We start from the raw sequence: 70,677 nt of genomic DNA, 5'->3' as shown, positions 1-70,677 counted from the left end.
GCCAAGTGCGGTTAGACCGGTGTGGTGTAACCAATAACACTTGGTGCTCCTGCTCCCTGACCTTGCACAGAGTCTGTACAAGAAGGCTCCTGGGGGGGGAAGGTGTGCTTCCGCCCATCCCGCGGCCAGCTGTGCGCAAGGATATCCGTGCCGAGGGCAGGGACTATCAAGCGGGCAAATGGTGGTGTTACGGGAGGTGAACAGGTTTTACCTGGGCCTACCCGAACAGCCTCCAAATGAGCTGGACTGCACGGGGGTGGAGTCGCCACTCTCCACGAGGCATAAACTGGCGAGAAAGCACGTCGGCTGTCTAGTTCAGTTTGCCCGGGGTGTGTGGCCTGCAGGGAACGAGTCACCTGTTGACTCCACCGGAGGAGGCGTCGAGCAAGTTGTGTTTAGCTGCTGTGTGCGAACGCCACCCTGACGATCTGTATTCGCTACAGCTATAGTGCTGTCCTCGGAACAGCACGTGTATGTCTCGCACGAGAGGCCGTAGCCTGCTCAGTGCAAGTAGCATAGCCCACAACTCTTGGCAATTGATATGCCAGCGCAGGCGGGGGTTCGTCCAACACCCCACCTGCGTGCCCGTTGCACACTACACCGCACCCCTGCAGGGAGACTTCAGTCGTCACCACGACCTGCCTCATAACCTGCTCAGAGGGACCTGAGTCCGTCGAAAAAGTCATAAAGACTAGGGGTTATGGTGCGTCGGCAGCAGGGCGGCATCACCATGCGCCTGCTGCCGGTGTGCCACGCTCTCCTCGGAACTCGACTCTGAAACCAGTGTTGGAGCGGTGTCATGTGCATCAACTCGAGGGGTATTAGCCCGCGAGGACGCCATGTGTCCCAGGAGCCTCTGAATTGTTTCAGGGGGACCGCTGTCTGCCTAAAATGTTCATTTCAGACAGTTCAACACTGGTTGGGCACAACTGCGGACAGGTGTGCCGACATGGTGACAGAGTTGAGTTCCATACCGAGAAAGAGGACGCTCTGCACTGGGGAGAGCTTGCCCCTCTCTTGGTTGACCTGGAGTCCCAATCGACCTAGGTGCCGGAGCACCAGGTCCCTTTGTGTACATAACAGATCTCGCGAGTGTGCCAAGATAGGCCAGTCGCTGAGATAGTTTAGTACCCGCTCGCCTTCCTCCTCTCAGGGAGAAAGGGCGGTCAGGGACAGACCGAAAGGGAGGACTCTGTACTGATATGCCCGCCTCTCGCACGCGAACCGTGGGAACGGCCGGTGTCGAGGAGGATCGAGACATGAAAGTAAGCGTCCTTCAGGTCGATTGCCACGAACCAATCCTGACACCTCATAGATGTCAGGACGCGCCTCTGTGTGAGCACCCTGAATGGCAGCTTGTGAAGGTGCTCTGTTCAGGGTACGCAGCCTTTGGGGGCAACCCGCCGTCTTTCTTGGGAACGATGAAGTGCGGGTGGTGACCCACTGAACATCTTGGTTTTGAGGGACGAACTCGATGCCTGTTTTGCCAGAAGGGTGGTGACCTCTACCCGAAGTACGGAGGCGTCCCTGCCTCTGACAGAGGGAGAGATGATGCCCCGAAACTTGGGTGAGTCTCTGGCGAACTGGATCGAGTAACCAAGACGGACCGCCCTCATTAGCCAGCGAGACAGTGTGGGCAGCTCTCGAGCTCCCAGGGACTGTGACAGGGTGACCAAGGGGACGGTCTGCTTCATCATTCCCACGGGGGGTGGTTCGTCGGCTGGCGGAGCTAACCATGTCGCGGGGAGTCCCCGGAGGGAAGGTTTTTGCTCCGCCTGCTTACCTGCCTGGCGGGACAACGGCACGCACTGTCGGTTTGAGAGTGGTGACGGCTGTCGTATGTGTACGACCTCACGCCTCGCCAGGGTGTGAGGTCGGTTCGCCGAGCACAGTCCAGTGGAGTGTGCGATCGGCTGCAAGTAAACCCGGGGAGAACAGAAAACTCAGTGAGTAAGTGGGCGCCAAGCCCTAACAAGGGCCCGGCTTTGGTGACGAGGCAGGAGTCGTCCCGTACCGACCGATCAGAGCCGTGGCTGTGAAGGTTCGGGCCCGATGTTGTTCTCCCTGGGGTCTTCCCGTCAGTGTCCCTTCTCGCGAGGAGGTTGCTGACGGGGTGTAGGTTTCCCCCTCGACCTCTGCTTCCGGGGTGCCGCCTGTGGGGGCACAGGAACCGGAGCCGATGCCGAAAGGGTCCTGGGTTGCAGGGAAGCAGACGTCACGTGAGATCTCGGAGGCCTGTAGGCGGCCGAGTCGCGGCGTGAAAAAAATGTGGTTAATTGCCACTGTCTGCTTCGCCGTCAAAAAACTGCTGAGCGCAGTCCTCGACGGTGTTACCAACAACCCACCCTGCGAGATGAGTGCATCAAGAAAGCGGACTTCCTTGCTGTCACTCTTCTGCACAAGGTATAGCCGGGGGTGTCTCTCCTGGACCACTACCGTGGACATCGTCCGACCCAGGGCCCGTGCCGCCGCCTTAGTCGCCCGTAGAGCGCTGTCAGCGGTGGCACGGAGATCCTGCATTATACCCGGGTCGGCCTTACCCTCGTGGAGCCCTCTCAACGCCCTGGCCTGGCGGACCTGCAGGATGGCCAAGGCATAGAGAGAGGAGGCAGCCTGGCCCGCAACATCGCAAGCTTTCGACACCAGTGATGCCGAAGTCTTACGTGCTTTGGACGGTAGGAGTGGTCGATCCCCCCCCAGGTGGTAGCCGTCCGCGGTACAGGTGCACCGCAGGCGGACGTTCCACCCGGGGGATCTCGACGCAGTCCTTGGCTGCCTCACCATCGAGGGAAGTAAGGGAGCCGGAGCTGGTTTCACTGGAACGGTCCGTGAGTGGAGCGTTCCAAGTTTTACACAGCTCCTCATGCACCTCCGGGAAAAACATGGCACCCGGGGTGGGCGCGGTTTGCACCGCGCACCGACCTCGGGAACCACGCATCCCCGGGTTAGCACGGATGACATCACTTCTGCTTCCTCCTGAACTCGACCGCTGGGGGTGGAGTTTGGATTCGGCAGAGTCGGATGCCAGTCTCCCTCCGATGCTGCGAGCGACATCTCATCTACGTCACACATCGTTTCCGAGTGTGTGCGTGAGGATCCGGACGGTATGCCACCGCCGGTTGGGGAACGTTCAGAAGAGCGAATCGGGGTGCGATCGGCCCGTGAGCACTTGGCTGGCGGGTTTACGTTCGCAGAGTTCCCCGTATCACTAACGCTGCTAACGTGGGTGGTCATCGGGGCCGTAGCCACAGATGTCACAGCCCGGGTAGCAGACGAAATGGTGGCTGGTTCCCGTAGGAAGACAGCCACCCGTGACCGCAACTTCTGAATGACAATCTGCCCGCAGTGCAGGCAGATGTGTCAACGAACGCTGCTTCAGTGTGCTGGACGCCCAGACACCTAATGCAGCGATCGTGTCCATCCCCCTCCTCGATGAGGGTGCCGCACCCAAGAGAACAGCGGGACATGCCGCGCTGGAGAATGCTCAGTCAGTCCTGAAAAGGACTTTTAGAAAAAATCTCTAACACCTCCGGAACCGCCGAGACGCCCAGGGGAAGGTCGCTGCAGGAAGGGACGATCCGCTGTAACACGTCGTAGCACCAGCGTGTAGTTGTAGAGGATTGAATCCTGAGTTGTACTCATGAGCGATGGCTCTGAAGAACAAAAGGTAAGTGAATGCTGCACGCCGGCCTCCTTTTATACCGGATTTCCGGGGGCGGAGCCCGGCATGCAAATTGCATTCGCCAAATTTCATTGGCCTTTTCTATAGTAGTCAGAGTTGATTGGTTCTCAAGGGCGAACCCCATCTGTCGTTCTCGACACAACGTCGAGAGACCGACAGAAAGGGAACACAATTTTCTACCCTTTAGGTTATAGGAATTCATTTATAAGGCTTGTAAAGAAACATGAACGTGTAAAACCGTCAACCAGCAGACATTAACGTACGTTGCTTAAAATGCCACAATGCAATGTATTAACATTTAAACTAAATAAAAAAAATTATCTTATCAAACTCGAAAAAGGCACCGTTTTATAAAACAACCCATATAGGCAGATCCATCCACAAAACACTAAAACATGCAGTTATAAAGCAAGTATAGAAACATCATGCAGCTCTTATGTCAAACGCATTTAAAATAATGTGACATCAATGTGCTCAGTAGAAGTTAACCGTGAGTATTCAGCATGGCATCTGCCATAACATGACAGAGTGTGCCATACGCAATCTGCTATGAAGACGCTGCAATATGCATAGACAGCTGCGCTACATGCATGCGATATGTGCGTTGGGCTTGAGGTTTAGCACATTATACAGCCAGAGAGCCAATGAGCGTCTTTATACGCCTCCGCGTTAGTGCGTGTCAATCCCGACATGTGAAAAAAGAAGCAGGGGAGAGGCAACGGTGCAAATGAGAAGGAAAGAATCACAGGATGGAAAATGAGCTTTCGATTGACTGGCATTTCAATAGAGCGTCTAAGCTTTTGAGAGAGCGAGAGTGGAGAATCTAGAGGGCGAACAGAGATATAAAGGAGTTTCAAAGCTATATTAGCTCTGGAGAACTCTGTGTGCCAGAGTTCTATTCTCGTGGTACAAAAAAACGGTCCAGATCACAAAGCAGTTTAATGTCATAGGCAGGAAGTGTTATAGAGCATGGAGACTCACACACAGTGGAGGGTTAGCTCTAGATGGAGAAAACGATGTGGCAGGATAGCACAGCAGTGCTCTTGCGTAAAGATCACACTACTTCCTAGGAACAACACTAGGAAGGATGGATATTATTTTCCTTCCCCGTTTTCCGTCTGCCCCTACCCCAAAAGAACATCTTCCTAATGACCTGATTTACATAAACACGCATATAATCGCGAGGAGAATGCATGTGTATTTAGCAGAAAGGGAGGTGACTGCGGCAGACACATGCTATCACATGTAGGTTGCAGGAGAAAAGCTTCTGCCTTTAATTTTCCTTCCTTCTTTCCACGTTCAACGCTCTTTCCCCTCCTTCCTCTCATTCTCAATTAAGCATCCTGCCACATTCACAGTAAAATCAATCTATTCCAACTACACTCTTTTTTCAACCTGTTCTCTCTATCTTCATGCCAGATAATGTGAGCGTTGCCAAGTGGAACCACGGTGATTTTGCTTGGAACAAATAACTTTTTTTTTTTTTTGTCAAAAAGCATCTGTTAATGGCCCATAATGCAGTAGAACAACTCTCACAAAGAGTTACCAGGTAAAATGAAAAAGAAGAAAACTGCAGTTCTTGGTAAAACAAAGATCAAAAATGCAAAGTATTTAAAGGTCCAGTGCATGATTTTTTTGAGGACCTATTGACAGAAATTCAACATAATATACATCATTTCATCAACATTCAAGATACATCATCAAAAACGTGACAACAGCCTCCATTGTGTTTCAAAAGGGATGGTGGAGGGGTGGAGTGAGCCGTTGGTTGCAGTTCACAACCTCACCACTAGATGTCACTAAATTTCACAAACTGAACATTTAAAGACTATGTTGACAGGTGAAAACAACTTGTGGAATACATTACACTATTGTGTCCATAGTTACACACTTCATATTTTCAGTTCAAAAAGTCCATCATACGGGTACTTAAAGTGCAATTCTTTTGTGAGAATTATCAATGTGAACGCACTATTCTACACCCTTTTGTGGTATAAATATTGTGATAGTGTGTCTGCATTGAAAATTCTTTAAAAAGAAGTGCACTTTATAAGTACACAAATTGGGACACACCTACGTACGTCTAGGTAACAACAGAAAAAATCCAACAGGGTGAATTCAAAAAGTAATTTCTTTCACCTGTGAAAGGGCAGCATGCAAATAGTGAGGAATGAAAATCCGGCTAGCGATTACATACTATGTATCCCTCCTTTTAATATTCACACAATTTTATTCTCTCCATATTTTTTTAGTACATGTGTCTCTTTCAATGCACAAGCATCCAAACCCTCCACTTTCTATCTCTCCATTCACACCGCTCTGCTCATCCTCTCCTTCTCTTTTCACTTCCTGTCATCCTGCTATCCCTGTGCTGTGTCAGCACTTCTCCTCCAGTGCTGTGAAATTGGCTTTGAGCAAGGATTTGGGAATTGAAGCATTCTCTTGTGAAAGGGACAGGAATGAAAGATAAAGGACAGTGGCATCCAGAGAAGACAAGAACACAGGCAAAGGTGCAGATGAAAGGATGGTATTGAGAAGGAAAACAAGATATCTCCTCTCTACTCAATAAATGAAATGCTGACTGGCTATGTTTATGGATCTAACTACAGACACTTGTATGTGTTCGGTAGACATTAAACGGCCTGTAAAGGCATGCAAAATGGTAAAAAGCATGTTTTGAAACCGAGGGGCCCAGAAACTCGCCGCCCCAGAAACTAAATATATATAATATTATATGCAATTATAACATTTAATATAAGTCTCAAAACATGATTTATAAATATATACACAGCCGTGGGAAAAATAAAGAGATCCAGATTTACCTTTAAACAGCATTTCTGCATGTATTGTGGCAATTCCAGTATTGTTTTTATTTAACTTTAGCAAAATCAAACCTCAGGAAGTGCAAAAATGCATTAAGAAAATCGGTTTATACATTTTTGAACCGATCATAAAATGCAGTTCATGTGAAAATATGAGCATTCTGTAGTTAAAACACCAATATTAACTTTTTCCATTGCAGTATTCAAGATCTGCAAACACTGCATTATGTTATTTTGACCAGTTTGTCCCGTGTCAATGTTCTGCAAATACATGCAAATTAAAATATTACCGTAATTTAGAATTTGGGAGAAAAGTTTACCGAATGGAAATTTGTGTTTATTTATTTAAACGCCTAGGCCATTTCAGCGGCAACAACATAAACAAACATTATGTGAAGGTGTCACTTCCGTTAGACCACCGCAAAGAATCAATAACTGTTGGGTAATTTTAATTCATTTAAAACAATTAATATACAATAGGTCATATGAATTAATGTTAAAATAAATTAAATATAAAATAAATTCTTATATTATAACCAAACACAGACCAGAAGTCAACTTCAGGCCAGCGAAAATTCCAATTAATTTTTTTCATGAATTTTTCACACTTGTATATTTATTTAACCCAAAAACACAACAAAAACAAAATATTTAATTTGCATCACTTCCAATAAAGTTGCAATATTATATTATTATATGTGCGATAGATGTATTTGTCCAGAGATGCAAATGCTTTATATCCAATAAATACTGCTGTAAACAAACAAAACCAAACCAGATAGTTTAAAAGTTCACAAGGTCAAAGATACCTGAAGAACCTTCCCTAAACAGAAATGAAAATGTCAAGTTTTGGCCAGACCTTTCCAAAACCAATATCTTAAGTCGATATGTACACTAAGTGCCGCTTAAACACACACATGCTGCCGGGAGACCGCCTGTCTCTCAGGTGTAAGGTGAAATTAAATAATAAAAGAGAAAACAAGCTCAGCACTCCTGACATTGCTCCTCAAGAACACAATGGGCTAGGCAGAGGAAAGAGAGAGGGTGCTGAGGATAGAAAAGGAAGGAAGGGATGAGAGAAGGCAAGAGGGTGGGAAAGGGACACAAAGACCTTCTTTGTTCCCTGCACTTGCTTTCTTTTGTGGAGGCAAAGAATGGCTGCGTTCCACTGGGTACTGTCAGTGCCATAAGCTCTGTGGATAAAGAGAGGGAGAGAGCTATTCTCACGCACATCACCCACAAACACAGAGAACAATGCCTGTATCAAGCGATGCTTAAATGCGAACACACATGTGCTTGCCGTTGTACTGACAGATACTTTTTGCTCTTATGACTCGTAACATTTAGGCAAGCTATGAATCCTCCCAATTATAATTCAGAGGTAATAGAAAGAGACAGAAGCATAGCGCGGGTCGCACCACCAATCACAGTGTGACCAGGTAGCCGCAGCCAATTAGGAGGGTGTCGTCGTGGCAACCAGGTGTCGGCGCGCCCGTGGGAGGAAACCTGGGGCAGGTGATTGGACTGGATTCCAGGACCGGACCTCAAGATAAAAAACGCACAGCAGGAAATGTTGCAGTTATGTGTTTTAACAGTCTTAGAGTTACAAGGGATGCTGAGGGAGCTTTAATGTGACCTGGGACTATTATAGTGGCTCACAATATAATGAAAACAACTCATAGTACAGTATGTCTGGGATCCTAAAAAACAATGGAACACTGTGTGGTCTGCAACTTTGTATGGATGTATTTTGGTCCAGTAGTCCACTGGGTAAATATATTGGAACTGTTTTGAACGGGCTATTTCTCAAGGAATGTGAAAGATTTGAGCTCAGATTCTGCTGGGACAATCATCTGAGCAGTCCAGAGGAACAAATTGCATTTTGTTCCTACGAATGTACCGAAATGTTTTTGTGCTAGAGCAATGCAGACAAGAAGATGCATTGCTTCAGTCTGCCTGTACAGAGGAAATGGAAGCCTACACTGTGGTTTAAATAGCTCAGGTGTAGGGATGAAGGAACAGGAATAATAAACAGATAAGATGACAGGTGCATTCCTGTATACACATGATGAGCGAACAGACCATGTAGGCAGCTAACTCCAATCATTCATTACGCAAGTTTATTTTTATAAATGTTCTTTATATTGAAAAAAGGCATTGACATATGGATACATTTTCCTGTCTTGTTCAAGCTCTCTTCTTGTCCGCATGTTTATTATAGAAACTGACGAGCTGCACGGCACATCTTGTAAACATAGTGTTTTTAGGGCCCTGGCTCCCTCAACCGTGATTTAATTCTGCCACATATCCTGTAGCTGACGGATCAGCAGGTCCAACAGATGAAATTCATAATCTCAGTTTATTACAGATTCATCCTCGCACCACTTCAAAATAATAACCTTGGAATCAACACGATAGAGCTACGCATCTAGACGCCTTTACCATTCCTTAAAGGTTAAGTGTGTAATTTCTGTGCAATTAGTGACGGCAAATAAAATTGTTTTCAAACAGGTTTCCTGCCCTTAGCTCTTACTTCTGCTTGAACTGATCTCGGCACATTAAGCTGAGATAAGAGGAAATATGTTGACATAAAAAATCGTACACAAAACAGTGCTGATGTCGGTTTGTAGGACAATCTGGAAGGCTAATTCACCATGAGCTCCCTCTGGAATATCCATTGGGTATTTAGAAAAGCTGTCTTTGATTTAAGAGTAAATAATATGCTTGTGGTAAACATTACATGAAAAGACTAAGAAACACAGTAATACAATCGTGCATTTTAAGTTGTTAAAGGGATAGTTCACCCTCATGTTATATCTTATCTGTATGACTTCTTTATTTTGGAGAACACAAACAATGATATTTTTAAGAATTATGGTATCCGAAAAACAGCAGTACCCTTTCACATCTATTGTACGGACACAAAACCAATGTCAATGTGTCCGGTTACCAATTTCATTTGAATTTTCATTTTCGGGAATCTCTTTAAGGATAACAACTACCACAAAGACACTGGAATCACTGGAATAATAATTGTTATGCTTTTTTTGTGAGGCTGTTTAAGCTAAAAATAGACATCTCTTTAAGTAATGTTAACCACAAACCTAATTCCACTCTAAATTGAAAAACCGCTAGTCTACAAACCCATTAGAAATTCCCACAGGAACCCATGGATTGAAAATGTTAATTCTCTACCGATTTTCTAGACAACAAACTTAACAACTCTATCATCAAGCTTTTCCTCAGCATTAAGTGAAAAGCTTGGAATTGCAGCAGGAATGAGGAGTCAGCCATGTTTGGTTCTGGAGTAAAGCCTCTCGGCTGTCCGGACAATCAGGCAACAACAGTAAGCAGATAAATGAAGGAGCATTGCGGGATGGTTTTGGCTGATGGCCGCGTCTCTCTGAAACTTGTCTGAGTCAGGGCCCTGGAGCTGGGGATGCCAGACTCGAGCTCTATTTGTCAGCAGTTGCATCCCTGCCTGAGGATTTGACTAATCTCCTGATTTCAATTTCAAAGTACTTGATTCTTTCGTCTATTCAGTCACTTCCTCTATCTTACAGAAGCCAACAAATAAACTGCTGCTTGAAAGAGCATCAATCAGCATTCCATGTTGATCTAGACCACAACAAAACAGTCCTTCGTTGAATTACATCTATCTCTCACTACTTTTCAGTTACCGAACAGTGTCTTTCACCTTTGTCTCAGGGCCTATTAAAGGGATAGTTCACCTAAAAAAAATTAAACTTCTCTCATCGTTTACTCACTTTCAAATGGTTACAAACCTATATAAGTTTCTTTGTTCTGTTGAACACAAAGGAAGATTTGGAAGAATATGAGTAACCAAAGAGATCTCATCCCCCTGTTACTGCCATAGTAGGGAAAATAAATACTATGGGAGTCAATGGACGATGAGATGTGTTTGTTTACTGACATTCCTCCAAATACCGTTCTTTGTGTTCAGCATGAGTAAATGAGTAAATGATGAGTAAATGATGAGTAAATGATGACAGAAGTTTCCTTTTTGGGTGAACTATCCCTTTAATGACAACACATCTCAATATTGTGGTACTCCATGTTCATAAAAATCTGAAAAGTGTCACACCATTTCTTCCAGATAATCTTCTTTTAATTCTCCGAATCAGACAAAAAAAACGGATCTTTAAACAAGCTGTAAAGATGCCAAAGTTTAATTCAATGATGTGGCTTCTGCTTTCTTGCTCTGATGTTGTGGCACTCTCCTCACCTAAGCTCTCCACTCTTTCTTACGCTGACCCACAGAACCTCTTGGATTCAGAGCCCTGCATCCACAGAGCAGATGTTAAAATCTGAAGGTCCCTGTCAAACGTTCTTCTAGTCTCCTCGTCCGCTCTTAATGACGAATGCCCACACACACTTGACATGTATAGACACACGCACATCCCTTGGATTACACACTGAATCATGTAAGCACCCTTCTGTACACCCCCACAGTAGAAATAGTAGGAGCCAAAGAACGAGAAAGCGAGATGATGCTAGATCTAAAAAAAAAAAAAACGCCCGTGGCAGGTATGCATTGATTCGCATTTAAGTACTTTACGATGTAGTAAAACCCCAAAGTCCTATGGGACCCAGCAAAGTGTTAAGGCTGTTCAGATCCTTAATGGCAGCTTCCAACATGTTTATCTGCCTTAGAGGCATTGTAACACACACAGAGAGAACAACAGGTGACCGCAGAAAGCAGCTGGCGGTGGACAGGATCTGAACTAGCATACCACATAAAGTGAATTGCTGTAGTTTAGCTGAATGTGCATGAAAGGTGGCTGTTTATACAGTGATGCGTCAATATCTCGCACTGCTCTTGGCAGGATAGCGTTCTGGCCTTTCACCTGCTTTGCAAATCGCAGATGGTGATTTGTGTCAAACGAATGTCAAGCCATAGATGATGTCTTCTCAACGTCGTATGCATGGAGTAAAGTCAGGTTTACGGCAACACCTAACATAAGTTACATCATATCACCAAAAAAAAGCATTGAAAGGCATTCAAATAAAACTCTGTCATCATTTACTCACCGTCATATCATCCCTCAACATATTTTAATAGAGCTCACCAAACACGGTTTTACATCAGTCAGACAATAGAAAATAAAGATGAATGAATGTTCTAGGCTACCTGTTCCTTTAAATGTTATATGAGCACACAAATGCACACCAAGCTCATATATTCGCACAGACACAGACATACAACCCTAGTAAAGTCATCTATGGGTTTTCAAAAGAGAACATGAAAAATGCCAGAGCCTGAGGGGGTTAGCAACACGTAATGACTTACTTGAAACAAATGACTATGTCTGGGCATAAATCACAGGCCAAACAATAATGTGCATATTAAACTGAACAACTATCAAGGAAATGGCATCCTTTAAATATAGCGGAAGTACTGAACATGTTTGGCACCAAGAAAAAAAATCTGCCTCCAGATTAAAGGGAACGCTTTGAAAACACCAGATAATGTGCTGTGTAGCTGAGATTTACTTAGGCTAATGTAACTACAACCCCAAAATACTTCTGCCACAGTGACAAGAAACGGTCATCTCTTCTGTCCTCTCCTCTTCCCATATTCCTGCTTTCCACTCCTCTTCTCCACACAAATTTTCTCTTATTTGTGCTAGGATCAACACCGCTGCTTCCTAAAGAGACTTCTGGCACAAAATAGCGACACAAAAATTATAACAAATCTATCTTACTCCCTTATGCGCACGCTCCGAGGAGAGACGTTCCCGGAACACATCGGCATACACAGAGAATGGGGTATGACCTGAGAATTCAACAATAGATAATGATTACAGGCATGGGCGCTGTAAAGGGGTGGAAGGTTAGGACGATTCTAAGGGCCCAGGCTGATTTAGGGCCCAAAAGAGCAGACCCCCTTTTTATTTCCTATTTGAAGGGGGCCCAGAAATGTTGGTTTCCATAGGGCCCAGAATTTCTGGCAGCACCCCTGATTACAGGGCCTTTAGCTAAGCCTGGCGTCACAGAGAGAGATCTACATCTATAGACAGAGAGATAAGAGAGGCGTGAGGCGAATTAAAAGGAGCAGGAGCATGTATCAAAGGCAGAAGCCCACCTGCTCATCTTCAAAGGCCGCGTCTTTCCCTGTCTCTCTCGGCCTCTGTTATATCCTAAACAGTTTCCATAGTTTCCTTTCACGCCTCATGTTTCTCTTATGTTCTCTTAACCCGCAAAACCGAATATTTTTATCATACATGCTTTGCATTCGAATCGTCTGTTTAACCTGATCTAAACGTTGGGTTGTCAAACATTGGTGTACTGTATCTGATGGAAATATATTTGGTGGTTATCCTGAAATGGCTAATGCACAACCTACTTCCTTTTTCAGTAAATAAGTTATGACTACCAGCCAACATCACATAATTTATAGTCATGAGGCAGGCTTAGAATGTTTAAACGTGATTTGGAGCTTGATTAAAATGAATGACAAAAGCAGACAAAGAGCAGTCAATACTGCAAGGCCTAATGCACAGATTTTAAATATTTTATTTTTGTCCTATTTTTGTTTGACTATGGAATTTTTACCAAAGAACATTGTACACATGCTCAGCCCCATTCTTTGCACACTTACTGTTAAAACATTAAAGGGATTCTTCACCCCAAAAAAAATCCTGGCAACATTTATTCACCGTCATGTTTATCGGAACCTGTATATGACTCTTTCTTCTGTGTAGCACAAAATAAGATATTTTGAGAAATATCATGGTTTTGTGTCCATACAGTTCTGTACAGTCAATTGGTACCAATATTGTTTGGATACCAACTTTCACCAAAATATAGTCTTTTGTGTTCTGCAGAAGAAAATAAGTCATACTGGTCTGGAATGACACGAGGATGAATAAATGATGAAAGAATTTTAATTTTGGATTGTACTATGAAAATCAAATTACTTTTATTGTCACATCACCACAGCACAAGTGCCTTGGTGAGTGAAATTCTTGAGACCGTGCTCCAGAAAGTGCAGAAACAATTTACATATAGACACAATTATTTACATACAAACTGCAAAAAATGACTTTCTTACGTTCTTGTTTTCCAGTAAAAATGTCTAAACATTCTTGAATCAAGAAGCATTTTCTTGATGAGCAAACTGACCTTAGAAAATAAATATTGTTTTTAGTCAAAAAATATGATATATCGGTGAATTTGTGCTTAAACATCAAACAAAATTCTTGATTCAAGATTATTTTTCTTACCACATTGGCAGATTTTTTGCTTGTTTTTAGTAGAAAAAATTGAAATGTCAGTGAATTTGTGCTTACAACAAGACTTATTTTCTTAAGTTATTTTGTTCATCAAGAAAATGCATCTTGATTCAAGAATATGTAGACATTTTGACTGGAAAACAAGATAAATGATCAAGTAAGAAAGTCATTTTTTGCAGTGCATACAGACTTATACAGATGACAGTGTGCAATATACACATACATATACTCAGTACACACAGTGTACTATTAGTTGGATGTTATTCAGTGGTATCAGATAGATTGTTGTATTAGTGCAGTGTGTACGTGTAGTCCAGATTGAACAGTGTTAGAGTTAAAGTTCAGTGTGTGGCATACAATCAAATGCTTTAAGGCATGATACCTGAAAAACTGCTTTGAAACACTATGGGTTGTAATAGACAACCCATAGTGGCCATTTGTGGCCATTTGTATAAATTGGTATCATCTCATTTGTAAATTTTGTGATCTGATTTTGCAGGATTAGAAGCCAACTTCAGTCTTCCTTTTCCCCTAATAATTAAAAAACTATGTACAGTAAATCATACAAAATTGCCACCTTGTTAATTAGTTACATTTTCATGTGAGGGGTCACGATGGTCAGTCATAGGTACGACATTTGGGTTCTAAATTGAAAGCAGTGCCTGTCATTTGTTTTCTTTAATAAGATTGTAAACTTGGTAACAACCTTCCAGTACTTGACATCTAAAAAATTAAACAAATGCAGGTTTATGCTTTCCAATGAAGCCGAGTGTACAGGCACAAGGCGCTCGGAGCAAAGATGCCGCCTTCAGTCTCCTGGCTATGGCATGACTCATGCTCTTCTCACTCTCTCTCTCCATAACAATCTTTGATTTCCCATTTCTAGTAAGCAAAAGACTCACAAAACAACAATCAGATTGGCGTAAAAATAGAATTGCTCATTCGAGTGTGTTCATTATTCCTCGGTGTATATACCCTTTAATTTTCTCATTCAGCGTTTACAAGTGACACCATCAGCCCCACAAGTCATTGAATGTCTAATCTAAGGGCTCAGAGATTCTGCCAGCCTATTCTGATGAATATAAATGCTTGGAGAAAGAATCAAGTGTGTTTCAAACTCACTCCCTGTGGACAATGTTGACAAACCTTTGTATCAACCATAGGTTGTGTGAGAATTTTGTCAAATTCATCCCGTTTGACTGGTCCTGTATAGTTTCCAGAAACATTGGGGTGTGATTCGTCCAAGATGCTTTCTGATTTGCTCTAGCAGGTAGATTCTCTGTAGCTCTCTGTTTAACAGCCGGCAAGGCAGTAAAGTACTGTGAAAAGTGAGCGACGGACAGAAACAATTTCTTACAGTGAGTGTGAATGACACAATGTGACTGAAAATATTTAGCAAATAAGATTTAAGATAAGACAACACAAAAGAAGACTTTTTGAAGAATGTTGTTAGCAGCTCCCCATTCACTTGCATTGGTTACAATAGAAGTGGATGGGGGGCTATGCTGTTCTGTTACCAACATTTTTCAAAATATCTTCTTTTGTGTTCTGCAAAAGAAAGAAAGTCATGCAGGTTTGAAATGATGAGAGGGTATGTAAATGATGAAATAATTTTCAGTTTGAATGTGAACTACTCCTTTAATGCAGTCATTACAGAACTGTTTCACTTTATCAAAATAAAATGAGGGGAATAAAAGTTTTATAGTGTTAATTTGGCTTACAGACTAAATAAAAGCGATGCTTAGTTATAAAATATCAGATGTTTAAATGGGATTGAAATGCGTCACGCTCCTTGAAGTGAGGCGGTCCATTCATCTTCATGCAACATTTCCCTCATGATGCGGTTCATATGAACAGGTGCTGTGTTGTCTCTGATGAATCGATTTAGATTGAGCTTTGAAGATGGATTGATCTCACCCTCTGATCTCTTATATCAGGCCACTTGTGTACAAACAGCCTTAAAAACTAAAGAAACGCATGGTTATATCTGTCAACACAAAATCCAAAAGGCCTTTAAGGGAAAATGAGAATGCGTAAAAGCGCACGGAAAAAATAGAAGATGGCTGGGTGCCTGATTCACAGCTCGAAACCAACATTAGGATGAAGTGGGAGTAGCACGTTAACAAAGCAGAGGTACGTCCGCCCCTTCAAGGTGATCTCATTGTTGCACGCTGGCCTCTCAGCAAGCTCTCATGCTTTAACATCCCACCGAGTTTGGCACACACCCCTCTCCCGATGCAGTTGGTACGATCCACACACCCACACAGCGCCGAGGCTCTCCAGAGGGACCGGGCTGTTGTTGAGCGGTGCGGGGGGGTCTAGTCTGCTGCTGGGTAAATATTGATGCTGAAGCCTGATTTGGGAGCAGAGCCGTGTGAAAAGAGAGCGTGACAGAGAAGAACAGTGGAGACTGCACACATGGACGTGACGTCAGATTACCTCATAATATAAAGATAAAGGCGGACACAATAGGACTTTAATGGAATACTTTGCCCTAAAAGAATTATTCTGTCATCATTTATTCACACTCTTGTCATTTCAAACCTGTATGACTTTCTGCAGAATACAAAAGAAGATATTTTGAAGAATGTTGTTAGGTGGCCCCACTTCACTTGCATTGGTTTTGTGTTCAGACAATAGAAGTGAATGGGGGCCAGTGCTGTTCGGTTACCAAATTTCTTCAAAATATCTTCTTTTTTGTTCTGCAGAATAACAAAAGTCATACAGGTTTAAAATGACAAGAAGGTGAGTAAATGATGACCGCAAATGATTTCATTTTGGGGTGAAATATCCTTTTAACAAAAGATTCTGCACTTGGAGGCCATATTTGATGGTGTCAAGAGCAATGTTTTCACATCAGAGAGTGCTTGGCTCAACCAATAGCGTGAGTTTGTGGTGGACCTATCTGATTGTCTGACTGAAACCCGTATGGTGGCGCTAGTGATTCGGAAACTACACATTTTAGCTACATTAGTATCCAACGCTGCATGTTCAAGGCAATGCTAGAGAAGAGCGAAGCCAGAGACAGCAAAAATGACAAAGAAAGGAGCTCGAAACGGGCAGTGAATGTATCTTGTATTCATGGGTGCCTCATCCCTAAGGGCAGTGTAAAAATAGCGATACTTAACATGGTCTATTTAACCATGAATGCCGTTAGATGAAGGCATATTAGACAGTTTCCCTAATCACTTGTGGCGATTCACACGACTAACTCGCTGTGGGTGTCTAGTACCCTCACAAAGATGGGAGGTTGTTGAACCGCGTGTTGTTTCTGCATAGACTTTCTGAGTGCTGCTGGGCTGCTGGAAGATGCTGATGATGGTGAAGGACAGAAACCTGCTTCCGTGTCAACACTCTGACTGGCATCTCATAAGATAAAAATTTTCAAGGCTTACCGAAAAGTTTCCCTCAATGAGTAAAGCGTTCTTTGTCCAGATTCTATAAGGAAATGCTTAGAGCCACTGTTTAACCTGAACTTGGCACAATGTGCAGAGGACAGAAGATGAACAAATATGAGAGTATAAAAAGAGTGAGGGTGAAAAAATGTTGTGTGGCTTAAAGGAGCCACAGAGAAAGTTTGAAAAGAAGATAAAAGATCTCTCTTCCCTCATTCTCTCTGTAAAACACACTCTTTCACTCTCTCTCTCTCTACTAGGACAGCAGAGCTGTATGCTCCCCAGCTGAGTGAGGACAGATGGTATGTGTTGGCTGTGAGAGTTGGAGAGTGACAAACTTAAGCAGTCAAGGCAGAATGGGGCAAACATTATCCCTCAATGATAACTGTGCTATAAGCATGCATTTCATAGTCTGCTCTGGGACCCCAGGAAATGAACTAATCATAAACCAGTGGCTTCATAATGTAGATCATGTTGGTTAATAGTTTGAACGGTGTTTTTACCAACAGGCCATGCTGGAATATCTACAACTGTGTACTGCAAATTTACAGGATTTTCTGAAGCTATAACTAGGGTCAATACAGTAGCAGCATAATATGAATCAAGTCTTCAATGTAATGCTTAAAATATTTGTAATATTTCCATATTATAAAAAAGTTCACATCCTTTTGTTTTACATCCTTATGCACCGTTTCTTTAATGGCAACAATTTTAGTGGGATCAGCTTCTCAAAAAACTACAAATCAATCACAGCCTGAGACAAAATGTAAATACACTCCTATTCCAGGACGGTTGAGTAGCCTTTACTATATAGGAATTTAGCCTTTTTTTAGAAGTTGTATCCCAGTCTGTGAAAACCTGGAGCTAGAGTCCTTGCGATTAATCATCCTACATAATGTAAAGAACATTCTGTGAAAATGTAACCTTAATATCTTCAAAACTGACCGAGTAACGTCATATCAAAGACTGAAATTACAATGAAATGAATGGTTGAAAACAAAAATTGATGCTTCTTATCTCATAACTACATTTTTAGACTTCACAGACTGGGTCACAATTGTTAGCAAAACAACGAGGACTTGAAATAATTTAAAATAAGACCTTTGTATTGGGGTTATGCTTCGAACTACAAATAGCTTCAATGTTTTTTTTGCACTCAAAATTGGTTTTATAAAAACAAACCGACAAAAACAATATATTTTGATTTTAGATCATTTTGTAAGTGATCCACTATGACCCCATCTCTGAGCTAATGTGCATGCATTAAAAGGTTATGCCTTATCGACCAGGGCACGTGGGACACGAGAAGGGGTGAAAGAGGTATGGGCCTCTCTGGAGTCAACCAAGCAGATACTGTATTAAGCTTTTGGCTTCTCATAAAGATCAAGTGCATTCCTACACTACAACTCTAATGGAAAGACTTGTTGTAGTGAATGCCTGTGAGCCTGCGAGGGAACAAAATGCTCTAAATGTAGTTATTTTTACACAAGACAAAAAAAAACCATTTACATTTATCACACCCACTAAAATCTGTTAAATCTTTTCCGTGGGGAAAAGAGAACTCCTTCCTGAGTACTAGACAAAACCACCACCAAAACAAACAGCCACAAAATAAACAAATGCCCTCCCAAATCCCTCCCACACATACATGTAGCCATACAGCACACACATGCTCAACACCTCTATGCAAGTCTCCGTCTCCAGACGTCTCTTAATTGAATCTGGAATACAATAGCTGAGATTGATCTGGAAAATATAGCATGAAGACGCCTGCCACAATCAAATTACCCATGCGTAAATTGAGGTCGCCGCACCGGCTACGATCAACACGAGCAGACCTGTTAGGCTCATAAAACAGGTGAGCGGGAGGCCGGGTGTCTTCTCCCCCCTCTTAGGGCCGATAAACAGGACGAAATTAAAGAGGGGATCTAATTAACCCCATAAGGGAGGGATTACAGCCACCGGTCAGTAAATTCAGCAGAGTGGATCATGCAGAACACTTCACATTTCTGTCCCACCAACTGTAAGGCTTCCTATAAAGCTTCTCTTTCCTCAAGGCGGACACGGCAATGACACTTTACTTCACTAAGGGCACTTTACTTCAGGAGAGAAAAGATTAGAGGAATATGACCATGGCTCACTTTCCTTAAATACAGTTCGGAGTGGCTGTGGTCCAACTCTTTAATCACATACATTTGGCCGGAGCTGGTGGCTAGATAACATAAAAAAGGGAAATATTCAAGGGGCGCACAGGTCCAGCACTTTTTAAGAAGCTTTTTTTTTTAGAATTTTCAAAGATGTAGGGCACACAGCTGTATACACTAAAAATGGCTAAGATTCCATACACAACCCTGCATAGTCATACACACACAACAGTCTGTCATTACAAATGATCTTTAGGCATCTAGAAGGTGTTGACTGACAAGGTTAAGCATGCCGATTTCTCCAGCAACTACTCCCTTCTCGCTCGCCCTTACAAACGCCTGCAGATAACTGCACTTTCTACTGTATTCCTTTACTAAAACCACCATTATTTAGCAATTACAACTGACCACCATGAGCCCTGTTCTAACAAGCCCGACTCTCTCTAAAACACCTGTTATGAGTCCAATTTTGTCTCAAACTCAATGAGTTTGCAAAGAGAATTAAACACAGAACACAGGCAACCTGGTGCTTTTCACATTTCATCAGCTCCAGGGCAACTACACCACCCATTCAGATGAGCGATCTTATGCCCACAACAGCTGAATGGAGGCAGATGATGTCCCTGTTCTTAGCGAGGTCCTCTAGGAGCACCTGCAGCTGCTTTGTATGCAGACAGTACTGCCCCCTTTCCAGAGCGAACAGCTGGTGGCCATGAGGAATATTTCACATTTACTACCTCGTAATCTGATCAATTAGAAGTAGTTAAGGAAGGGAAGGCTGTGATTTGGTTTACAGATTTTGCAGCCAAGAAACAAATTCTAACAACACACTGAGAGAGAAAGATAGAGATGGTTATTTAGGCTCTTCATTTTCATTTTTCTAATTGCACATTGAAAACTGCAGAGCTGAAAAGGCGAAGGAAGGGACGATTAGAGATTTTTAAAAGGAAGGCTGAAATAGCATAAAACTGATACTTTACTGAACTACAGGTGAAAAACATTTTTACATAATTAAAATATTACATTAGTCTTACACAGTAACGGGAGTTTTACAGACGATATGGCTTTTAAGACAAAATGTTGAATGCTTTCTCATTTGCAAGTCACGTTGGATAAAAGTATCTGCTGAATGAATAAATGCAAATTTGCTTCTTCCTTTTTTTGTGTAAATTAAAAACAGGACATGGGAGCTTTTAGATGGGAGAGTTTGATCATACCATAAATCTAAATATCTTGTCATAAATATTAAGGATTGATAGATTGCGAGATTACGATTCGCACCTTGCTATAAAGTTAATATTATTTTTTATATTTTGTAAACATTAGACTCCATTCTCTCCAAACCTCAGTGAACCTTTTAACATACTGTAACTGTGCATTTAAATGTCCAGTGTATAAAATGTAGTGCCATCTAGTGGTGAGGTTGCGAATTTACCTATTGTTAAGCTCTGCCCCCCTTAGATACTGTTGTTAACTCGGACAAACACAGATTTCGCTAATGTCTTACAATGAGAACTGTCAGTGTGAAAGTTTGAACACACTCTCGTTGGGGAGCATTCTAGTGGGACTTAAATATATCATGGAGGAATATATAAAAAGATTTTACAATAAATATGGAAAATAATAAGATTAATTTGGAAGCGAGGGTTTACAGATCACAATGCAAGAGGGAGAAGCCGGTCGTCATAATCGCAGGTGACAATACACCTCATGTACCGCAGGGTGAGATTAAATAAATGTACATGTAACCCCTTTAATATGGAGAGGCCCTGACATGTAGAACTTCGTTTTTGACCTGCAATGAACGTGAATTGAGAACAGTAAGCTATTTAGGTTAGTATGTTAGCATGGACTCGCTAAATTTACAGTTTTTAGCCACTGATACCTTGCTGAAGCACATGATGACATTAACGTTCTATCTTTACATGTAGTCATTTAGCAGACGCTTTAATCCAAAGCGATTACAAATTGGGTAAACAATGGAAGCAATTGGGTCAAACATTTGGACAACAAAAAGCATAAGTTCAATAAAACTGGCCTCACACAGACTACCACAGTATACATAGCAAAGCTTTTTTTTTCTTTTTTAATATAGAAAGTAGAAAAGAGATAGAAAGAAAAGAAAAGTCAGAAATGCTCGTTCAGGTGCTAACGGAAAGATGGACACAGAATCTGCTGATTTTATAGCAGCGAGCAGATCATTCCACAAATGTGGAACCGATCCAGAGAAGGTACGTGAGAGAGATTTTTTACCTTGAGACGGCACCACAAGACGTCGTTTATTTGCAGAGTGAAGAGATTTGTAGAACGTAGGGATTTGCCGGGTACATAAATCTGCATTAGCGTATGAAGATAAGGGGTGCCTAACCAGTGGTGGTCTTGAGCGACAGCTGTCCTGTAGCTCAGTGGTATAGACAGAGCATGGCACTAGCAACGCCAAGGTTGTGGGTTTGATCCCAGGGGATTGCACATACTTAGAAACAAATGAATAGGATAATGCTGTGCAATTCATTTTTGATTAAAAGCGTCTCCCAAATGCATAAATGTACAGCAATGCACAGCCCTGAATTTTCTGCAGGTGAGAGTTTTACCATACAGCAGGACTGAAAGCGTTGCCACATACTCCACAAGCAAGCACATATTCAGTGTTGGCAGACTGAACCTTTATGTTAGCCGTAGCGTTACAACCTAATGAGTTTTAATGATCCTTGGGAATTTCACAATTATTAAGATCCTTAACAACAGCAACACAAATTGGAGCAGCAGTGCTTTAATGAATTTATGGCACATGGACTTATTAGAGTACATGCCTGAGCGTAGGTAAACAGAGCATGAAACAGGGCTCACGTGTATTCGACAGGAACATTATACAAAATCCTTAGGTTGTACATCACTCAGCAGGGGAATTCAGACCGTAAAGCCAAGACAGTCCAATGTTTAGAGATGTGGTACGATTTGCAGCCCATTACCATCCTAAGCTTTAGAGATATAGCCAGTATGCAAACAATTCTTACAAATGCACGTGCCATTTTACATAGGCCTACACAATTTAAAAAAGGTGCTTTAAGATGCCATAGAAGAACCATTTTGGGTGAATGGTTTTATAAACAACCTTTTCACAAAAGGTGAAAAAGGTTCTTTAGATTAATAACAGCAAAATATAAATGGTTTTAACCTATGAGTATATGGTATATGCTGTTTTTTAAGAGTGTAGTCATGAATTCCTCTAGTATTCTTAGTCTAGTGGATTAGGGGTTGATAGATTCAAGTATAGAGAGTTCGAGTCACTTTTTCTGAGAATGCGGAAGTACCTGACTATCGTAAAAGACCCGCAGTGTATAGCTTTCACAACCTGGAGAGGACTCAAGCAGGTCCACCTCATTCCCTCCCTGTTGTCTTGCATCTCTTAGTCCTTATATTGGCTGTTAGATAAACACATGCTGTTTTGTTCTTTTATATACTACGGACAGCCTGCGCTGCAAACATAAAGAAACTCCACACCATCCAACAATTTATTTTCTCAGACAGCTCTCTCTGTTACATTTATGCAATCAGCCGAACCTTCTATCCAAAGCCATTTAAAGTGCATTCGCAGTACCAAAGTACATATTTATCAGTGTACCGCTTCCTGAAAATGTAACCCTTGCTAATGCCAGTTGTGCTTGCTCAGTCTCACACAATGCACGCATAAATCTCCTCCTCTACCAAATGGCATACATTAAATATATTTGTAGCAATAGCTCCAAGTAAATGTAGCAGCTGTGGTTGTGATTCTGAGACATGAGATTTTATGCATACATAATGCAATAGATTGAAGGCATAGCATAGCAAGAAAGAAAAAAACATTAATGCGTTCTAATCTTCTCAACAAGTGCAGTATGATGTGTCATATAGTTAAATGTCAAATACATCCCGGACAATGCAAAAATAGCGTCACAAGTGAAACAGCATACGTCACAATACAGTGGAAATAGCAACGTCACATTGTGTTGCGCAAAACAGTCAACGTGCTTTATATTATTAGTTGCTTGGTAAATGCTCTGAGTCTTTAAGTAAATGAGATCTGCTTCCTTTAAACAAGCAGAATCGTGATCCAAAGCAAACCGAAAAGTGTGTGCATTCAGCTTTTGTCTGAGAAAGTGGCCTATAGGTCAATGTCGGGCACGATCTGTGTCAAATCGATATGTCAGTGTTTTTGTAGGAATTAATTTCGGTCATTAAAATCTGAATAAACGTTTTGACCACTAATGTTCTGCTACAGATAAGTCGACATGCAAAACTGACAGAAGCACTTTAAACGCTTACCTAGTGCAATTACTGCAGACCGTAGGATTTTTTCTTTCATTCAAACTGTTGCATCGAAAATGCAACTCCGCCAATAGTCTACCGTGGAGTTAGACACGCATAACGTGGACAAATAAACGTCGACGTTCTGTTCTTGCGTTCAGATTATTGTTTATAAGTATTCATTTTTCATCATTTAAGTTTTGTGAGAGCACAAAAAATGCACAACAACGTATAAATACAGGTTTCTCCTCGCGTCTTATCCATGCACTCAATGTATACAATTCTATTGCGGGATTAATTTGAACGCCTACTTTTAATTTTAGCCAGAACTGCAGATAATGCCACATTCTTACCAAAAAAAAACTCACCAACAAGAAACGTTTTTACCTGTAGACAATGGCAAATATGATAAAACAATAAAGATATTTTGAATCTCTGAAGCCATTCGTGCATAGAGACAATAAAGCGTAAAATGCAATTAGAAGGTGTTGCCGTTTGTTCTTACCTCGTCTGACATCAAAATCGCGTGCCGCAGGGCACAAAAAAAGCGACGTTGATTTTTAGCAAAGATCCTAGAAGGGAAAAAAAGCCGTCTAATCAAACTGATGCAAAATTCCGGCTTACAGCTCTGTGACAGGGAAATGTCATTCTCGGCGATTGCATTACATAACCTCTGGTTAACCGTCCACAAAATGACTTGTCTTCAGCCAATTACATTACGAGCCAAAACTCAGAGAAGCACTGTGACAGTGATAAGTCATCACTATTGAGTTTTTTTCGTATTTTGGCAATCGATTTGTTCATTTAGACGAACAAACTAAATCTGCCCTCCTACATCCAGGAAATCCAAGTCATCGCTGTTATCCGTTGACGTTCTTTCCATTTTTACCCAGATGGTAACTACTCCTTAAGTTTGACACTAGAATGCAAACGATCTGTCTGAAAGAAAATAGCACTTTGTCGGAGGTTCTGCTATTGAAACTGTAAAATCCTCACTTGTCTGCGTTATTAGTCCATCCAATTCCTTAGCAAATATGCAGATTTCGTTTTAATCGAATGGAAAGCAATCTTTGTGATCCTTTCCCTTACCGCGAATAAATCCCGAAAAAAAATCAATCTTGGATGTTTCTTCGGGAGATCTGCAAGTAAGCGAGTTGCAACACAATCGCTTAGGTTCAATTGCTCAGAGATGCACAGTTAAACCTCTCATTTATCTGAACAGTTCATAATCCACATAAAACGTGTCCTTAATTTTAATCCAAACATTGTGCGGTTTATTCTTCAAGCAGCAACTTCTCCCAGCGCGTCAGTTTCCCCCGCAGCGTGATCACAGGGCTCCAGCAGGTGAATTCGCATTGCCTAACGCTCGTTGAACTGCGGAGCAGAACTCCATCTGAGCGACGCGGATGTGAGCGCGCACTGACGCGCCTGACGCTGCCCCCTTCACCTGCGTTTCACGAGATGGGCTTTCAGATAGGGCTGTCTTCAGTGCACACACGAGTGATTTGCTCTCGAGCTGTGTGTACCGACACTCCCTTTTTCTCATGTGGCACTGCCGTCTCTTAAAAGATGAAAATAATCCAGTTTGCAAGTGAAAATGAGCTCAAAACAATACTATTACCACAACGTTCCGCCTCAACAGTGACGGCGCGTTTGACGAATCTTAAAACACACATTGAAGGTGTATTAAATCAAGTACTGTGGGGACTCGTCATCGGGGCATGTTTTCATATGAGAAGACAAGGAAAGGTATTGCACCCCGGTATCTCATAAACGGGTTTGCATTCAACATTATTATGCTATTTGTCATGCGTTTAAGCCGTCTACTTGGGGAAACTATGCGGCATTCGTTAAACGCAATACCTTGTGGTTTCTTTTTTCTTCTGTAAAAATATGATTCTGGAGTCGACAAGTGAAAGTCAATATAACCATATGTATAATTCTCATTCGGGGGAACAGGATTTTCCCAGACAAGGACACAAATCTGACGTGCAGTGTATAGTGGTGGAACGGTAGATTTATTTCTGTAACATACATTTTGTAATTTTCCTTCAGATCAGTTGCATATGTTCTATATCATATTTTCCCTATGACAGAGTTTAATTAGAAAGAGAAAATTAACTATGGAAGCTACGTTTGCTGCTGTAGACTGTTTCAGTTTCAGCACCATGGATAGAGCGCAAGTGACGCTGTCCACGGTGCTGCACGCACGCAACACATTAATGGAGCGAAAGATGCCTGAGCACGTGTGATACCCGCTTGCAGCTAATGCTTGGCTGGAAAATCTCGGCCGTACCTAAACTGCATTGAAATCATTATTAATCTTCAAAGTATTTTCAAACTGGGCATCCTTATTTCAGTAAATAAATTGTGCTTTTTTATATATAATATGTGTTTTACTCTTCAGTTAAATAAAAGTGCTTAGGGAAATTAACCATGGTTTTATCATAAATTAAATTTTACCACATGTTTACTACAAATATAACGATTAAACTGCAGTGAGTGTGTGGAGTATAAACACTGTGTTTATGTTTTTTTAAGGAGACAACATGACTTAACATGGCAAATATGCCACCATGCTTTGGAAAAAAAGAATTCTAGTGCACAGGAAGTAGTGGCATTCAAGCGGCAAGGCAAGAGTTCTCTTAAACATGCATTGTAGACTAAAAGTAATTTGTAATAAATATTAATAAACAAAAAAAGTGTCTTAAAGGTGCATGCACGAAGCCACATGACCACATGACCAAAAACAAACAAAGGGCCAGCTACATTATTAGCGTACCTAGGCCCATTCAGATAAATTGTATAAATGATTTTCCACTAGCACACAAGGCCTTGCAAAAACAACGACCTGCTAAGAATGCCATTGTTGACAAGTTGGGTTTCTCAAGAAAATCACTCAAAGAAACAGATCAGTGGTTTAAATGCGTTTGGGACCATTAAATTACTGTGTAAATGGCCTATTTACACTTTTCTCTTCATATTAGGATATTAAAGAATAAAAAATTCAACACACATGAAATGACAAAAATAAATTCAAAAAAATAAATAAACAAAGGGGAGTAAACGAATGTTAGTAGATTTAAAGAATAAGGACAGAGAGGTTAATAAGATCCTTGGGCGGAACAAGAGATTTAAATTAATCTGGATTTGACTGGTGACTTCAGCATGAGAATGTGCTACACTCTTAACTTTGTTCTGTAGCCTTCCAAAGGTATTTCTTTGGGGTTCACTGGACCAAAGTCATAAAGCAGGTAAAAGGGATCTGCAGGGTTTCTGTCGGCCAGGCAACCCCCTTAACTAAACAGGGTACCAATACAAGAGCCAATGCATACTGTAAGCCTTCATGAAATATTCAATGCAAAGAGCTGTCTACAGCTGTTCTTCTTTTGTTCATAGAACGAACCAAACAATGATGCTATTTTGGTTTTTTTTATTCGTCTATGTACAGTATCATCTTCTAGCGTCCGTCTTCAGAAATAGTATTCCAGAACTCACACCTCTAACCAAGCCACTATGAAATTAAGATACCTAGCATCTCTGCCAAAAGCACTTTCAGAAATCACAGCTTACTGATCCCCAACAAGCTTGTGCTCAAGAAGCAACCATAATGATGTAAAGACGATTGAGCCCTCCTGCATCCTCACTGCTAAAAATGGGAAATAATTAAAAAAACTGCATTTCAGTTGTTTTTCAACTACACACACTCCTGTCCAGGTGAAACAAAGTACACATTAAACTTAAATGTACTTAAAGTGCTCAATTTTCACACACAAATTGTTTAGATAATAAACCAAAAATAATCAACTAAGTGTACAGAACTTTGCTTTTTTGAGACACCATGAATAAAAGTACAAAAAACTATATTTTCAGCATATTAAGTACAATGTTAATGTGTAACAACAGAGGACTTTAAGTACATCATGGTGTACTTCAATACAGTGTACTTCAATAAAGTGTACTTCAATAAAGTGTACTTGGTGCACTTTTTTTCCTTGGTCAGAGATAGAAGCCCATGAAATAAACATCTTAAGAAAGAGTTCTTCAAGTCATCAGCAGACAAGATCATATTCAAATGTGTGCAATACTCAAACCAACTCTAATGCACATAGTGTATATGTTTTAACCTAAAGCTTTCGGTAACTTTAAGTATATTCATTCGTCTCACGCTTTATAAAAAAAGTTTTGCATGTGCTTCTGTGAATCATGTCTGCCTTTTAGAATTTGGCCGAAATCCAAGCCCATTAGAAAATGGAACTCACAGTTGCTGCAGCAAAGTAGCGTCATTACATACATTTTTAAGGGTGAGGTATCTCACATTCCATCACTTTTAAACTTGATACTAATCATCTAATTATCCAGCATAAATACTCCTGACTTGCTCTCCTGACACAACGCATTAATCCTCCAATCAGAGCCCTCCTCAATAACATTCGATCCGCTCACAAGTCCATTCAGATGACGAATTAGCTTCTCTGGCTCTTTACAGACACGCACACTTAAAAACAGTGTGAGGAAATGTGAAATCTGGCATGTTCCCAACAACGGCGGTAGATTTTCTAAACTTTCCCTGTTGGCAACAGCACTGCACACAAGCTAAGCGAGGCCAGCTTGTGTTCCCCCCTTGCCGAGATTTTAAGAGCCAAGCTCTGATTGGTGTTCATTTCTCTAAACAACCCTGAATCTACCCACATGCTGTTTAATCCTCCCTGCCCCGCGCCTGCTCTAAGCCCATTGGAGATCGGAGGAAAGGTAAACAGAGAGTAGTTTGTTCTTCCATTACTGTTGTAATTCTATTATGTCTATTTGCGGTATTGATTCTCCAGTAGAGAGGAACAAGTTGCCCAGGCTGTACAGGAGCACCACTGAGGATAGGCGAATAAAAAGTTGTCGCTAACCCCAAGTGACACAAATTAGTGTGAGTGACATGAGTATTCTCTAAACTCAGTGGGTAACGATGATGTGGCATTGATTTGAATTATTCAAATGTCACTCCTGTCTTCTGAAGGGTAGATTGTTGGATGGCAATGCAATTTGTCACAGTGCCCCGTCTTTTTGAAGATGAGACAACAAAATTAGCAGCGCTCTTCCAAGTCCAAATTCGCCCTGCAGTCATTGAGTGCTTTAGGGAAATGTAGTCACATACGGCAGGTTGCCCGCTCTTTTGCTTTTATCCTACTTGTTACTCAAACTCATTGTACACTCTGAATTAAAATGACAAAGTGGCAGACACAGAGCCGCCGCCTTAGGCTGTATAGCTCAGCAGACAGGGAAAATAACAATATACTGTATTAGATCATCACCAAAGGACGGTGAGAAAACACTTTGGATGGAGCTTCAGGAGACCCCTATCTGCAGGACAAAAAAAACTTGCTTTCTTCAACCATGAAACTATTAAGATCACAGACAAATGCACATTTTGTTCAATTCTATGACTATTGTTCTACTTTTATTTTACCTAAGCTATTACGTAAATCAAGCCTCACACTTTTAAAGACTCAGGCTTTTGGAATTTAAAGAGCTGTTTATTAAACTAATTTACTTATTTGTCTGCTGGCTGGTCTCACCAATATAGGCAAACCCCACACACACAACCCAAAGTCTCTCACACAGATATGTACACATTTACACCCAAAGAAAACTTTGCACCACCTGGGTGGTCTGACAGGGATGAAAAGGCGCTTATCAGCTCGAACCTGGTCAGTCAGATGGGACCTGCGTGAGAAATTGAAGGAGGAGAAAAAAAGGGAAAGTTGTTTGAGTGAGAAATGTGTGGGTGTGTATGTGTGAAAAAGAGTAAAAACGGGTTACCCACCACTGCTCTCAAGGGCAAGAGATCCCTCATGCACACTCTTGATAAAACGAGACCTTGACAACAGAGAGTGAATACATCTGTAAAATACACAGCAAACTGCTGATTTTAAACATGGAAAGATACCAAAAAGCTTGGGAGACATTTTGTTCATTGTTATTTCAATGTTAACAAAAACAACCTTATAGTAAAGTGTTTAACGATACCAATTTTTTCAGCATCTTTAGTAGTTGTTGGATGGATTGTTATTCATTTGACCCCAGATAGTTATTTCAAAATGTTTTGTTACAACGTCCATTGCACTCAATAAAAATATTGTGTTCACCTAAGCATAGCCATTCAGTCTGGATATGGACACAGAGTCACCTACATGCAGGTATTCTCATGAATCACGACATCTTCAGGTAACAAGGCAGTGCTCTTTCTTTCTCTAAAGCACAAAGCTGTATAAACAGACTTTCATTACCTTTCATTATCTGTCCGGGTCAATGAGCAGCTGCGGTCTGATGCACTGGAACCCAATAAAGCTGGTACTGAATGAGACCACCAGGATTCCTTTAACTGACTCATGCTGACATATTGTTACATATAGTCTTAATACTGGCCTCCTGAACGATGCGCTATAAATCCAACTTTAACCTTACAATTTCGAGCCAGACTGTGAGAATTAAATTGATGAACATAGATGTATAAGTTAAGCTGAGGTAATTGAGATTGAGTGTTGTAATAAAAAAACTTGTATATGTACGTACTGTTAACACACTATTTTTTATTTAGGGGTTATGCGTGAACAGACAAAATGCTAAAAAGTCATTTTTCTCACCTTCAGTTGTACATTGTTGGATGAATTCTGAATCGATTCAATTGTGGAAATAAAGATTAACTGTTTATGATGTGGAAGTGGTCTTCCTAGTGGACAAAATGATTCAGATAGTGACCTGTGCTCGAGTGTAAACAAACAGTTCCAAAATTAAAAACATCCATATGCTTTGTCACATTGGAGTAAGCAATTTACCTCACCGGAGCTCAATTTTAACCGTAATGGATTAGATTGAATCCCAGCAGGAGACATTAAATGAGCTTTAGTTGTTCCAGGTCTGATCTCATTGCATATTAATATTAAAGGCTGCTGGAATCCGTGGCCAAGCATCCTATAGAGAAGAAATGATTTAATCACAGACTGCTGTTGAAAACAGAGCCCCACACTGTGCGCATACGAGTGTGTGACATTGAGAGCGGATGCAGAGGGGGAATAGTAAAGGCAGGTAGGAGAGTGCTGAAGGTCAGATCAGAAGAGGAGCTCCGTGGACAGCCGCAGGGGTTATCTCACTGAGAGAGAGGTTGGTGGCGGGGAGCACGTCTTTACGCATTTAACACCACCTCAATGGCACCAGTGGGGATGAAGGTCAGCTTGGTCAAAAATGCTCAAACATACACGCAACGCAACACATATACACATAGAGGGATAACAGATTATTTAAAAAGGTTATGACTTGTCTTATGTTTTATTGATCCTTACACATCCTGCATCCACTCACAAACCCTGCCTGATACACAATCCCACATAAATTTGATACAAAATTCACTCACACATACAATGTGCACTTTCCATTATGTATATTAAAGTGACAGTTGACCCAAAATGAAATTTCTGTCTTCATTTCCTAACCCTCTTGTCATTTCAAACCTGTATGACTTTATTTCTTCCGCAGAACACAAAATAGGATATTTTGAAGAATATTGGCAACAAAATAACACTGGCCACCATTGACTTACATTTTATATCTATACAATAGAAGTCAATGGGTTTTGCCATTATTATGTCATTGTTGTTGTTTCAGCATTCTTCAAGCTTTAAACATTTTCTAATCTGTTGTGTTCTGCAGAAGAAAGCCATACCATTTTAAAATGACAAGAGGCTAAGGAAATGATAACAGAATTTTCATTTCTAGTTGAACTATCCCATTAACCCCGGTATAGATAAGTGAACTAACTTGCATTTTTTATTTTAAAGAGTTTAAAGCGGCCATGCAACGGTGTTTCATGCATTCTGACTTCTTTACAATGCTGTCCTCTTTTACAATGCTGTCTTCTCATGCTTGACATGGTCAACTTATCAACGAGTTGGGTGTATTACGTAGTATTTCTGTGCTCGATACACTCCCCCAGCGATCGTACAGGTTTCGGAAAGGTTTTTTTTAACATATAAAACTATTTTGTAACAACTTTTCTTAGTCCCTAATAGGCTAGTGGTTCGATCAGCGAGTGTGCAGCGGATTAATTCCGGTCGTGTTACACTGTGTGGGATAACAAGGATTTTTGGTCGGCAAATATGAGAGTTTTTTTTATAATAAAATTAGAAACTGATACAACAATGATATGACAGAAGATCCTCTGTACATTTCTTAGTACCTCACACCATAGTGTTTTATATATACCAGTCTGTGCTACTCCCCATATCATCACCACCTTCTTTAAGCAAAACAACAATAATTCATATTTACTGCTCCCTGTTAGTAAGTACTATGCATTTGTTTTAACTCCTCAATACAAGTTATGTGTGATTAAAGTCGAAGGATGGAATAATTGTCAGACAGCACCAGCATCACTTACAGGTGAGGGATTAATCGTATTGTGTTCTTTGTGAAGAGATTTGGTTATTTGCGTCTTTCTCGTGTCGTACTTACCTTGAAAGATTATTAATCCTTTTCTTGATCATGTAGCGTTTGTATTACATTCATCGCGCAGACTGGCGGGGGAGCTCCCGGTGTGGAGAGTGTGTGTAGCAGTTTCGCATCGAAAGAGGAATAAATGCTTTTTATGCCTTTCTTAGTCCCCCAACTGTCAAAACAAAAGAATATCTGTGGAAATGTTCAATACACACGCTGTTTTATGTATACATGACTTGTATATATAGATTTTGTTTAACCAGATGCATGATTATAGCGAAGTTCAGGTGTTTGTTTGTTCACCGCATTTGGGTGATGAATGTTATATAAACTGTGGATATAACGCTGGATTTGGAGATCGTTTGAATCTGATACATGGAGCCGTCCCAGAGCAAAAAGATGCAGAGAGTGAAACGTGTGTGTGTTTTGTTGACAATGGGTGAACAGGTGCTTTAGTTCAGCCTACCCCTCCCCCCGCACGCGCCGTATATTTTCGGAAACAATCGTAAAGCTGTATCTATCTTCTATAAATATGATCAAACTAAATACTCTTCGAATATACAAAGTATGCAATACTACTCAAGATTAATATGAGATCGACAGAAACCCTCTGTATTACGCCCGCTTTAAGAGATGGTGATAGGAAGTTTCATAGAGTTAACTGATTTCAGCTTACAGATTGCATCTTTAACTACTGTTAGCAAATGAAACCATAATATAACATGTTACTAAACACAGCAAAGAGGCAACAAAGGGATACACCAGAGTCTGATACATTTTTACATATTGCAAAGCATCATAAAACGTAACAAAAGAGCACCATTCTGTTACATTCCCCATACAGCAAAACAGCATTAGCTTAACACAGCAAAGCAGAAGCATTCTGACTGCGGTTTGTTCACGAGGCCCACACGCATATCAATGTGGTCGATTGCTCTGGTGCAGAAATCTGACGCTGTCTAAATTTAGAGCTCGGGTTTATATAAGCCTAGGTGAATGATTCCCTTCCGCAGATTTCTTGCACGCCCGCTCTCTCCCTCTCTACCTCTAACCAAGATCACAGACGTTGCAATAACCTACAGATGTTAAAAATACAAACATCAAACAGCCAAGCACCACATAGATTTCAGACCTTTCTGAATAACAGATAAATGCATGCTCATGCAAACACAAACACTTCTTTGTTTGTAAAAAAATGCAATTGCACATTCCCTTTTCTATCCATGGCCTCACACATTCGCAAACATTTACTGGTACACACCCGGTGGTGCTATGTAATCTCCTCTATATTCATTGATGTGGGAAATTGCTCTTAGTGAGGGTGGGTGATAGGGTGTAATATCTATAATGACACGCTGTGGCTGCAATGCTGTCAAACATATTAACCTGATTACACTCACATTGGCCCCTTCAAACAGAAATGGCAAAATCATTGCCATTTGTTGAATGATAAGGCAGGAGAACATACCTTTGGGGAAGAATATAAGTGCTCCTTGAATGTGCCAAATATTCAGACTTCATTACCCACTTAAAAATATTCATTCATGCGAGATAATAACTGAAGCTCTGGTAATGTCAGACAAAGTTACTTTTTTACCCTTTGCTACTTTCTGTCCGTGTGTAGTTTTCTGTGTGAGGGATAGTGTGAATGTATTTTCAACCTGTGTGTGTGTGTGTAGGTAGGTGAGACTTTAAAAGGTCCATCTTAGAGTAATTAATTTGTCTTATTGAGAAAGATTTGACATCTGAGATTTCATGCCAGATAGAGCAGCCGAAAATGAAAATTCTGTCATCATTTACTCTCCCTCTTATAATTTCAAACCTGTATAACTTCTTTTTGCAGAACAAAAAAGAAGATATTTTGAAAAATGTGGGTACCTGAACAATGGCGGTATCCACTGACTTTTCTCCATTCAACAGAAGCTAGTGGCTACCGCCATCTTCATTTTACTTCAGTATATCTGATCTTTTCAAAAATATTTGTGATCTAACGAAGCCTATACACACACATACATTTCAGCAGATAAACACATGGAGGAGGTGAGGAAAGGACCAAGGATGAGTGGGGAAGTGGAAGGGAGAGAGAGGTCTAGAGACAGGGCTAAAAATATCTCAACGCTGAACTCGACGCTTTGACGCGTTCATGGAGCTCACACACACAAACAGACAGACCCGAACAGTCATCTGCTTTGAAAATTTCTGTCTGAGACAAGCAAGGTGGGTTCGAGACATCTCTATGCAACAGCATGGCGCGCACACAATCTCTACACGAGAGCCCACGCTTGCACAAGACCGTACAAAGACATTTAGTGCGATAGTAATTTGGCACAAAATGTTTTAGCGTGTGGAAGAAAATGAGGGAGCATCAAAAAAAAGAAGTACAAATGATAAACGAGTCAGCTGCGACACAAAGACGAAAGAAAACGAGAAAGAAAACTGACAGGAGAGACGCAGGATTAGATTCATAGTGAAAGAGTGAGGTCAGCTCTTTTTTTATTTGTATCTTTCTTTTAACAATCCATGCTTCAAAACTGCTTTAGAGAAAAGAGTGCCACAAAACCTACAGAAAAAAATTGATAATACGTGACAAGGTGAAGGAAAAAAACTCACGACATACCTGGGGGAGAGGGAGAGAGAGACAGAGAAAGCAGTGACTATGGCTGACATAGGAGGCAGTAACCTGGTCGCCATGGTATCCAAATCTCTGCTCTTCACCTCTCCAGGGAGATGACCTCTGGCCTCGGTGAGCCGATTACCATACACACACCTGAGACTCGCAAACGCTCAAAGACAAAGAGGAAGGCAGTGTCCTTCGCACACACGCACCATCTGTCTGTCTCCATCACTCAGTTTCCCAAGAGTAACCATACATATACATGACACAACAGCAGTCTGTGGGGGGGCTTCTCTTGAGTTATGAGAGGAGATGCCTCCTAATCCTAGAATAGTTTGTTCATTGTTCAGAGGGCTGTTCCAAATGTGAGGGAGGGCATCATTCGGCCTGCGGGCCGTAGTTTGGGAACCCTTATTTAGAGGCTGGTGCAGGTTGGTATATGGTGGTGTAATACTGATCTAAGCTGATGAAGCTTGTTGCACCTAAGGGAAAAATATTTTTTTATAAAATTATAAAAAATGATAACCCCCTTTACAAACAATTATTATGTTGGTAAAGATGTTTGTACGTTTTACTGTTTTCCAAACAGATGTCGTTGCACGCTGTATTTAAAGTGACAGTGTACCCAAAAAGGGGAAACTTATCATAATTTCATAAAAAAGTCATCATTTATTCACCCTCTTGTCATTTCAAACCTGTATTACTTTCTTTCTTCTGCGGAACACAATAGAATATATTTTAAAGAATGGTGGTAACCGAACAATAGTAGTACCCAATGACTTGTATTGGCTTTGTGTCCATACAATCGATCTGAACGAGTACCACCGTTCTTCGGATGGCAACATTCTTCCAAATTTCTTATTTTGTGTTCTGATGAAGAAAGAAAGTAATACAGGTTTGAAATAACAAGAGGTTAAGTAAATGTTGAAAGGATTTTCTTTTTTGGGTGAACTGTAGTTTAAAAAAAAACTTTTTACACTGTGTAAGTTTCAGTTTTTCAGTGTAGGTCATGTTTTCCTAATACAATCAACTCTTTAATCTCGAAAGATCAAGGCAAATTTGATTCCTCACGATATGACCGCTTTAAGCCCTGTTGTTCCCAGTGGCCTGGTTATTGGCTAGACTGTGTATCTGCGGCTCCCTCATGAGACCTGCAATCCCTCAGAGTGAGGAGAATAATAATGAGGTGAAAGTTTTGGAACTTTGCCCTGCGGTTCCTGGTGTGTGAACTGTGAGTGAAATTTGCTATCTGTTGTTAAAAAAAAATTCACATGTTTAAATACTTTGTACTTTCTAGACTGCGTCCTTTATGGTTCAGGTGGGCAACCTTAGCTCCAACATCCCAGCATTCACAACACAGCATTTCTTCAGTAGTGTTAAGTAAAATAGACAGATTGACAATGATCTTTGATCCTTAAGCATACCATGAGGCTGCAATGTCAGCCTGTGACACATCATAGTCAAACTGCAGGATTTCCAACCAATGGCAACCCAAAAAAGACTCTGTTACATCTGCCTCGACTTCCAGTTGCAAATGAAACCTGTTTGTCCACCTGTCTGCACACTATCTCATTTGTTCGCTGTAATCCAAGGACTTTCACAGGGTTGCATTATCTTACATCAGATTACACGAGGACACATATACGCAGGCATACAGTATATTGGTTGGTGCCGCAGTAAATTACAGTCAGGGGATCTGGTGACACGAGATAAAGAGGATCTGATGAGTCCAAGTCAAGTGCAGCAGGATGTGAAAGATGGACTGCAATAAGAGGAAGGGGCAGAGAAAAAGGCGATGAACAAAGGGAAAGAAGGCCTGGAAAGCTGGAAAGTCAAAGAATCTACTGTCCTGAGCATAATAAAAGACAGGGAGAGAGGAAGATTTGGCCACCATCTTTTAATCACCTTGTAAACATTTGCGGTACCACTGATATAATGCTAAAAAAAAAAGGGGGTAAAACCAAAGTGTTGCGTTTATACAATGCATCCGGAAAGTATTCACAGCGCTTCACTTTTTCCACATTTTGTTATGTTATAGCCTTATTTCAAAATGGATTAAATTCCTTATTTTACTTAAAATTCTACAAAAATCACCCTATAATGACATCGTGAAAGAAGTTTTTTCGAAATCTTTGCAAATTTATTAAAAATAAAAATATGAAAAAAGCACATGTACATAAGTATTCGCAGCCTTTACTCAATACTTCGTTGAAGCACCTTTGGCACCAATTACAGCCTCAAGTCTTTTTGAGTATGATGCTACAAGCTTGTCACACCTATTTTTGGGCAGTTTCTACCATTCTTCTTTGCAGGACCTCTCAAGCTTCTTCAGGTTGAATGGGGAGCGTCGGTGCACAGCCATTTTCAGATCTCAGTCAGATCTCCAGAGATGTTCAATCAGGTTCAAGTCTGGGCTCTGGCTCAAGGACATTCACAGAGTTGTCCTGTAGCCACTCCTTTGTTAGCTTGGCTGTGTGCTTAGGGTCATTGTCCTGTTAGAAGATGAACCTTCACCCCAGTCTGAGGTCCAGAGCGTTCTGGAGCAGGTTTGCATCGAGGATGTCTCTGTACATTGCTGCATTCATTTTTCCCTTGATCCTGACTAGTCTCCAAGTTCCTGCCGCTGAAAAACATCCCCACAGCATGATGCTGCCACCACCATGCTTAACTGTAGGGATGGTATTGGGGTGGTGCCTGGGTTCCTCCAGACAAAGAGTTCGATCTTTGTTTCATCAGACCAGAGAATTTTGTTTCTCATGGTCCGAGAGTCCTTCAGGTGCCTTTTGGCAAACTCAAGACGGGCTGTCATTTTACTGAAGAGTGGCTTCCGTCTGGCCTGATTGGTGGAGTGCTTGGAAGGTTCTCCTCTCTCGACAGAGACATGCTGGAGCTCTGTCAGAGTGACCTCCCTGACTAAGGCCCTTCTCCCCGATCGCTCAGTTTGGCCGGGCAGCCAGCTCTAGGAAGAGTCCTGGTGGTTCCAAACTTCTTCCATTCACGGATGATGGCGGCCACTGTGATCATTGGGACTTTCAATGCGGTAGAATTTTTTCTGTACCCTTCCCCAGATCTGCACCTCGATACAATCCTGTCTCGGGGGTCTACAGACAATTCCTTGGACTTCATGGCTTGGTTTGTTCTCTGACATGCACTGTTAACTGTGGGACCTTATATAGACAGGTATGTGCGTTTACAAATTATGTCTAATCAACTGAATTTACCACCAGTGGACTCCAATCATGTTGTATAAACATCTCAAGGAAAATCAGTGGAAACGGGATGCACCTGAGCTCAATATTCAGTGTCATGGCAAAGGCTGTGAATACTTTTGTACATGTGCTTTTTCTGTTTTTTATTGTAAATAAATTTGCAAATATTTCAAACAAACTTCTTTCACGTTGTCATTATAGGGCAGTGGTTTTCAATTCTGAGCCTGGGGACCCACCACTCTCCACATTTCGTATATCTCTTTAAAATGACACAGTTAGTTCAATTCATGGATGTCTCACTTAATGAGCTGATGATTTGAGTCAGGTGTGTTCAGGACATTCAAAATGTGCAGAGTGGTGGGTCCCCAGGCTCAGGATTGAAAACCACTGTTATAAGGTATTGTTTGTAGAATTTTGAGGAAAATAAGGAATTTGTGGAAGAAGTGAAGCGCTGTGAATACTTTACCCCATTTTTCATGAGCTGAACTCAAAAAGCTAAGACTTTTTCTATGTACATAAAATGCCTATTTCTCTCAAATATTGTTCACAAATCTGTCTAAATCTGTGTTAGTGAGCACTACTCCTTTGCCGAGTTAATCCATCTACCTCACAGGTGTGGCATATCAAGATGCTGATAAAACAGCATTATTATTCCTAGATCTCGCGAGTTTTGTGGGAGCGTCCTATTGGCATACTGACTGCAGCAATCTCCTCCAGAGCTGTTGCCCGTGAGTTGAATGTTAATTTCTCTACCATAAGCCGTCTCAAAGGCGTTTTAGAGAATTTGGCAGTACATCCAACCGGTCTCACAACTGTAGATCACGTGGAACCACACCAGCCCAGGACCTCCACATCCAGCAACTTCACTACCAAGATCGTCTGAGACTAACCACCCGGACAGCTGCTGCAACAATCGGTTTGGATAACCAAAGAATTTCTGCACAAACTGTCTGAAACTGACCTCAGGTAAGCTCGTTTCCATTCTCGTCGTCCTCATCAGGGTCTCGACCTGACTGCAGTTCGTCGTCATAACGGACTTGAGTGGGCAAATGCTCACATTCGATGGCGTCTTGTGCTTCGGAGAGGTGTTCTCTTCACGAATTAATCCCGGTCTTCACTGCACAGGGCAGAAGGCAGACGGTATGTATGGCGTCGTGTGGGTGAGCGGTTTGCTGATGTTAACATTGTGGATCGAGTGGCCCATTGTGGCGGTGGGGTTATGGTATGGGCAGGCATATGTTATGGACAACGAAACACGGGTGCATTTTATTGATTGCATTTTGAATGCACAGAGATACCGTGACGAGATCCTGAGGCCTCATTTTGCAGCACATTTTAGAGTGGCCTTTTATTGTGGCCAGCCTAAGGCACACCTGTGGAATAATCATGCTTTCTATTAAGCATCTTGATATGCCACACCTGTGAGGTGGATGGATTATCTTGGCAAAGGAGAAGTGCTCACTAACACAGATTTAGACAGATTTGTGAAAAATATTTGAAAAATAGGCCTGAAAAAGTCTTCGATCTTTGAGATCAAGCTCAAAAATGGGGGCAAAAACAAAAGTGTTGCATTTATAATTTTGGTCAGTGTTTCATTTTTAGTTTATTTAATGAAAAAAATTATAAAAAAAATATATTTTTTGTAAACACTTAATATTTATGGTGAATTCTAATAGAAATAGTTAGATTTACACAGATTTACTTATTTTTTTATTTACATTAACTCAATTTAAACAGTATATTTCATTAATTTCACAGCATTACAATTTTCACAATTTTTAAGTGATGTGATTATAGAGACACTAATGTTTAGTAAGCAACAATTCAAAATTAATAATTAAAATAATAATCCAAATAAACAATGTGTCTATATATATATATATATATATATATAATGTCTATAATGTGATACTATAACTCATTGTGAGACTGTATGCTGTTTGAGGTTGCTAGGCAACAGAATGTACTACTGTATGCAGCGTGCATTTACTGTCATTTTACCACGCGGATCGTCCAATCAGAATTTGGGGTGTTTTGGAAGCGTGCGCAAAATAATTTAGTAGTTCTGAGTGACTCCGCTGGCATTTATACGCACGAGTCATCTATCTCACTTAGTCTTAGTCCTGCACCTTAGCACAGACGTAACGGATGGGTCCCATTATCACCTTACTCTCTCACTGCCACTAAACACATTTCTCAACACAGGTTACTTATTCCATTTGTTTTTCCTGTCAGGAGTGTCACCCCTTCCGTCTAAATGGATAACGCATGGGCAGTGACAGCGAAACGTAGAGCAACCGACAGAGAAAAGCAAAACTGTGGAAAAAACACAGGAATATTCAGATCATTTAAAATAATCAGCATTACGATATGATTTTGTCAGAAAGAGAGGCTAAGGAGAATGTGATCTTACGGCTTTTGTTTCGTAAGAATGAGAAGTGAACGTGGCATCCTCCATAATTAATCAAATAAATACAATACAATACATAATTAAAAAATTAACTCTAGTAGTGCTGCCCATCCTTCAGAAACACTTACCATTTTGTTCATCACGCTGGCTAAAAGAGCGTAAAATGAAAGAATCATGGTTTTGATTGCCCCATTAAACTCGATTATCGCTCTTTAATTATAGCAATTAATATAATCTTATATATGCTTTTTTTAACTGGTCAGAATAATATAACTGTATTTTATGCTTTATGTAGCTAAATAATGGGCCCAGACTTCTCTAGCTCCATGAGATGAGTGGCAGATCAATCTGTCTGTCTATGACAAGAATCCGTATTATTTCATTGATGTGATAAGAGTCAAGTCAGCTAATCCCTTATCCCTGCCTGTACTGCTAGGGCGGGCACTGCGGATGATGATTTAGGGTAAATGCCACCGTGTGACCTCCGTGAATGTTAAAACATGCTAATAACCGCTCCGTATCTCTATGCACATGCCCAGTACAGACTGTCCTTCCCGATTATGCGTATCCACTCTCGACACTCAGAATGTCAGCTCTCCATGGAAACCAGACCACCGAAATGCATCCAGTCAATGACAAGACATTCCAGGGCAATGAGTTAACATCCGGTCGAACGACAGAGCAATCAAATGAAACCAACACTGAGAGAGGACAGTCCCGGTCTCTGAAGTGACCATAGGGGAATTTGCAATTGTTATGATAGTAAGTGACATAGTGACAGTGATTACTTCTGTAAGCAGGATCCTGTTTACCAGGCATAAACAAAAGTGCTAATGTGCGCTGACAGGTTTTACCTTTCCCAATAGTGAATTTGAAAGATATTGTTTTTAGTCTATTTTAATCACACCTCTTTAATGACATGGTTTAGGGTTTGGTTACTAAGCTGTTCAAAACAAAGGAAGACATATAAGGAGACAAGGATAAATCTGTAACCATGAAATAAAATTGCATTTACAGGATGGCTGGGCTTGAGGAAACAATTGGGATATGATGGAGACTCCAAAGTTCATGCGGAGCTACTATACATAACTTGGTTCTTACGGTTTTTCTTCAAATAAATTCATCAAACACACTTGAAGAAACATCCTACCTCCTACCCTTGATCCAGCTCACATCTGTCCTGTAAAAGGTTAAAGTTGTTCGATCACATTACATTTGGTGTCGCTGGAGTCATGGAATGAACCCTTTAAATGTAAGATATGCAAATGGAAAAAAGGAAACCTTAATAAACAAAAATAAATCCTGCTTATAATTAATCTTTTTGACTTTATAATAATCATATTGGGTTATGTAAAATAAAAGAGGAAGGTCATATAAGAAAATTCCATGCAAATGCCAATCTTACCAAGTTTTCCCCAAAGACTATATACTAGTAGCTCAGATGTCAATATTTGCTGGTTTAAGAGGTCTTTAAAGGGATACTTCACCCAAAAGTGAAAATTCTGTCATCATTTGCTCACCTTAGTTTGAGTTGTTCCAAATCTGTATAAATGTCTTTGTTCTGATGAACACAGAGAAAGATATTTGGAAGAATGTTTTGGAAGATTTTGCCCCACATTGACTACCATAGTAGGAAACATTTTTTAGTTTCCTGTTCTACATTCTTCAAACATTTTGACCTACTATGGCATTCTCCAAAAATATGTGTAAGTGTTCATCAGAACAAAGAAATGTATACAGATTTGGAACAACTCGAAGGTGAGTAGAGTAAATGATGACCAATTTTTCATTTTTGGGTGAAGTATCCCTTTAAGGTTTTTAAAGCTTTTTTCTAAAGATCATTTAGGTGCAGCTTTCGGAACAGTCACACGCATAGCGGTCCATATTTCTGGAAATTACAATAAAATAACTTTTATATTCTATGAAGAACCCTCCTTCTCCATTTGTTGAGTATTGCTTCTGTATATTCTCTCTCAAAAACGTATGTCCTTTTTGTCAGATACATAACAGTGGTATGCGTCCCTAATCCTAAATAGAAAACGTGAACAGGCTGATATTTTTCTGATTTATGAACTCTATCAACATTGGTTTAAGAAAATATAGGCAGATGGTTCAGTATACTGATTATAAAAATATTATTTGAGAGGTTTTATTTCATGTTTTGATTAAAAACATCATATACAAGTTATCCATGATGCTAAAATTGCACTAAAACTTGTGATACTTATTCCAGAGTGGCAATGAAAGTGAAAATACAAGAATTCAACTGACAGGTGTTTTTTTTTTTTATTAAAGTTTGGCGGCAGCAGCAGCAGCTTATGTGAATAATGTGACACACAGAACCATCACAGGAGATTTCCATTCAACATTATAAAAGTCCCAACCACATAACAAAAGTGTGAGTGTTTTTCTATAGAGAACACAAATTACTTATTAATGAGAGTTTTTATAGGTCATACAGTAACTACCTTACACTGTATCACAGTTCCGGATAAATGCAAAAAGTAGCTCTACAACACAAAACAAACATGGAACTAACGATGGGTGACTGCAATGATGTGCTTTTTTTCGTTGTTTAATACAGAACAAAACGTCTGATAAAAACACGTTTGACTTCGTTTTTTTGTTCATACACCTTTTGTGTCAATCCATACGATATACGCGCATAAATATTGTACTATCCCTACTTCTATATATATTATTGTACTATATATATTATGTGCAGTATGAATGCGATGTGCGATGCATTTTGCTTATGTTTGTTGGGACTACAAATGTGGTAAACACCGATTCGTTGAACTATATGACGGGACGTGCTAACGCAACGTTAGTTGGTTAATGAGGCTTATGGGAAATGCACACCTTGTTAACGTCACAACGAAAAATACCTCCATTGTTAAACAAACTAGACAGTCAAGCTCAAAAGTATTGCATAGGACTGATGCTCTATTAAATAATGTTTTTTTTATCTCTGTATGAGAAAAATAAATCAACAAAATTAAAACAAAGTTCATAGGCTACCTGTCCTGCTGGCCTACTGTGAAACAGCCAAATGCTTTAAACTTACAATCAAAGACCTTCACAAAACATGTCCATAGGGGCAGTTTCCCAGACAAGGATTAGACAAGTCCTAGACTCAAATAAATGTGTTAGGGCTGTCCAAACGGAAAACAACGTGCACGGACATATCTTAATATATCATTGCCGTTGTGTTGTCGCAAAATGCACACAAGAAATGTTTTTAGTAAGGCATGTTTGTCAAAATCACTAAGGCCTAGTCCTGGTTTAAAATAATCCCTGTACTGATACCTCATAAAGATTGATGGATTCTTAATAACCAACTTTCCAAAAGTATTCTGTTGTATGATGGGTGCACCAAAGCAAGGGAAATGTGACACCTGCTGTACCGGAGTTGTTATATTTGACTGCTACATGCTGCTCAAAAGTTTACAGTTATAAAAAGAATCTAATGTGTAATTATTGTTTTGAATATAAAACAAAAATGGACCATTCATTGCAAAAAAAGATTTTAAATGTTTTAAAAAAAGGCTTTATTTTTTCACCAGATTTTTTTTATGTATTCAAATTGCATAATATCAAAGGTAAACATTTCAATTAATTGTGCTGTTAATTTTCATACTGTAATTTCAGAACGTTATGGGAAACTCTTCCTCACCCCAAATTTTTGCACCAAAACTAATAATATATAGTTTAAATTAAAGATTAAATTTACCTATTAAGATTTTGTATAAAAATATATTTTGCTATTTCATTTTCTTTCCACATAAAAAATCAATAACATTTATAATTTCGACAAAGGCCTTTTTAAATGTAATTTATGATCTTTTTTGTATTTTGAATATAATCTTTCTTTGTAAAAGGCATAAAATTGATCATACCAATTTCAAAATTAAGGATTCATTAGTTTATGTATACAATGAACCAAACACTATCATTACATTTTTGTTTATAATTTAATATGCTTTGTTTTTGACAAAACATCCCATGGTTTGGTCGTGACACATACATTTTCAGTAGTGATGGTAATGTTTTGATAGTGATCACATAATATAATTTGCAAAGCTGAATCAGGCTTCCAACATTTTATGTTAATACAAATAACTAACTATGTTTTACACATGCAGCCAGTACATATACCAGACACACATCTTACAGTAAATATCTAATAGAAAACCTACAGCTCAGATACTACAGTGTATTACTTCTAAAACGTACTAAAATACTAATTATTTACAACAGAGTTTTGTTCATTTCAACAAATAAAGGATAAAGTGTTCCGTTTTCTCACTACCGAAACCATTTTTCTCCCTACCAAAACAATGTTACCCAGTGATACGTTTTGATAGTGACATTTTTTTTATACTTTTGAGACTAGCTCAAAGATGCTTATCAGCACATGGTTTTGCAAGCACAGATCTAAACAAATGTACACACATAAAAACTAATTTTTTGGAATAACACCTACAAAAGTTTGCTTAATTGCAGAAAAAAAGATGTAGTGACTTTCCTTAAAGTAGCAAAGGGATTTTCAGACTTTTGGACACATTTATTTCAAAATGATAAGACCAATCTACTCACCATCTAGCTTATTAGAGAGAGTGACGGTAATAATTCTTGATAAAAATGTAGGGGTGTGGCTAAAATCAGTCTCAGCCAATGGACTAAAGCATATACTGTTTCGGTAGTGACATGAGAATCTGGGACACATTTTTACATAAAGTTTAATCATTTAAAAAATATATATTTTTAACTTCCCTTTTAAAAAAATACATTTTAAAAAACAACAATGGAAATAAATGCTAAAACAAATTTTAAATTGAAATGTAGGGGTTTGGGTTCGGGACATCCCTCTCCAAATCGAAAGTACCCAGTAAATGATGATTTTACATGCAGTATTAAGCTTACTGACGTTTTAAATATTATTTTGGGTTAAGAAAGATGATGGAAGGATAAACAACTAAAATTTGAATATTTGAATGGTTTTTATTTGGGACAACAGTTTAGAGGAAGTCTGTAGAATGGCCCATGGACAAATGTAAAATGTATAAAACGTATACTCGTTATAAAGCTTTCAGCAGGCTATATCAGCGTAAGACCATCACCATTTTTATATTTAACTGATATTTAGAAATACTTTTTTCTTAAATTACACAATAGACCGTATACTTTATAACCATGAATTTTAATGGACCCTATCTATTATTGATCCATCAGTGTGTGTTCTAAAGAATTTTTTAATCTTTTTTGTTAAACTAGCTTTTTTGTTATTCATTTCAGAAATTTCTTAATTTCTTTTAGCTATTAACAAAATTAAATTAATAAATTCAAGACTGTTCACTGTTCCAAGATTTCATAATCCTATAGAGAAGATTTTTCATTTATTGTGTTGCATCACATGCCTTTCTACTGTTTCTAACCACTAAAAAGCGCTTCTGTCAAGAAACCTTTGAATTCTGATATTTGGATTCTCAAGCACTAAATATTTTATTCATGTTCTGAATGAATTGTTTAAATTGGCAGTGGAATGAGTATTTAGGCCATGTCATGAGAATGTTAAGAACCTGATGCAATATAAAGTTTTGTTTCATTATATATGTCCTCATTTTGTTTCTTCTACCAATCAAATGGAGCACCTGCACTAAAAGATGTTTCATCATAAACATGTAAAAATGAGAAAAGATAAATGGGGTTTTGTTTATTGGTAAGAACACGCGGTTTTATTTGAACTGCTAACACCAACAGGCTTATGTAATGAATGTGCTTTAGTAACAAATCAGGAGAGATTAAGTCGTATTATAGGAAAACTTGAGAAAAGCAAGTAAATAACCTAGTCTGGAAAACATCAACCACCTCCAACATTAGATTAGTCTACATTTATTCTAAAGCCCATGATAATTTACCGTAGTTTGGCTTCATCTAGTGGTTGAGTATGGCATTACAGCATAGGAATTTTTGCAACTTCGACATACAAATGAAGGAATCTGACTGAGAGACTTGAAAGATTGCTGTCTCCACAGTGAGTAAAATTTTTAGAATAATACAGCTTAATATATGACAATTTAAGACCGAAAATAAAGGACAAATCAGTGATCTTTATTAATCTAGTTCTCCTTTTGGACTAGTCTACTTGATTTCAATCCCATGGATCCTGACATCACCATCAAAATTCATGTACTTGTACTTTTCAGCTCCTGGACGGTTAGGGAAGTGAATCTCAGAGCCATCTGAAAGTGTCAGATGGAATTCCTCATTGGTGAACCTTATTTTTATCTAAAAGAAGGAACAGAATGTAAGCATGAACCAAATTTCAAACGTAGATCAGATGTTAGTGCAATGGTTAATTTAAATCATTTTTCATTTTACTTCTTTACTTTTTAAGTTTTCATTTAGATTAATAAATATATATATTTTTTAAATATATTTTGTGTAGAGAAATGAAAGTAAATGAAAGTCTTGCCTCGAACGGTTCCTTTAGATTAAAGGGAAAGGAGCCCGATCTGCTCTCCTCACACCAGCTGCCACCCAAGTATGAATTGCATACTATAGTGCGCTGGTCACCATGGGCGTCAAAACGAGGGTTAAAGTGTAGAGCGATTTCCTCAGGACTGTGACCAATGTTAATGATAAAACTACAAAAAAAGCAATCAAACAAGATTTCCATTGGTTCTTTAAATATTACTCCTTTCGCTTAGTAAGCGAAACCAAGAAAATGCAGTAATCATCTTACTTTGTAGATTCAGCAGTGGGGACTCCTGTAGCCATAAGAGTCTGGCCAACTTTAAAGGACATGTTCTGCACGACCACACCCTGTTAAAGAGAGCCCAGACACAAACTACTTGAGATACACACTACTTGAATAGGAACATGTGAATCCACTTAAATTGAAATGTAACAGCTGGGCATAGTGCCTGTTTTTTCTAAGAGACCTGAGGAAGAAGGCTGTAATGATGTGGCTGTAATGATGAAGCTGTAATGATGAAGTGAAAAGAATGGCTCTGACAACGCAGTCAAATTTTCCTAAGTGCTTAAAAGGGAAAACCCTGCAAAGGCCAAAGGCAGAGAGCCAGACCCGAAACTTCAAAAAGCTGCAGATGTGGCAAGATGGTAAATGGAAAATCTCACCAAGAAATCGTCTAAAATAAGAGCTCGTTCTCAATCATTAGAACTTTGATAACTACTTTCCAGCATCTGAAGAGATTTGATATGTTGAGAAGTCGGGTCAGCAGCTGCGTCGTCACACACTAGATTATACAAAGCCACTGTGTATGATTCACAGCTGACCAAGGAGCTGTTTTAATGATGCGATGAGGTGACAGGCTACAGCTGACAAGAAGGTTGAAAGAAGAGAGAGAGTCAAAAAGAGGAACAGGAGGAGAAACAGAGGCTTTTATTCCTCGGAATACGAAAGGCCAGATGTGTAACAGAGGTGAATTCTTTCCACATTAGTCACTCTAACTGAAAATAACAGTAAAGTTGAGCTCTTGGATAGAATCTGTTGCAGTAATATATAAAAAGTGCTAAACATAGTGGTAACACTTTTAATGCTATATACAACAATATCTTGGTTCTTCAGGGGTTCTTCAGTGGTTCTTCAGTGGTTCTACAGCGGTTCTTTGGGATGACTGAAGCGCTATATAGAACAGGTTCTTTATACAGAAACGGTGCTATATCACCTCGGTCACCCCATAGAACTTCTGAAGAACCACTGAAGTACCAAGATATGGTGCCATATAGCACTAAAAGTGGTTCCCCTATGATTACGAGCAAATAACCCCTTTAAGTGCTTTCAACAGTGTCACATGCCTCATGCTCTCTATCTGGAGTTTAGACTGAAGAAGACAGCTGTGGTAAGCACCTTCATTTGGCACATTGCTGACAATGAGTGAATAAATCACATTGCCTTTTCTGGGATTCAAATAAATGTGTTAAAGGTCTCCATTAACAAGTTACATTTTCTATGCCACTGGGTACTGTACGGGTTCAAATCAATGAGCTGAACAGCCTTGTAGCCTATTTCTGGAATTCTTGCGTCATCTGTAAAATAGCAAATGATTTAACATTAAAGTAAGATGAATTATCATACCACATGTATATCTTTTCTGTCCAGCTATGAATCACAGGAAACACAGGGTATGTATTGTGAAAAAGCCTGTGATGTGATCATGCAGCTGCATTGCCTCATTGGCTTACTCACAAGCTTGTGACACATCGTTAAAAACACAAGGATGTTCAATTCAAGTATTGTAAAAAAACGATGTGTATGCAACTCTGTGATTGATTGAAATGGATCGTTCTCAAGAGAGTACATTATTGGAAAAAAGCATTCAGGACTTCCAACCCCCGCCTCACATCCAATATTGGGTATGCAATGAAAAACTACATTTCTAATTTTAGGAGCATAACAGATGGGGGGACACACCCATTAATTCATGCACGCGCTATAATAACTATTAATGTTCCAAACACACAACATAGCCTACTGTACAATATCAAGCGACACATAAAACATAAATTCAACTGCATTCATCGGTAAATCGGTGTGAAAGCATCTGTAAAAGCAGACTGTGCTTGTACCGCGAATACAGTAAAATAGAGATAAAGAGGGACTTTTAGACACATAACCTATGCGCTCATTTTACTAAAACCAAATCTAAAACAATGTGCCATGTAAAGTCAAAGTTTTAAAAATACTCACGCTCATTGCAACGTCTCTCTCTGATTCCAACAACGAACTGAAACAAAGCGGCCGTCCAGAGAAAACTTGCGCTGTGTGGAGCGGTTCTTATGTCCCGTGGGGCTGGAAGTGGACCATCTTTGGTGACTGATATTAACCTTATCCAATCGGATTTCTTTGCGTATCTCTACTTTGACCAATTGCAAAAGAGGAAAGTGGACTCAAGAAATCTATTTCTAGTGTCATACCCAGTAATACTCTATAAATACTTACAATTTCTTCAAACAGATGACTATAAACAACACTGGTAGGCTAGATTGGCTATTGACGCACGTAATTGGACGGTATTATCTACTTGAAAAAAATAAAGAAAAGTATGTCTTAAACAGATTGTGAAATATTCAAATATTAATTCTAAAATGTCGTTTCTAATAGAAATTAATGTTTACTGTACATAAACACTAAATTAACTTTCCTATTACAGCTGTTCGTGATTAAATGTTGTCTTTTTAACGTAGTAAACTTAGTATTATCAAAGAATTCGTAACATAATGATCAGTTGATGTATTTCTGGTCAGTGTGCTGCAATTGACGGTATTTCGAAGACTGGTGACATCTAGGAGGGGTACAGCCAAGTTGCGCAGCATCGTGAAACTGCAGGCATTTTTACCATGACAGTGAAGTTTGTTTATTAATCTTATTCTTTTTTACACATTACTCATTATATATGGTTTCTTGTTTCATTTTTTCACTGTGGTCTATTACACAACGTGTCATTTTGGCCTACTGTAGGGATCAAACAGAATGCAAACCATGATAATATGCGAAAACAGTCGACCGGATCTTTTTCTCATTTTGTAATCTTGTGTATCCTGTGACCGACGTTCTTGCGACATAAAGACCTACTGCGTCACTCTAAGTGAAAAACCAAGAGTAAATTAAAGTTACAAACTAAAATACATTTCATTGACAGTAAAATCTTCAAATAGTTTTTCGTCATCATCAAGAACCGCCAATTAGAAGACACATAAACGCCAGTAGGCAATAATATACTTTGGATAAAATTGCGTCAGCTAAATGACTAAATGTAAATGTAAATAAACAACCGATCCGCCAGGGGGCGCTAGAATCAACACGTGTGGACTGACACGTCACACACACGAAGAAAATAACTGAAATTCACACATGCGTCTAACGTAGTACGTTAGAAGCCACTGTGAAAGATGAACGAAACACAACATGTTACAGTCGAGGAAGAACAAAACATTATCGACAATACCAGAAAACAGGTCACGCACATCTTTCAAGTCAACTTCTTCGCTATGTGTCTTTTAAATACTTTTCCATGGGATGTAAGTACCGGACCCCAGTAACGTACATGATCAATAACATACAAATAAGGTTCCAGGTTAGCATTTTTCATCATGAATAATGCGATTATGTTTTATAGTTACTAGACAGAGAACTTAAAAGCGCAAAGACTTCGGACGTCATCTTAGAGATTCTTGATAAGGTAACGTAGTTTTTGATTTAATAAAGAGTGGAGTTCTCATTGTTTTTATTCATTCATTTGTTTATTTTGCAGACATGTTTAAATGCCGTTTGTCGCGAAAATCCTCCCTCTCTGAAATACAGGAGACTCTTCTTAAGAGAATTGATAAAAAGGGTCGGTTCTGTTTTTTTCATTCACAAAAAATCTTGCGTGGCATGTTCTATATATTTTCATGTGGATATTAAGATGTATTTCGTTTTTATGGTAATTACATTTTAGCATGAGAGGTTGGAAGCGGAGCCCCTGGATGCATTGTACGAAGCGCTGGGGGAGGTCATGTGCGCGCAGGAGAGGGACACGTGCTACAAAACCTACCTATTGGTAAGGCATTGCAACAAAAATACATTGATATCTTTTAACAGAAAGATCAATGCAAAATCATGGCAGCCAACAGGGGATGCTGTTAGTTTAGCAGAGAACGTGGCAGTTATCTCTGAGGGCACTACAGGTCTGGTTACATGGGATGCTGCTTTATACATGGCTGAATGGGCTTTGGAAAACAACCACATCTTCAAAAACAAGTAGGACTTTACTTTTTGCCCTAATCAGTTACATCTAGAGATAAAGTTCAGAACAGCATAATGGAAAAAAAGGATGCTGCACATTTTAAGCCAATTTCCAGTATTGACTTTGACTCTTTTACTGTTGTTTGTGCTTTGCATGGCATTGTGTTGATTCATCTGTGCTTGCAGGACTGTGCTTGAACTGGGCAGTGGGGTTGGACTCACTGGGATTGTTGTGTGTCGATCGTTGAGTCCAACCAAATATATTTTCAGTGACTGCCATCCGACTGTGCTTCAGCGGCTGAGGGACAATGTCACAAACTGCTTAACCAACCATCACTGCAACAGCGTGCCAGTGTGTGTGGAGCAACAGGACTGGCAAAACGTGACTGATGAGCAGCTGCAAAGAATTCAGGCTGACACCATCATTGCTGCAGGTGATGTTAAGAAAACAAATGCACACAATATCATTGTTTTTTTTTTAATAGTTATTTGTAAATTGTCTCTATACCAAAAAGCTGTATTGGTTCTAGTAACTGTGTGTTTTGTCATCAGATGTGGTGTATGATCCTGATATTATTAGCTGTTTGGTGAAATTGTTGGCAAGGGTTTTCGACATGTTTCAAGAAAGCCATCCTGATGTTTACATTGCATCCACTGTACGCAACCCCCAGACATATGACTGCTTCAAGACAGAATTAGGTAGGTTTCATATCAATATTCTATACCATATCAATACTACTTTGGCAATTCCTATAATTAACACAATTATTCTTTCTATTAACAGAAAAGGCTGGACTAAAACATGACATCATTAAAGATGCTGTCACTCAAGTATTTCCATACAACCGAGTCTCCACAATAGAAATGATCAAAATACGTGCATAACAAAACCTTCAATATCTTTTTGTATTAAAGTTTTTATTTACATATTTACATAAACAGTGTGCTTTTATTCTCACGTTCAAGTCTTTTCCAATGGAGTTACTGGAATGCTGAGTGTCCCACTATGAGGACGGTGTAGAATTATTTACCCTGTGCAAATACCTGACAGTAACTTTCGATTAAAAATATTCAAGAGCCTGTTTCACGAGCGCAACGACAAATTCTGCTGAAAATCAGTCACAGTGCTCTTTAATGAGAGGCAGGACGTTACGGTCCCAGTTCTCATCCCAGCGCTGCTGCCCACTTTCCCGTAGATTCTTCCTGAAGAGGAAAAGTTTACCCTGTTCGCTGGGGAAGTTTGAAAACAGAAGCTACAAAGATACAACACAGCAGAATTAGCTATGCACAAAATCAAATACGTCAAATTTATCTTATAAAAAGTAAAAGATATTTCACCTTTAGCTGTTCAGACAGCTCACTGGAGTCTTTAAAAATAAGTCCATTTTCTTCATGTTTCACTAGCTCGTGCAAACTACAAAGAATAGATCATCGGTTAATACATCTAGTCACTGAATGAGACTTAATGCATGGACAGAAACGCAGATCTCATAGTCTTACCACTGAAAATGTATGGCACAGACAGGCAAACAACATCCGAACATATCAACCACTTTCATAGGAAGATCCAAACCGCTGGAGGATTTGTGCAAGCAGACGCCAAGATCAGCAGAGCCTGTGGTGAAACACCAGAAAATGGCACGCTCCGGTAAATATGTACACCCAGCAAAATGTGAAAATCTGGTCTCTGAAACATGTTAGTTTGGTTCTCTCACCGAGTAAAACAGGATAGTCCTCTGCTTCCAGCCATGGAGTGCAAATCTTGACATGTTTAAATACCTTAGAGTCAATCAGTTTTTTGTAATGCTCCTTCTGAGGACCTTTACCTGTATTGAAACACCAACGTCTTGAAACTACACTAAATGCAGCTCTGTATAGTGTATGGTGTATGTATAGTGTACCTGTAATTACACAGACCAATGATGGAAGTTTGTCCCCGGTCTCAACAAACTTCTCATAGTCTTTTGGAGAAAGAAGGAAATCAAATATTAGTCTATTACGTTCTGAAACATAAAAGAGGACTTTATGTGTACAGAGAGTAGATAAAATATAACCTTCAAGCGCTTGTAAAAGAATTGAGAAATCTTCATCCTCTGTAGAAAGAACATGATGAAGAATTATGACGTTTTAATTAAAAATTGAAGGAGACTATTTTAATGGCTCAGTTTGGAACCCGTACAATACTGACCAGTCCAGCTGGTGCTGCTGATAAGTAAAGCAGGTCGGCCAGCAGATGGCGTCACACCTCCTGATAGAGTATTTCGCTCTGTGAAAGCTGTTATTTCCATGTGCTCCTTAGTGACCTCAGAACTGCAAAAATCACACGGTCACGTTATAATCTCATCATAAGTATATGTGTAATAACTAAGCAATGACAAAGACCTTTTCACGTGTGAAACTGCATGTAATGAAAGCAAACCGCTGGACAAACCTTGGCCTAAATGGTGAATAAACACTTGCCATTCTGACAAACAGCTCATGTTGAAGTTTTATAGGTGTTTCTCTAAATATTGAGGGTGGCTTGTCATATAAAGTGGTTGCCCTGCAATTGAAACAATGAATTAACTGGCTTTCAATTAAAAACGATTGTTTGGTTTAAAAAATAATTGAAAACATACTCAATATTCCAGTTCTTCTTAAGATCTTGCCTCATCGCATTAGTAACACACAGGTTGTGATCCGAGAAACAACCAAAGAGCTTCTCATACCTACCAACAATAAAGTAAAAAAAATGACATTGTTCCCAAATACCACCACTTATTACATATTACAAGAATACCCATTATTTATATAGTTTAAAAAACTTTGCTTACCATTTTGCCATCTTAACAACAAGATGATTCTCTCCATGAGTGAGGGCCATTATAGTGTATCCGTAGTTGTGCCAGTCTATGATAAACTGGTTTCCCCTTAATCGACTCACCAGCCATGCCACTGCTATAGCTGGCAGTCCAGGGGGGTTCTACAACACCCAATAAATGTGGACAATAATACATCTGATATGTTATCTACATTAAATATATAATACATAAAAAATACTTTGCATCAAGCTTAAAAGAAAAGAAGGATACCTGCATAAGAATATAGCCTTGATCCTCAATCTTCATGAGCACATAGAATAGTTGAATAGACTGCAGTACCACCTTTGAGACATATCTGAAGATTTTAGGTCCAACTGAAAGGCAAAAGGGCTGATGACATTGTTGTTCTAAGAAGAATTATTGTGTTGTTACTTTTCATCATCTTTTCACAAACTTCACGTGTCTTTCAAGTTTATACCTCTGAGCCCCTTCAGTTCTGAAATGGAGAGTATATCTATTCTTTCATCTTCCAGAATGTCTTGGTGAGGTTTAGTACCTATGTGGACACAAAACCAGTATTACAGATACAAACACAAACTTCACCTGTATCCATACTGCATAATGTACAGTTAAGCCTGTAGTAGTATTGTTTATAATATGGGGGACTGTAAAATAATAGAAATTTGAATATCAAAATGTAAGCCGAAAATGATGCAGGGACACTCGCACGTAATGATAGAAACATACCAAGAAAGCCAATAAAAGTGACATTGTATCCGTGTCGGCTAAGAGAGAGCGCTTGATACTGCATGCGAGGACTGCGCCCTATATCTCCCAGCACCAACACGCAAACGTTCAAATGCGCAAATTCATCTCGTCCCTTTAATCCAGAAGCTAGTATAAAAATAAGCACCACTACAGCGGCTGGGAGAAGAGCCCACCACAAACTCAACCCCGATAAAAGTCCCAAAAGAACCAATGAAACAGTCACTACAGCCACTGCCGTATTGGCATCCGCCATTGTGTTTTCCTGGTTATGACGTGGACAAATGTAGGGCAAGAAATTTAAAGAGACATGCACCACTGCTGAAAAAATGACGCGAATGAAAAAATCTATTGGAAATAAATCGTTTAATAATAATTATAAATTATTCAACATAATACATTTATTTTACAAAAACGAATATAAAATACACAACTGCTAAATTATTAAAAAGGTCGCTAATACATGTTGTTAATTGATGGCAAATTATTTAGAGCAGTTAACAATAAATAAATAAACCTTTAAATCTAAATCTATTTTCTGGATATCACAGTTCTATGTAGTACATTTCTATGAACATTTGGGTAATTGACAAATTTAATATGCAATATGCATTTTGATAATTTAATATGCAAATGTGTCCCCTTGGTGTGACGGCAAACATTTTGAAAAAAACGAACAATGATGATAAATCTCTCTTATTATGATAAATAAAGTTTGTTTTGTAAAATTCTAAAATGAAAGCTGCAAATGATGGGATGTAAATATTGGCTATGAGGGGACACGCAACATCAAAATATTCAAACTATGTGATACCCCAGGGATACAAGAGCCCTGAATCTCAGCGGACCTGAGCCACGTGATGACATTGCTATGTCATCCAGCTTCGCCTTGGAAAATAAGGGGAAAATATACTGGAGACGCATATACTTTCCCATTTAAGATTTTCCTGCATTTCGAAGCTTTTAACATGTTGTATCCGTTCTTTCTGCTTCTTATTCTCACGTCCACTGTCAATCTATCAGGGCAAGATGTGATCGATAATATCCTTATGAGTTTATCAAAGGGAATTACATACTTTGAGAAACAAGGAAGAAATATCAACCTGGACGGTGTTGTCGGATACATAATACTTAAAGGTAAACCATTCTAAGTTAAACGTATGTAATGCATAGATTGTTTACAACTTCGTTTGAGTTACGGTTGGATTATGAATATGACAAATGTGATGTTGTGAGCATTTGTCAGACCTATTAGGTAGCTATCGCTTTTATTATTTACTCGATTATGGATTATGAATATAAACAACGCTTTATAAATTGTTGTCTGTTGACTTTATCCAGCGCAGCTGCGGGAGGCGACGCGCACTTGGCCGGACTCAGATTTCCTGAGTCTCTCTCAGCGCTCAGTTACAGTTTCCATGCTGAAGACACTGAACAAAAGCCTTTCTGCTGCTGTCAGTGCTCTCCGGGAGACAGATACGAAATACTTTAAAGGTTATAAGAATTCAGAAGTTTTACATAATTAATAATTCATATGGAAATTTATGGTCCGTTTAATATTTGACGTGTTTTTCTCTCCTTTATCTTAAAATTGTGTTTGTGTCTGTGTGTGTCTGTCCGTGTGTGTGTGTCTATGCATGTGTGTAGGTATGTGTGCATATTGCGTGTGTGGAGAGTTTGTATGTCTGTCTTCTGTGTTTTCACATTTTTCTTGTTTTAACAGGTATATGACTTTAGTTGTTTTGCTTATAGACAATATGTCTATTGTACAGGTGCTTTGTAACAATGGAAATTGTAAAAAGCGCTAAATAAATAAAGTGGAGTTCAGTAATAGTCGACGGGAAATAAAATCTGAAAAAAGCTGTAAATTATGACTGCACTTTCTCCCATAGAGTTTGAGCCCATCTTGGACAGCTCCTTTTGGTCCCTGCCTTCAGAATGGAGTTCAACAGACCCCTCGCTGGTATACACTTCAGTCAGGTCTATGGAGTGCTATGATGAGCACCTGAGTGACAAGTGCATGACCCTCCTACTAGGAACATGGTATGAATATTGTATAATTAAATACCAAATAAAAATTCAAGCCAATACTGAAGCTATTTGTGTTGTTTTATTGCCAGGAAAGACAATGGAACTCCGTGTATCGTGACTAAGTCCTGTAGAGATGTAATGACGCAATTTGGTTGTCCACACTATTCGCTTTCCCACCAGCTCCTCTACTTCATGATAGGGACATTGGTAAAAATGTGTATTATAAAAATCTTAAGAGATCTATGTCTGTTTGTCTTGAGTTTGAGACTTTTTTCCTCTCAGAAAGGGTGCTCGAGAATGCTGAAGGGAGATATGAGATTGTCTCGCGTCAACATAACCGTGAATCATTACAGGAGAATCTTCTGCTCCAACATGATAAAAAGCAACCAGGAGAGTTTCAAGAATGGTCTTACCAGCCAAATGCAAGACATCTTTATAGAAAACAGTCAGTATATGGTGGAGTTGTGATGTGATGATTGAGTAAGATTTGTCCATGGGTTAAAAATGACATTTGTTGTGTTGTTACAGTTCTTTTATGTGGTTTGGTGGGATTCTCAGATTTCTATAAATTGGAATGGTTACAGTCCATTCTAATATTGCAAGACCAAGAAGTGGGTTGTTTTGGCAAAGAAGGTGAGTTATATAGCTCATTTCACACAGAGATTGCAGAAAATACATTTATAATGATTATATTCTGTATATAAAGGGCAAACAGAAGACTGAACACTTATAAAGATGTCCGGATATTAAATTTGTATATATTTTCCCCAGATGACATCTCCCAGATATTTGAAGAATTTTTGGACGTACCTCATAAACGGGTGAAAAGAAGAGAAAAAACACTGGACGGTGCTTGTTCACTCATTTTGAAAAAAGTGCCAAAATGAATTAATGTTGCTACTTTTATTAGTCTCTCTAAAACTACTTTTTTCTTCTTTTTGTAGATGGCTGCTCAAGTCATATGACAGGAGTAGCAGTCAGTGCATTAGGAGGTTTTCTCAACTATTACCTATCAGAGCAGGACATAACCAAGAGACCCTTAATCTAAAGACCATTCCTAATGGGACATTACGTCACATTTTTAGTTTTTCTACTATACAAAGAGTTTTAGAATTCACTCTCTGTTCACCGTGAAGGAGGAGTAGGTGCACACATACGGTGTATTTGAGAACACCATGCCGGACTAAAAAAGATGAAGATGATGAAAAAGCAGAAAGCAGGTTATGATCACAAATTACTGTAGAATACCACTCATTAGTGTCGCATTAAATAAATAGAACCTATTCTGTTGTGTAACATACCTTTTTAATTCTTATATATCCAAACTGTACAATTTTAATGTTTTTAATACATGAAGTCAAACAGAGACATATTTCATTTACTGCAAACACAGCTTCGTATAAATTATCAAAATGCCCATCTTCAGTGAATATTATCTCTCTTCTTTAACTAAACTTTCAAGTTTGGAGGGTAGGACCCATGGTGGTGTATTATTATATAAACATGCTTATAACTGCATGTTTGAGCACAGTCCAGAAACAGCATTATCTTTAAAAAGCGGTTTAGAAAGTACAGATTAAAACCATTTTACTGTACATCAAACCCCCGTTAAATCAGTTTGGCCTGTGATACTACATTTTCAAGAGCTGTATTTTAATGACACGTCAAAATACAATTCCAGTGATAAAACCGTGCCTGTCGTCTGTGCTGAAAATAAGGCCAATATTCAGTTCTAACACAGATATAAACATATCTGCAAGGATCACTCATTCCACCCCGTGACTTCATAGAAGAGAGCTTTGATCAGGCGTGATTCATAAGTGACAGTGTTCTTGCCGATGTGCATGCGATCTTCCTCCAGTGGCTGCTCAATAATGGCAGGCACGTCCTTCCCGTACACTTGAGGAGAGGGTAAAAAAGAGTAATTAGTCCCATAGAGAATCCCCAGGTTTATTTTATTAGCATCCCGGTTTTCAAAACAGGTATTTCATCCCCAGCTGAATGAAACAAATCTAATCACTGGATTGGTTTTTATTGCATTGCATAATACCGGAGCATCAAAGCCTGTTATACAGCACCTGTTGTGGATAGCACTTACATTCACAGTGCTCCAGAAACTGAATGCACTCCTGCACCACTGAATCCCGCAACATGATCATGTGTTTGGCCATGTTTTCCAGCAGTGAGAGGAAACATCTTTTAGCGTAGAACCAAGTGTCTGTTCCGAGCTGAAAACAATGAAACAAAATATCAGTGTCATGCCAAGCAGTATACAATGAAATTTCACGTGACATTCAAGTTAAAAGGTATGATTATGCTTGTAAATAAAGGCCCTGTTTTAATACAAGATAAATCTTTAGTTCTGAAGCATCCAAAAGGGTTAAAGAAGACCAAAGCCAGAGAGTACATCTGTTGGCTGAGTTTCAGTAGGAATCCCAAGGTCATTAAGTGACCCTGTTTTTGCAGCTGGTTACAGTGAAGACAACAGAAAGTTTTGGACTGACTAAAATAATCTTAAGCGTGAAGTGAGATAAATACTATGAAATATGAACAGAAAATTTATGAAATCTTTATTACCTTTTTGTTGTATGGCTCCAAACTCTTTATGACACGTGAAATGCCAAAGTCATAGTTTCCTTTAGCACAATATAAAGTCCTGTAAAAATATGTATTATGTAAGTTATACAGGCCATGGTGACGTATGGTGAAAAAGATGTCTGTAAAATAAAAAGATATAGAATATTCCATCATTTCTGTTTTTTTACTTTTAGGTGTATGGGAGAATATCTATCACTTTGTGTTCAGAAAACCCCAAAAATATACATACATCTAGGATAAAAATAAAAGCTTCGTAGTATTTTTCTTGCGGGGACAAATTGACACATTTTACAGTGTAATGTTGTGCGTGCGTACCCTATTACAAGATTAACAATACACAAATGAAATATTTTTTTGTCTGGGTCATCATAAGAGATTTGCTCCTCTTCTTTCTCAATCTTCCTCATCAGTTCTTCAGCCTTTACAAACACAAACAGACACAGATAGGAAATAACAGTTAAGATAAAGAAAAGCTATTCAATTGCAAGTGATTTATAGATTATAGTTTCATATTAAAATAATATATTACATTTATAGTATATGAGATTATATTTATAATAATACAATAATAACATTTGATTTAAAAAAAAATTGTACCTCTTCGTTTTGACTGGTCATGATGTATGACACGCACAGGTTCGCAAGAACAATTGCACTGACTTTAAGGATCTGCGTGACAAAATGTGACTGTTAATTCTGTGCAACAATTCTAATAAAATCAGACACACAAAATGAAACACCATGCAGAAAAACCCATGCACACGCAAGACTCAAAGGGACACAGGTCATTTTACCGAGGGCTTTGTTTTGCAGGGACACTCTTGAATGTTACACTGTTCCAGCTAGTAAGCAGGAGAGCAAATAACATGTTTTCATTTTAAATGTTGATATTCACTATAGAATTTCCAGAAAATTCTTTAACGGAGAGAGTTTCCCCGCCGCTGTCAAAAGAACACCAAAAAGTAAATAAAGTACATGTAGAAAGATAATTCCCAGAGACCCCTGGATGAAGGGACATGAAAAATTAAGGGAATCTTCACCTTCCGGAAACCAGCTTAATCTTCCATTGTGTTATTTTACATACACGTACTTATATATTTTACATTGAACATGAGTAAACAATAAACTGCACAAAAAGTAAAAGCAAGCCTTTTACCAAACCCATACTTTTGAGTAATATGGCAATGAGAACAATATTTATCATATTCTGATTTCCTTATTAAGAACCGCTAGTCCATAAAAGGGCTTGAAACACAATTCATTAAAAGAAAACCTTTAAGATATTGAAATTTTACACTTACATTATCATAATGCTTTTTAACAATAGGTTCATAGAACCCAATGGCTTCTTTATATTTGTTATCTTGCATGAAGAGCACATGAGCAACATTGAGTTTCCAAGTGTCATGCTCATTGCAGAACTCCAGTGATTTGTGGAAGATCTTCTCCACCGTGCTGTAGTTCTCACGATTCCAGTAGATTTTGGCCTGAGCCATTAATACAGGAATGTATCTTCATAATAGTTCAAGAAATACAAAACATTAGAAAATACACATTTAAAGATAGACTTTGATAACAATGTCCAACAATCTGAATCTCAAATGTAGTACTTCTACTGTTTAACAAAACATTTCTATTGCTTGCTTGGGTAACTCGAGTTCACAATATATTGGATGTGGATGTATGTTCCACACAAGAAAAAAACCTTAAGTTTACCTCTCAAGAACTTCATCATAGTCTTGAATATATTTTTTTAAGGAGTCATCATCTCGGTTGTGTCTCGATTCCTGCACCTTATAGGAAACACAGGAGTAGCTTTAGAGTTTCCAGCTAATAGATTAGTTATCATCATAGCATCCCTTGAAGGAGAATTCAGTTCGAAATTTGCTTTGCATTAGACAGGCATTATATTTTATAATTTGATTTCCTTTTTATTATTATTACTATTATTAACAATTAACGTATAAAGTATTTTCCTGTTACTAAAATGCAAACAGATAATATATTACATGTAATATATAATACATAGTCAGAAACATATTTGACAGATACACGCAAACACGCCGTAATTAAAATAAAAATGCAGAGAAGCAACCTGCTTTGTAACCTTGCGTAGTTGCTCAGTCAGTTTTCCTGCAATTTCGTCAAATTTCCGAAAAGCCTATGAAAAATAAAAACTCTTTATTATATCTTTATTTTTCAAATGCTCTATACATCACCATATATTTGCCAATACAAAACTCAGCAGAAGATTGCTTGCCTCCTCAGGAGCTGTCTGGCATGTGATCATGGCATCCAGGTACTCAAACAGGTACTAAAAACAAGAGAACAAAACATGAGCCCTAAAGTCTTGTTGCAGGTTCTGATGTGTTTCTACTTGAAATGCCTTACGGCTAGAAAACCCAGTTAGTTTGGAGGTTAGTTTTGGAACTGAAATACTGAAAGTGTTTAAGGCTTGTGCCTACATACCACTATTTTACTGAAAGGAAATTAATTTTCTTTAAAAGCATGTTGTGAACCAAACTACAAAACATGCTATGAAGTTTACTTACCGGTGTGAGAAATTTGTAAGTGAGATGGGCATTTTCAGCCAGAACATCAGCAGCGAGGTCAAAGTACTGTCAAAAATAGCAAAAAATATAACAACTATAGCAAGAAATTGGCATTGTGCTTTATTAAGAAGTGTTCTTATGGGACTTCTTGACTATATGACAACTTTGCACTAAAGTGCACTAACCTCATATTTGCAGTACAGCAATAGTAAATTGCCAAATGTGACAGGAGGAAAGGGGTTCTGCTGAAGAAGGAAAGCAAGTTTCTCGAAACCCTCTGTGGGCTTAGTGTCCATGTTCATTAGTGCCTGGTTGTGAAGAGTGACTGGATCCAGTTCCTGAATAGATTTCAAAATAATTTGTTCTAAGAAAACAACACTTATGATTTTATGGGGCATCATTTTTGTGGTTGACAGCTTTTGACTGATCAGAAAGAAAGTAGTTTAAGACAAAAAGATATGATAAAAAATGTAAATTGTGAAGTCTAACCTATTGTTGAATCACCACTTTCATTTCACTAGAGGGCAGCAGATGCTCATGTGAGCATTTTTCAAAACAAAATTGTTATTTGTATTAATTATTTCTATGGGTATTGTACAAAGTGACCTATCAACATACTAATAGTAAATACATTTGTATACTGTAACTGTTGAATTACGGATTTCAAAAGAAAGAAACCTCTTGTAAATACATTCTTCACCCTGGTCCAAGCTACAGACGCAGTGTTTAAAAATACCTTTCCTGCAGGGAGAAACTTTGTATTTAATGAGTGCTTATGTAAGATGGATCACAGTTTGGACTCATTAACGTCTTCTAGATGCCAGCACAAACTAGAACAGAAACATGTCCCTGCAGTCCAGCATCATTTCAGCCAGCAGGTATGAGTTTACCAATTTACCAATCCCCAGCGGAAAGAGAGCAAACCTCCACCAAAAAATCACTAAAACAGCAAATACCAACTTCAGAATTTGAGCAAGCCCACTTTATAAGGATCTAAAAAATGAAACCTAGTGGTTGAGCTATATAATGCTCATTGTCTTTTCTGTACAAGTAACAACACACCTCCCGTCAATATACAAGTAACAGTAAGCAAGATAAAAGTTAAGCAAGTGTGTGTGTGTGTGTGATTTGGCATTCCTATGACATTGATTTGCAAGAAGAAATGCTGCAAGAGTGAGCACGCTCAGATCACACAGCATAACTAATCACGAAAATATTCTCATAACAGCCATCTCATCCGGAATCCTTTGTTTTGGAACATTTTGTTTTTGCCTACATTGCTCTGGAAAAAACACACCTCAAAACTGAATTGAGAGTTACCAGGAAAGATATTTGAAAGTAAAACCAGAGAGGCGATTTAAAGGTTTATTTTCCAAGTACCTCTTCAGATCGAGGGGGCATGTCAGTCAGAGCCTCCTGTGCCGCAGCATCTGCAGAAAGATACAGAATTATGGAGCCAATATTGTCGAGATGAGTTACAATTAATTTTATAGTAACCGCAACACTAGACAGACAGAATGGAGTGGTTTATCACCCTTGGCTGAATAACATAGAAAGGACCATTCCTAATGCAAATGATATTCTAAGTCCTAAGAGGGCAGAGGTTCTTTTGACAGATCTGTGGTTCATAATATGATAGGAATAGGACGGGTGTACTTCAAGAAAATAAGAAATCCAATGTGAAACATGAAATCACACTTTTTGTCTGTACTTACATTTTTTCAGTTGATTTTCAATAGCTGATTTCAGATTAAAGGCTTCAATTAAAGCGGTTTCGTGCAGGACAAGAGTGTTGCCAACACTCCTTACATCAATGCCTTCTGTTGTCATGCCGATACTTAGTTCTACAGAAATAATAAGAATTGTATTGCACAGATTTTCACCAAACAATAAAATGCAACACAACCACAACACCCAAAGACTTTCAGATACACCCACCTGGATGCTCTCGGATTCCACGCTCAATAATTTCTGCAATATACTTGAGTGCTGCAGCATACTGCTTCATACTGTAGTTACACAGCGCTATATTGTACGCCAAGTCTGTAAGAAAAAAACCCAGAAAGCTCAGACAAATTTAGAACGGACACCACTTTGCCAAAAGGTCACACACCACATCCATTTCCACAAAAATCTAAATGACTACCCTCAGGTAGTGTGGTCGAGTCAACGTGAAGTTTGTAAATGATGGCAAAATGATTACTGGGTAACACCAGAGTGTGTGTTTGTCTGTTTTGTTCTGTCTAGCTCCTGCGTGTAAACAACAAACACGTAACCAGTCGTTAATCGCTCACCTGGCTGGTAGCCTAGTACATTCATAGACGACATAAACTTCTTGCAAGCTTCTTCGTACTCTCCCTCTTTATAAAGCAAACACCCAAGATCCACATCGTAGTCGGGGTCCTCCTGTGGCAACTGTTCCACCAATGTCTGGAGATACAAAACCAAATGTTCCATTTATAAAATAAATTGCAATTCTTGCTACACTTTGTGGTCAAATGGTGATTCATTTTCCACATGAGCCACGACTTAAGAGCTCCTTTTTAAACATTTTTTTTTAAACAAAGCACAATCACACTTTTTAAAGGGATACTTCATCATGTTTTTTGAGATTCTGTCATAATGTACTCAAGTTGTTCCAAACCTGTATAAATTGAACAGTTGAACACAAAGACGTTTATATAGGCTATATGAAAGAAAGTTTGTAACCAAACAGTTCTGAGGCACTATTGACTACAATAGTAGAAAAAGCATTTTTATGTTTAGCAGAACAAAAACAATCATACAGATATGGAACAACTTAAGGGTGAGTAAATGTGGACTTTGGAATTTCATTTTTGGGTGAACTATCCCTTTAAAACTTTAGTAGTTTCTCGACCTTAAAATAATGTCTCTTATTTTATTTCAGAGGTAGAACAACTATTAACCGGACAAATTCTACTGCCGTTGCTACCTGAGCATCCTCATAGCGGCTACAACCACACTCTATAAGTTCTGTGTTTGGGTCGGCACACACAGCCCCGCCCATCCCCTGCCTAGGGAAGAGTGTGACATGGTTTCCAAAGAACTTTTCAGCATTCGCTGGTTCCTGAGACTTAGTAAACAAATTCACATGCCCACGGATAAGCCTATAAAGCATCATTATTTACAAAACTGGTAACAGACAATTATGCTTATCGACTACATGGGGGAACCTGTGAGCAAAAGTTGTGTTGCTTTAAGCATAGCAGTTCACAAAACATGTTCGGTTTAACATGATCCGAAAGGTAGGTGGACAGTGATAGTTCTAAGAAAAGGTTTTGCATTATTTATGGTGTCGATTCCAGATAACTCGGATGCTCAGTGAAATTAAGTGTATTGTTACCTTTGCGCCTGCAAAGTCCTCTTCTCCATATTTGATAGCAGCTTGCAGTTTAATCATCTGTTTAGAATTGGACAATGCATGTTTCAACGTCAAAAACATAACATTCCTAACCTAAACATGATGGATGCTAAAAACAATAAAGTCCACTACACAAAATATTTATTACACTGCATATTTATATTTTGTAAACTATTATTAAATGATAAACAGATTTAAGATTGTACTGCATCCACACCTTAGTATGATTAGTTGTGCTGTCCAATAGGAACGTGGCCTTCATGGCTTCTGGAAAGGCACATGCTCCATAGAGAGACTGAGCATAATAGAGTTTATAGTCCTCCACCTCTGGATGAAGCTGTGTCAGCTGTTCATAGCACTCTGCTGCATTAGTAAAGTCTTGCATGTGATAATAACAATAGCCCAGGAGTGACAGGGCAGCCCTGGACTAAAGATAAAGAACAAGATGAAGAGGCTGCATTTTTAAACTTTTTCATACATGACCTTTTCCTATAGATGTGATTTAATGAACTTTTACTATATTTTTCACAAATCTAGACGAGTGCAAAGTTGTATTTGTCACGTATGCAAAGGCAGTGAAAACATTTATTGAATGAAATTATAAATTAATTTATAATTCCACATAAGATTCAATGCAATACATCATTTTACTTCATTTAGCTGGTTGTACAGCTGTATTCATTTCCTTGTAACAAAACTAATATTTAAACAAATAACGTAACGTTTATTGATTGACTTTAAGAGTTAACATTAATGTTACTTACTTTGGTATGTTTCTGATGTTCTTTGCTCAAAATATGAATCGCGTCTCCATATCGCCCCTCTTTGATCTTAAATCAATGTCATAAACATTAGTCAACAGTCCTAAAACATTTTTCTTGAAAATTACTCAATGAAATGTTTTTGCTAGAAGGGGACGATAGCAAACAGACCCACAGTTAGCCTGTTAGCTTGTGCAGCCAATAACTCACCATTTTGTACACGGTGGCCGTATACTCGCCATCTTTAATCATTGTCAGTGGCATGATAGTACCCAATCGACAATTATAATTTTAATCCATGTAACAAATGATAAAAGGCAAAAAGTTTAAGATGCGTCCCGCTATACAGAGAGAAGGCTCGGGTCGCTTAGCAACCAACTCAGAAGCGGATGTGACGTGTCGATGATGCGTCATTGGTTTATAAAAGAGCACGAAAAGGTTTTGCTTATAAACAACAAAAAGAATGATAAGATGTTAAAATGTATGTAGATATTTCACTCAAGTTAATATCTCACCTTTTACCATACAATGTTTTTTATAATTAATGTTATAAAAACATGGGGGTGTTTTGAATTGTATTCATAGGAAGAGGGAATGTTTTTCTCTTTTTCTCTCTCTTATGTTTTATGCGTTTATTGATTATTATAATATTGTAAGCTTCAAATTATATCACTAATAAAAAAGAGGCATTTATTTAATTGAGATTAGTTATACAAATGTCTTTTTGTAGTTTTGTTCTTTCTTTTTTCCTACTTGTGTTGTCAAATTATGATTGTTTATATCTTGAAAGTTAGATGAAGAGTAAGATTGGGAATTGCATGAAGATGTGAACCTTACCATGAAAAGAAGGTTTTGTTAACAGCACATATATCAACATTTGGTGGTTTAAAAACCCATGTGAGGTCTCTCTTCAAGTTTTTAATGCATTTGTTTTATGTTGTGGGTCTGATTTTTATAGTCAGGAAAGCGCCATTTTCAGGATTGTCACATCCATAAAGGTACATATTCCTCATAAATGGAAACTATTTCATGTTCTATAAAGAGGCATCCATTCTCCAGTTGTTGGGTATTGTTGCTTTAGGATTGTGCATTTCAATTCACAGAAATCCTACAAAATTTGTTGCCTCCCTAAAACAGTGTACTTTTTTGTCACATCATAACGTATGTTCTTTTACCTTTAATTTTTTTCATAGACTGACATTTTTCTGATGTTTAGAATCTATTAACAAGGGTTTAGTAAAAAATAAAACAAGATGGTTCGATATATTCTAAACAAATATTATATTATGTCACCTCAATAATGCAAAATGTCACATCCATAACACTGAAATTGCCCAGATGCATTTAGAAATAAAATGTGTTTAAAGGTAGTTTTGTTTATTTAATGTGTAAAATACATGTATTCGTTTTTATTTATTTAAAGTGCACTAAACCAGCATTCGTAACTGCTGTACAAAGTTAACACACAAAACCTTCAGAAACACCTTGGACCTCAGGGAAAAAAATATTTCATTCAAACCATAGTGGCTTGCTCATACAAGCCAAGGGTTTGGAAAAGATGTGTGTGTTATGGTGGCAACATTTTTTTAAATGGGTGTATTTTTCAGTCCTGGGACAGGCCCTTTTTGCAGAGGGTTGGTGCAGCTGTGTTTGGTGGAAACCAATTCACAGAACTCCAGAGACACTGTGAAGAACTTACATCTGTCCAAACTCTCTGATCAGTATGTAAGTATGGAAATATAAATTAGGAAAAAACTTTTTTTTACATTTTAACAAAGTTGTTTGTGAGTTTTCATTTTGAGCTATATTTTATATGTATTAACTACATTTGTATTTATGTATTGTACTTTTAATACATACTTTTAATAGGTTAATGCACACCAAATGTTTTCTGTTGTTGTTTTCGTTGTGATTTAGGATTTAGTTTTAAATGCAACTTTCAACCAAATCAATTCAGATGGTGCCCTGAAAATACAAGGACAGTAAATCCACAACAATATTATTTTGGGGTTTAGGATTAACACTGGGTTTAGTATCATAGGAATTCATTTATCTCTTTGTAAACATGCTCATCATCTGCATAACAGAGTGTAAGGAGAGACTATTAGGACAGTACCCATATTAACTTTAGCTAGTAGAGAAAATAGACGTAAATGTGTAAAATACAGTATAAAGTGTAAGTAATAGTTTAAATAAATAAAAAGTCTGTCTTGAACAAGTGTAGGAAACCAAAAGAAGCAGGATGATCAAGGTGAGCCTGTTGTTCCTGACCATTGCTGTGGTCTTAGTATGCGGACAGAGAAGACGCCCTGCAAAAGGAGAGTGGAACTATCGTGATGGCTGTAAGCTGATTTATTTTCTTTTAACAAAACAAATTGTTAATTATAAACAATATAGTACATGATGCATGCTTTCATTTTTTTCCACATGAACCTTAATAAATACAGGCAATATTACCATCGATAATAATAGTTTTGTTCGGGTTCCTCAGCTGAGAAAGTTAGCATGCGAGGAGTTGCAAACCTCACAGAAGTCCTTGATGATTGGAGATTTGGCATCCTAAACAAAGTAAAAGATCTTCTTCAGAATGACCATCAGTCTTTGCTGCCCGATTACTCCAGGTACAGTTATGTGAGCTTCAGTGTTACATCAGACCTGCAGATTCAAGCATTTTTCTGTGCACAGAAAGGAGTCAACAGGGACAGAAAGTTATTTAGGCATCAGCAGCTATGTCTAAACCCCAAGCATGCAGACTGCATTTTTTTCAGAACATAACATTTCATTACACTGGAAAGCTGGAAAGTTCACAAAATTGAATGTGATTAATGGGGAATTTCCTGGCTCCTTATGGTTTGGAACTCAGCCGCGACCGTATTTATAGTTTTATGCCAACAGTAACACCATCACCAGCGACTGTGCTATACCATGTTCCCCTTCTCATGCTTTACTTCTTTCTAAGGATTCAACCTCTCGCTGAAGCATTGGATGACCTGTACAAGGAGTTCAACGCCCTGAAAGCTCATCTCGGTGACCTGACTGAGAAGTTTGCACCTCTGGAGACCTTCGTTGATGAGCTGAAGACAGAGAGAGCCAATGCAAATGCAGCACCTACCAACCCAATGCGCAGAAGGGTCCTCAAAAAGACGACTCCTGTCTCCTAAATGCCTGAACTTCAGTCGAGCTTGAACTCTCTTTACGGCGAACAACAACGATATACATTCGTTTAGTAGTTGTTTTCTCAAGTTTTTCAGCCTTTTGGCATTTTGTCACTGCATGTTGCTGGGAAACAGGTAATAAACAATCTGCTAAACATAGTAAATGCCCTCCATCCCAGGCCCCTGTGGTTTGAGAATCTAATAGCAGCGACTTTAAATGTGAGGCTCATATCTCGCATTGCATAAGCTGTAACCACATGACATTGTTTTTTTAAGCATATCTTGCATACTACAAAACAAAAGAATACATTTTAAGTACGCCTAAGCTTAAGAGTTGTTCGATTTAAAGACAATATCATTCAATTGCTCTATGGCGATATTTTGTATTTGCAGCTCTCACAATGATCAATGAATCATGCAGGTATAAACAGATTACGTACAAGCTAAGAACATTCAGGAACACAATAAATTGTTTTTATATTGTGATTTTATGCTTGTAATTTGATAGAGCATTGAAAATTAGATGCTTCACTTTGTCTCGGCTCATATTTGGAGTCTCATGTAAGCTATAATAAAATCAGTCTGTTGCATTCATTTCTAAGTCTTGGTGCTTTAAGCTCACTTTTGACAAAATGAGCTTTGTTCATAATAACATGTTTGTTCTGTATAATAATCAACAAGGTTTCATTTCTTTTAGCATGGGTTTGTGTAAATTTCTCTTTGAATATTTTATAAACTGAAGCGCCGGCAAAATGTACTGTTTTCAATTAGCTTAAATTCTGAAATTGTATTATGAATGTGTATTTGGTCACCAAAAGCAAAAACTGTCAATTGTGATTTTCCTCCAAGCAAATGTTAATTGTTCTGTAATTGCATGTAGTAAATGATACAACAAAGAACCAACTTCTAAATTAAGAAAAGTTTGCTCATTTACTCACCCTTGTGTTCTTTCAAACCAGTAAGAGTGTCTTGTAGGAGACAAAGTTTAACAAACATCAAGTTTCCAAATGCTTATCTTAGTTCAAACAATATAACTATGGTTTTAAATTTGAAAGATCTTAAAAGTGTTATGAAATTCATTCTTTAAAATAAATTCCTCTGTGTTGCAAAATGCAATAATATACAAATACATTTTGGAGCCACTATTTATGCACAAACAGCCTACAAGACCTCATTCATGAAACAGTAGCAGAAGGAATTCCAGTCTAAATTCTTCATAGACCCAATCTTCCATAAAGTGTAACTAACTCTTTTATAAAGAACTCATTTCATGAAAGGCGCCCACATACTAACCTGTGTCCAGACTGTAATGCTATCACGTGACCAGCAGGAGGAAATACAGGGTCTCTCTTTGGCTATGCACTGTGGCTTTGTAAGTGGTTAGGATGCTGTGGCCATGAAGTCATAGGCAACTCAAATGTTTCAAGTAATTGCAATTGCAGTTACCGTACAACATCAGTCATGTCCATTACATCATCTGAGTTTTGCAGTAACAACAACACACTGTTGTGTCTGTCAGCGAAATATATTAACACAACATAGACTTGATAATGGTGTCATCATAAATATAAGCAGGAAG

General features: G+C 39.0%; 6 protein-coding genes across 9 annotated transcripts; 3 read left to right on the top strand and 3 right to left on the bottom strand.

The window, feature by feature from the left end:
- Positions 1-46,001: 46,001 nt before the first annotated feature.
- Positions 46,002-49,153, bottom strand: lgals2a (lectin, galactoside-binding, soluble, 2a). Its single transcript, XM_056753748.1, has 4 exons — positions 49,017-49,153; positions 47,049-47,128; positions 46,779-46,950; positions 46,002-46,591 (listed from the first exon to the last, which is right to left on the bottom strand). The coding sequence occupies exons 1-4, from the start codon at positions 49,020-49,022 to the stop codon at positions 46,445-46,447; spliced, it is 405 nt and encodes a 134-aa protein (XP_056609726.1). The 5' UTR covers positions 49,023-49,153; the 3' UTR covers positions 46,002-46,444.
- A 709-nt stretch (positions 49,154-49,862) lies between these two features.
- eef2kmt (eukaryotic elongation factor 2 lysine methyltransferase) lies at positions 49,863-51,982 on the top strand. Its single transcript, XM_056753261.1, has 8 exons — positions 49,863-50,347; positions 50,446-50,508; positions 50,581-50,661; positions 50,767-50,868; positions 50,935-51,068; positions 51,240-51,487; positions 51,606-51,752; positions 51,838-51,982. Exons 1-8 carry the CDS (start codon positions 50,219-50,221, stop codon positions 51,936-51,938), a joined length of 1,005 nt encoding a protein of 334 aa, XP_056609239.1. The 5' UTR covers positions 49,863-50,218; the 3' UTR covers positions 51,939-51,982.
- Positions 51,953-54,879, bottom strand: alg1 (ALG1 chitobiosyldiphosphodolichol beta-mannosyltransferase). Of its 2 annotated transcripts, XM_056753258.1 has the most exons (13): positions 54,602-54,879; positions 54,333-54,410; positions 54,125-54,228; positions 53,867-54,015; positions 53,672-53,761; positions 53,485-53,595; positions 53,242-53,363; positions 53,108-53,146; positions 52,955-53,014; positions 52,769-52,879; positions 52,554-52,668; positions 52,392-52,467; positions 51,953-52,306 (listed from the first exon to the last, which is right to left on the bottom strand). In XM_056753258.1, exons 1-13 carry the CDS (start codon positions 54,873-54,875, stop codon positions 52,169-52,171), a joined length of 1,467 nt encoding a protein of 488 aa, XP_056609236.1. In that variant the 5' UTR covers positions 54,876-54,879; the 3' UTR covers positions 51,953-52,168. The 2 variants fall into 2 exon arrangements, with proteins under 2 accessions (XP_056609236.1, XP_056609235.1); XM_056753257.1 differs by having other exon boundaries at positions 52,769-53,014.
- A 587-nt stretch (positions 54,880-55,466) lies between these two features.
- On the top strand, positions 55,467-57,933 carry c7h16orf89 (chromosome 7 C16orf89 homolog). 2 transcript variants are annotated; one of them, XM_056753259.1, is made up of 8 exons: positions 55,467-55,756; positions 55,961-56,113; positions 56,512-56,662; positions 56,740-56,857; positions 56,933-57,095; positions 57,179-57,283; positions 57,422-57,499; positions 57,595-57,933. In XM_056753259.1, the coding sequence occupies exons 1-8, from the start codon at positions 55,480-55,482 to the stop codon at positions 57,696-57,698; spliced, it is 1,149 nt and encodes a 382-aa protein (XP_056609237.1). In that variant the 5' UTR covers positions 55,467-55,479; the 3' UTR covers positions 57,699-57,933. The 2 variants fall into 2 exon arrangements, with proteins under 2 accessions (XP_056609237.1, XP_056609238.1); XM_056753260.1 differs by lacking the exon at positions 55,961-56,113.
- ift70 (intraflagellar transport 70) lies at positions 57,737-66,312 on the bottom strand. 2 transcript variants are annotated; one of them, XM_056753255.1, is made up of 19 exons: positions 66,154-66,312; positions 65,947-66,012; positions 65,400-65,609; positions 65,165-65,221; positions 64,095-64,230; positions 63,739-63,843; positions 63,516-63,644; positions 63,181-63,230; positions 61,986-62,138; positions 61,801-61,866; positions 61,509-61,562; positions 61,344-61,409; positions 60,965-61,041; positions 60,550-60,760; positions 59,846-59,917; positions 59,564-59,667; positions 59,228-59,306; positions 58,749-58,878; positions 57,737-58,549 (listed from the first exon to the last, which is right to left on the bottom strand). In XM_056753255.1, exons 1-19 carry the CDS (start codon positions 66,205-66,207, stop codon positions 58,413-58,415), a joined length of 1,956 nt encoding a protein of 651 aa, XP_056609233.1. In that variant the 5' UTR covers positions 66,208-66,312; the 3' UTR covers positions 57,737-58,412. The 2 variants fall into 2 exon arrangements, with proteins under 2 accessions (XP_056609233.1, XP_056609234.1); XM_056753256.1 differs by having other exon boundaries at positions 61,356-61,409.
- Positions 66,313-67,570: 1,258 nt separating this feature from the next.
- Positions 67,571-69,692, top strand: si:ch211-76l23.4 (uncharacterized). Its single transcript, XM_056753543.1, has 4 exons — positions 67,571-67,668; positions 68,168-68,285; positions 68,435-68,564; positions 68,903-69,692. The coding sequence occupies exons 2-4, from the start codon at positions 68,186-68,188 to the stop codon at positions 69,102-69,104; spliced, it is 432 nt and encodes a 143-aa protein (XP_056609521.1). The 5' UTR covers positions 67,571-67,668; positions 68,168-68,185; the 3' UTR covers positions 69,105-69,692.
- The last annotated feature ends 985 nt before the right edge of the window (positions 69,693-70,677 follow it).

This window comes from Triplophysa dalaica, chromosome 7, assembly GCF_015846415.1.
Source record: "Triplophysa dalaica isolate WHDGS20190420 chromosome 7, ASM1584641v1, whole genome shotgun sequence".
In the NCBI taxonomy this organism is placed as follows: Eukaryota; Metazoa; Chordata; class Actinopteri; order Cypriniformes; family Nemacheilidae; genus Triplophysa; species Triplophysa dalaica.
Note: the sequence above shows the minus strand (reverse complement) of the source record. Positions and strands in the feature narration are given on the sequence as shown.

Bases quoted from the DNA above. Each gene is read 5' to 3' on its own strand.
- lgals2a (XM_056753748.1), bottom strand. The intron at 46,951-47,048 runs GTAAGATGATTA...CTTTTTTTGTAG, and splicing joins CCCACTGCTGAATCTACAAA to TTTTATCATTAACATTGGTC. The intron at 46,592-46,778 runs GCAAGACTTTCA...TCCTTCTTTTAG, and splicing joins ATCTAAAGGAACCGTTCGAG to ATAAAAATAAGGTTCACCAA.
- eef2kmt (XM_056753261.1), top strand. From the start codon at position 50,219: ATGAACGAAACACAACATGTTACAGTCGAGGAAGAACAAAACATTATC. The intron at 50,348-50,445 runs GTAAGTACCGGA...TATGTTTTATAG, and splicing joins TAAATACTTTTCCATGGGAT to TTACTAGACAGAGAACTTAA. The intron at 51,488-51,605 runs GTGATGTTAAGA...TTTTGTCATCAG, and splicing joins TGACACCATCATTGCTGCAG to ATGTGGTGTATGATCCTGAT.
- alg1 (XM_056753257.1), bottom strand. From the start codon at position 54,875: ATGGCGGATGCCAATACGGCAGTGGCTGTAGTGACTGTTTCATTGGTT. The intron at 53,596-53,671 runs GTATGTTTTCAA...TTTCAATTGCAG, and splicing joins AAGAAGAACTGGAATATTGA to GGCAACCACTTTATATGACA. The intron at 52,669-52,768 runs GTGAGAGAACCA...GTTTCACCACAG, and splicing joins GGACTATCCTGTTTTACTCG to GCTCTGCTGATCTTGGCGTC.
- c7h16orf89 (XM_056753259.1), top strand. From the start codon at position 55,480: ATGACATTGCTATGTCATCCAGCTTCGCCTTGGAAAATAAGGGGAAAA. The intron at 57,284-57,421 runs GTGAGTTATATA...TATTTTCCCCAG, and splicing joins GGGTTGTTTTGGCAAAGAAG to ATGACATCTCCCAGATATTT. The intron at 57,500-57,594 runs GTGCTTGTTCAC...TTCTTTTTGTAG, and splicing joins AAGAGAAAAAACACTGGACG to ATGGCTGCTCAAGTCATATG.
- ift70 (XM_056753255.1), bottom strand. From the start codon at position 66,207: ATGCCACTGACAATGATTAAAGATGGCGAGTATACGGCCACCGTGTAC. The intron at 62,139-63,180 runs GTACTTGGAAAA...AAATCTATTCAG, and splicing joins TGCCCCCTCGATCTGAAGAG to GAACTGGATCCAGTCACTCT. The intron at 59,307-59,563 runs GTACGCACGCAC...ATATTTTTACAG, and splicing joins ATTGTTAATCTTGTAATAGG to GACTTTATATTGTGCTAAAG.
- si:ch211-76l23.4 (XM_056753543.1), top strand. From the start codon at position 68,186: ATGATCAAGGTGAGCCTGTTGTTCCTGACCATTGCTGTGGTCTTAGTA. The intron at 68,286-68,434 runs GTAAGCTGATTT...CGGGTTCCTCAG, and splicing joins GTGGAACTATCGTGATGGCT to CTGAGAAAGTTAGCATGCGA. The intron at 68,565-68,902 runs GTACAGTTATGT...CTTCTTTCTAAG, and splicing joins TTGCTGCCCGATTACTCCAG to GATTCAACCTCTCGCTGAAG.